Below are 72,089 nucleotides of genomic sequence, written 5' to 3'. Positions count from 1 at the left end.
GTCACTACCATGGCAAGTGTTTCTTTCCCCACGTTCAGTGGAAAGAAGGGAGAGGATCTCACCACCGACTTTTTGGATGATTTCGACATTGCTTGTGTCGTCTCCAACAAAGACGAGGACGTTTCACAACTTAGAATTTTTCCTCTACTGATGAAAGTAGAGGCCACGTCCTGGTATAATGCATTGCCCGAGGCTACCAAGACTGCATGGGAAGTGTTAAGGGCTTCTTTTGTAAAGAGGTTTGGTGGAGGCACAACCTCGGAGAAGCTATGGCAGCTACTGACAGAATTAAAGCAGGGAGGCCTGCTGGAGTATGCCACCTACGAGTCCAAATTTGTGGACCTATGGGAGAGATGGGTTGCCTCACTGGAGGAAGGAAAAGGAGCGCCTAATTTCCTAAAGAAGGACCGTTGCATTGCTGGACTATGGTCACCGCTTAGAGAGAAGGTGAAGGGAAGGTTTCCTGCAACATATGAGTTGGCAGTCGAAGTAGCCCGCCTTAAAGACAAGAAGTTGCGCATGCAAGCAAGAGTAAACGAGTCACAGGAAACAAGCTCAGCCCGACCAACCCTAGTGGTGGCAATAGCCAATCATAGAGTCCAACCGTAGGAGGCATCAGAAGAGCATCAAGACCTACTGAGTCGCATCACCACCCAACTAGAGAGTTTATATGTTCATCTGGTGCAGCAAGGGCATGCATCTGGAAGGAACCCAGAACAAGGAAGAGGACAATGAAGGCAGAACCTAGAGTACCATTGTTACAACTACGGGGAAGATGGCCATGGATTGTACTACTACCCACACCCGAGGAGGCATAATTTCAACAGAGTGGAGAGACCGAATCAGATCTCACCGCCAAGAGCAAGACCACCACCACCTAGGCAACCAGGACCAATCCCACCTGTCCAAATCCTTTGACCACCTGTACAACAGCAACCACCACCCCAACCTCTCATTCCGCCACTACCCCCGCCGCCTACTGTGAACCAAGCGGTGATTGTTATTAGCTTGGAGGCTAAAGGGAAGGCGAAGGTAGAAGAATCAGCTCGAGAGAATCACAAAGGAAAACCAAAGGTAGAAGAAGTGGATGCTATGGGAGTGAAGCGTGCGAGGCACGAGGAGGCATCTCAAAGAGAAGAGAAGATGAAAGGAAAGGCCAAGTCTAGCAAGCAAGAAGCTATACCGCGGCGGAAGATAGACATCGTGGACTTCTCACTAGGTGAGTATGCAAAACCCTATGACTTAGTTCAGGATGTGTTAATGCACGGCCCGAAGATAACTTGGCCCCAATTACTCCACCTTGCACCCAGAATGAGGAGGCAATGGAAAAAAATGTTAAGTACCAGTAAATCAAGGCCCATGATAGCTGGGGCTATATTCGGGAGAGATCTCGACGACATCCTGCCAACCATGGACGCTCACATCAAGGGGAAACAAATTTCAAATGTCTACATAGATGGTGGAGCGCAAATATGCGTCATGAGTGAAAAGATGATGCACCATCTAGGTCTAGAGGTAAGTAGGCCGGCACCCTGCCGAGCCAAGTGGCAAACAATGTAAGAGTGAAATGCGTAGGCATTGTCAATGCAGTCAAAGTAAAAGCATTCAATACAGAAGTGGAGGTAGACATCTTCCTCATGCCACACAAAGGGGAGGGCTACCCCATCATTCTTGGGAGTCCTTGGCTTATGGCTATGGAAGCTAAACAAGACTAGAGCACCAGGATGATCCAGATGAAGGATGCTAAAGGGAAGTCCATATTCTACGACATGAGGACTGGAAAGCAGCGCAACATGATCTTGGAGGCTTCAGAAGATGAGTCCACCAGCGACTACTCGTCTACCTCAGGAGAAGAGACAACCACCACCGATGGAAGTGAAAGTAGCATTGAAGTAATGGGGGTCATTCTTAAAGACCCGAACAGATTAACACAATCTGAAACAACCTTGACAAACCAAGATCATCAGGTATGCAGTCCTTAGGATGTAGGTAAGCTATAAAAGATGCTCTCGAATGAGTTAACCAATGAAGCATCTCCTAGGGCGGGTGCCCACCGTGGGGGGGGGGGGGAAGAGAGTGTGTGGGAGGGGGGGGGGGGGTGTTGTCTTATCCTCCGTTTTGTATGCTATCTCAAGGATGAGGGTGGGGGGGGGTAGAAGTCAATGGTGTGGGGGGGATTGTGGGGATAGCGGGCCAAGGGAAGGGTGAGTGAAGCCGAGGGGAGGGTGAGGCGAGCGGGTGGGGAAGAGGGGGGAGGGGTTAGGGGAAGAATATTAGCGGGCCAAGGGGGGGGGGGGGGGGGGTAATGAGAGTGGGGGAAAAAGTGTGAGGGGGGGGGTGTTCCATGAGGCTCAACACAGAGGGAGCACGAGAGAGGGGTCAGGGTAAGTGCTCAAAGCTTGCGCCTGGCTGGGGGGGTGGTAAATTTGGGAGAGAGGATATTAGAGAGGGAGAGAGGATATTAGAGAGAGGTATGTAGGGAAAATGAGAGAGAAACAGAGGGGGTGTTATTGCATCCAATGCCCATCGTGCGGGGGGGGGGGGGGGGGGATAAACTACGGGGGGATTAAGGGTATCTGAAACGAGGGCGGCCGGTTAGGCTGGGGTATGGACCAACATGGCTGAGGGTGACAAGGCCGGAAAATCGAGGGCGGGGGGGGGGGGTGTGTCATGCCCGTAGGGGTGTTGGGAGGATTGACCAGGCGGTGCCGAGCCTTCCAACAGTGTTGCCAAGGCTTCAACAGAGTAAAAATAAGTTTTTTTTTCTTCTTTTTCTTTGATTTTCAAAAGTTAGCTATCAGTATATATATATATATATATAGAGAGAGAGAGAGAGAGAGAGAGAGAGAGAGAGAGAGAGAGAGAGAGAGAGAGAGACAAAATCCACATACTGCCGCCGAAGGCGGCGCTGTTGTACTAGTTATTATAAAAAGGGTACCATGTTGTCAACCATGTTACATTCCATGATGCTTTAGCCTTCGTGCATATGTAGGGTCTTGATTGTATTGTTTTTGGTTAATGAGACGTTGTGAAATGGCTAATCTTACCTATCTTGAATTTATAATGTTATTTCACCATTAGCATCTCCAAATCTCTTACACCTTGGCCTTTGTCTCTGTTTACCTTCCTGAACCTCTATCTCATTACCCTTTTTGTGTACACGTCTATCGGTGGTTCATGGGACTCTCTTAAAAGCTCTTAAGAAACTCAGGAAGAGTGTGCCCATCCATTTCTTAGCTGCCTTATGTATGGGAATTCATTAAGCGGGTACAAAAGTGGAGGGACGTGACTAGTGGTTCATAGAGCAGAGGATCAACACATGCTACCTACTCTTTCTCTTATTTAACCCAAGAGACCACCCATATTTCCATTGTAGATGCCGTGTGCTTACTTTTCTACATCCTCATTCTCCATGACAACTATTGTGAGAGTGGTCCCTCAACTAGCCCTCTAATTAAGATTACTATATAGGCTCCTGTTAAAATTTCTATATAAAGAGCTAAGTCCTGCAAAATATAAAATTCCTACTATATATTACTCACAGTGTTTTAAAAGGATTTATGTGCAACCCGGGAGACAAGCACTATTTTATAGTAGTATTGCAAATTCAGAGCTTTTGTTGTGTGCTAGCTACACTAACCAAACAAGTGAAAGGGTCACGTTGGATTTCAAGAACAATAAGAAAGTGATAAAATTGCTAGGTTGAATTAAGCTAGTATTAGTGTTTGGGAAAGGATTGCCTCAGCTTAGTCTTGAGCCGATTGAAAATCGAGACTAGCTAGTATTTTCTACTTTTCTTCTTTGTAAGGAGAAAACTCGACCAACAGCTGCTTAATAAAAGAGACTTTCTCAAACATTAACACTGACTAGAATCAAGCTTTAGAATCCAAGAAATGTAAAGCCATGTGAAGTTGCGAGATGAAAAGTGAAATAAAAAAAACTAATTAACATGTGCGTGTATGTGTATATAGAAATTATTAGAATTATGCAAGGTGAAGCTTCACTTTAGCATTCTAAACAGTAGAATGCAAAAAAAACATACGTGTGTGTGTGTAAAATTTACTAAAATTATGCAAGGTGAAAGCTTCACTTTAGCAATCTAAAACAATAGAATGCAAGAAAAGTAAAGACATGTCAGGATGTGAAATGAAAGGTAAGTCTCCATCATGGCACTAAAAACAATAAAAGTCTCCCTAATCCAACACAACACTAAGGTTTCTTTTAGAAAGACAAAAAGAAAAAGGGTGGGAGTCGAGAATACTCAAATGAAGGAGAAACTTTTCAGAATGGAGAATTTCTACCTAGAAAGGTCACTCTTTGAGAGGTTGGACTGGTGGTTGTTGTTGTACAGGTGGTCGAAGGATTTGGACCGGTGGGATTGATCCTAGTTGCCTAGGTGGTGGTGGTCTTGCTCTTGGCGGAGAGATATGATTCTATCTCTCCCCTCTATTGAAATTATGCCTCCTCGCATGTGGGCAGTAGTACATTCCATGGCCATCTTTCCCCTAGTTGTAACAGTGGTACTCTGGGTTCTGCCTTTTTTGTCCTCTTCCTTGTTCTGGGTTCCTGCCAGATGCATGCCCTTGCTACACCAGATGCACAAATAAACTCTCTAGTTGGGTGGTGATGCGACTCAGCAGGTCTTGCTGCTCTTCTGATGCCTCCTGCGGTTGGACTCTATGATTGGCTATTGCAGCCACTACAGTTGGTCGGGCCGAGCTTGTTTCCTCTGACTCGTTTACTCTTGCTTGCATGTGCAGCTTCTTGTCTTTAAGGCGGGCTACTTCGACTTCCAACTCATATGTTGCAGGAAACCTTCCCTTCACCTTCTCTCTAAGCAGCGACCATAGACCAGTAATGAAACGGTCCTTCTTTAGGAAATTAGGCACTCCTTCGCCTTCCTCTAGTGAGGCAACCCATCTCTCCCATAAGCTCACAAATTTGGACTCGTAGGTGGTATACTCCAGCAGGCCTCCCTGCTTTAATTCTATCAGTAGCTGCCATAGTTTCTCCAAGGTTGTGCCTCCACCAAACCTCTTTACAAAAGCATCCCTTAACACTTCCCATGCATTCTTGGTAGCATGGGGCAATGCATTAGACCAGAACTTGGCCTCTACTTTCATCAGTAGAGGAAAAATTCTAAGTCGTGAAACGTCATCCTCTTTGTTGGAGACAACACAAGCAATGTCGTAATCATCCAAAAAGTCGGTGGTGGTGAGATCCTCTCCCTTCTTTCCACTGAACATGGGAAAAGAAACACTTTCCATGGTAGTGACTTAGGAAATTACAAATCTCTTTTTCATTTTCTTTTTTTCTCTTTTTCTCTCTTTTTTTTACATTACATTAACAGTAGCGGCTCATAGCGGCTTTTTACAGGAGTGGGTGGATAGGTTAAAACAGGATAAAGATAGAGACATTAAAGGAATGATGGTAATCTAATATGGGGAGAATGATAGGGTTCGGGGAATTGAGGATTTCTCCTAGTACTGCCGCACCAAATAGGTGTACGATCTTCTGTTGGTAGAAGATTTTCCTATCTACATAAATATTCACATGCATAAACTCCAGGAATCTGAACGGGAATGCCGTCGGCCCGTTTTCCATCATGCACAGAGGGTGGAATACTTACTCATACTCTTACCGTGCCAGTGTTGATGAGTCGACACATCCATAAGAGGTCATCGCCTTTCATGGGTTCTACCTTTCCTTCATTGCTCAGCACGTACGGGGTGATGGCAACGCATCTAACCACTCCCGGCCTCTTGGCCAACAGCAATTGCAAGTAAATTTCTGTAGTCGGCATTGTTGTATGAATTCTACTCCATTCAGTTGCAACTCGTCCCCAACCCAGTGGGTTTCTCCCGTGGTAGAGAGTTTCTTCAAGACAAGTTGTACAGGGAGAGGAGGAAGATCCTCCACTCACTTTCCAAAACAGCGAGAGCAGTAGCCGAACCACTCTTCTCTAGGACATGGGAATCTTCTTACCACTTCTTCTTCCGGATTGTCGAAGTGGATTGGTAGCACTTGCATGCGTCATGCAAATCGGTAGGCGACCTTGCGCCGCTTAGCTTCGGATGACTTCTTCTTTGGCAAAGTGGGTACAACCCGGCTTTCTGAGCTTGAAGCACATGCTTGGCCAGATGCTTCTCCCTTCGGGGTCATGTGTTTCTAGAATGGCTTATCTTCTCCTTGCCTTTCGCTCGAAGAGCCCCTTTAGGCCGCTTTGGAGTTATAACTTTGAGTGCAGTTTCTTTAGGGAAAAGAGGTCTCACCGTTTTCTTCCCTTCCTTGATGTGAATGACTTCTTCGCGATTAATGTTGATGTAGATGACTTCAGCCCTTTTGTTGCCTTCGTTGTTGGCACTCATTGACAGTGTCCCTTGGTTGACAATAGTGATGGCACTTCACCGACCTCCCACCTGATGCTCTCAATTTATAGTTAGAACAAGCGACACGAGATGGAGAATTTACCTCTTCAATGCTGACGACATTGCAGCCTAGCAGTAGCACCTCAATGAAGGCGGCTAGTGCCTCCTTCGTCTCCTCTTCTTTCGTCATCCAGTTATAAAATTCCTTTAGCCATTCCTCCATGATTGATAGTGGGCGTCACTTTCAGCATTAAAAACTGAAGGGTTAAGTTTAGAAAGCCCTCCTCCGTGGGGGCACCAAATGACGGACACAAAGTGGACCCCGAACCCCGATGGCCTCTTAAACGTCGGGATTCAAATGGAGCGTCTCGAGCCTGCCCCACGGTAAAGCGAACAGGGGGCACCACCTAGCTTTGAGCGGCTAGGACGCAAACGACGATGATATGAACACTACAAACTTACACACGCAGAGAGAGAGAGAGAGAGAGAGAGAGAGAGAGAGAGAGAGAGAGAATGAGAGAGAGAGAGAGAGAGAGAGAGAGAGAGAGAGATTTGCAAATGATGAAAACCCTCGGGGGGTGTGAAGGTGAATTATTTATGCATTATTTACAAAGTGGCACACCGTGGTTGTAGAGAGGGAGGGAGAGGAGGTGGTGCAACCTACTTGGTGCGTTCTCTAAGACGATTCAATGATTGTGAAACTTACTACCAAGAGAGTGTATACATGTGTGCATCGACCATTGGAGTCGAGAGATGGGTGTGGTTCCGTTGGCATGGTGCAATTCCCAAGGCAAACCGAACACACAAGCCCCCTCCCTGTGATGGTGATAGTGTCAATCCTTCCCACAACACTCTACCAAAAGCTTAGCTCCTCATGAATTGCCCCCCCCCCCGATAGTAACCTCTAAGTGCCAATTTATAGGTGTTGGCTGCTTGGATTATGGTAATCCTAGTGTCGTTAGGGTAAGCTTAATTGGGGAGACAAAGCAAGGGATGGGCCCGGTGTGGTTGACCCTTGCTTTGTTTTGGGAGGTTTATTAAAAGATAGGAATCTCTAGGTGGGCCTTTGTGACCATCACCTAGAGAGATGATATTTACAAAAAAAATGTGAATTTACAATGGCTCGGGTGAAAACTGAAGAAAATGATGAAAACAACCTATAAATTACTGGGATGGCGTCGTGGTTGCGTGTTGCCGGGGAATGGTGTGTTGCCGGTGCGTCGGTGTCGAGCATACTTCTTTTCAGGGTCGGACGAGGCATGCCTTCAGCGCACTTCCTCTTTTTGTTAGTGGCGGCGCCAGCTTTAGATCCTTCGTCTTTTTTTGGTTGTCATAGTTGTGAAGTCCTTCGTTTTTTCTTGAATTAGTGGTGCGTGTACGCTGTCGTGCTGTGACACGTACATAGTGGGAACGCATGCTACAAGATCTATCTTGTATTTTTTTAAATACATAATTATATTTCCTATAGTGTACATATGCATATTTAAGTATAATAATAAACCTTCTATCTCATCCTATTATTTTTCTCAAGGGTAACATATCCTTACTTTACCATCAGAAAATACTATGGGAAAAGCATCAATAGCTCCGCCTCTTTCACTTGGGGCAAAAAGCATTGATTCTTTATTTCTACTATATCATTATCATCTCACACCCTAGCTAGATCCTATATCTAGGGTAAACTCCAGTATATATATATTCTATGTATTGTTTATACTTTTCTTATATTTCTTTTTAAATAGCTACTAGGAGAGAATCAAATCCTAGTGGGACACTAGGTGGCATGATTTCAAAGATACACTTATTTTAATGCATTATTGCAAGCATGATTACAAAACTTTGTCAAGGAGCAATGTCATGCTTTCATATGGCATGAGGTGTCCTTTGGAATTAAATGAAAGTCTAGGCTAAAGAGACCACATGAAGACTTTTGCTGCCATAAATGGACCCTATTTTGATGAATTTTTTACACAAGGTTCCAATCCGAATTGGAAAACAATTTTAAAATGAAAATCGTAGCTAATGACCTGAAGTTTTATCCCATATTTTCACTTTTTTATTTGGAGCCACGGTTCAGGAGATATGATCAAAATACTGGACCCCAGTCTGCCCACATCATGCAGGGGCAGCTCATTTCCAACTTTTCCAATTCCTGTTCACACTGGCTCCTCTCTTCTTGTGTAAACCCTTGGGGGTTCCCTTCACCTATAAAAGGGGACCTCTTCTTCCTTGGAAGGGACTCAAGCATTCAAGCCATTGATGAGAGGAATTCTCGAGGGAGTGAGTAGTAATGCCTAATTGTACTTAGCCATTAACATAAACCCAAGCCTACACTTTCTCCTAGAGGGAGACTAGCCATTCTTGCAACAAGCTAACCTTGGAAGATCAACTCTAATCAAAGAAGGTTTTGCACTTGGTGTATCGATCAAAGTGGAATTATCCACTCTTCTTCTCTCTCCCACAATAATGGTGCCGAAGGGTTTCAAGTAAGATGTGTTCTACATTGATGTTTTCTTGATTTCTTGTTGTTTTCTTTTTCATCTCTAATCCAACATATATATATATATATATATATATATATATATCTATTATTATCTCCTTAACCAAATCTATCTCTCTCACTCTTAGTAATTCATCCTCTCTACAAATTTTAGGTTCTCTTTGCTACAGGTACATCTCTCCCCGCAGTATCCTTTTTGTCTACGGGCAAGAATAGGGCTTGGGAGGGAAAATTCTCATCTCTTCACTTCTCTCATATCTACATTTCTCACATACTATCCTAGATGAATAACCCACATGATGATCATTTCTATTGCTTTCACTCTGTACAATCTATTAGAATTAATGTATGGATTAGCCGTAAAATACACTTTCAACAACGTATAGTGTTTCTCTTTGGCCCTGAAAGGCTCAATGAAATACTTCTATCACCGGATCCCATCATACTACCTCTCATAGACTATAATTTTTCTTTTGATGTAAGTGTAGGTATCTTGCTATGAACCAAGAGGATTTGTACACACAATTAATCCCAATCACTAAACAAAATATATATATTATGGTAAGCACAAAACTACAATTCCAAAGAACAATTCGTAGCCTATTTGGTCAGCCAAGATTGAATGCCATTAACTCATCCATTAACCCTTTCATATTACCCATGATACGATATGACCATAGCTTTGATGTTTTCATCTTCGTATTGTTTTGACATTCTCTTTTGCGTTCTTTCTTTGTGTGTGTGAGTGCAAGAGAGAAAGAGTGAGTTTTCTTTGATTGCACTTCTTTCCAAACCCTAGTCTTCATGGCATCTATGGTTTAACTCCTTCATATAGTTTTTGTTGAGTTCTCTCACAAACTCTCACAGCCATAAGCCCGGTGCTTTCCTGGCAAAACCGCAAATTTCTCGACATATTTTTGGTGAACCCGACGCGAATCTGCTAGGGTGAGAGTTTGTGGGTAACCATGGGTGATCATGTTGAGCAACAGGGTATGCATTTTGACCCAGCAACAATGCAAATGTTTCAAGCATTTGCAATGTTCATGCAACAACAATAGCTACTGAAAGAAGGGAGATTTCAGCAACGAAGGCCATACAAACGGTCGTCCACAGAATGGATCAGTTCAATGGCAAAGATGTAACCAAGTACTTACGCGAGTATGTGAAGGAGATGGAGCTGCATCGTGTGTCAGAAGGTGAGATGATTCAAAGCTTTGAGCTAGTTGTTGCTCTAGAAATTAGGGAGCATGTTAGGGCAGTTAAAGATGGGCATGGGAGAAATTGGGAAGAACTCAAAGTAGATTTAAAGGAGGAATATTTCATGGAGGACTCGGAGAGAGTGACCAAAAGGACATTCTTAGAATGGGTAGTCAAGCCAAAGCAAGGACTATCAATAACAGAGCTACTTAGGGAATTTGAGCGGCGCTATACACAACTCACTAGGACAGAAAGGGCCACACTAGATACAGAGAAGACAGATCTTTTCTTACAAGCTGCAGGTAAAGAGTTTCAGGAAAATTGGAGCTTCTTCTTGAAGATAAAGATGCTGAGCAAGGACTAAAGACCGAATGGAATGAGGTTGAAGGTGCTGTCTCTCTGCTTGCCAAACGACAAAGAAGAAGGGACAAGATGGTAGTAAACACTACAAGTCCTTCCACCTCAACTTCTGACAAAATGGTAAAGCCTACTTTTATCGCTCCTAAGTTTGATGAGTCTATGCTAGATGAGCTTGTGAAGGGAATGCGTGACTTGAAGGTGAAGTTTGCAAAGCTTGAAGAAAAAGGCCAACCATCAGGGCCACTTCCTAGGCAAAGACAACAGTCCAAAGAAGGGTTTGTTAATAGATGTATTTGGTGTGATAGTACAGACCATGTAAGAAGGGATTGTGATGATTTTAGTGATGCTTTGTCAAAAGATGTTGTCTTTTTTAAGGATGGTAAAATCCACTTAAGAGAGACATGTCTACCCTTGAGAACTAACTTTGGGAAGGGGGGAATGCAAACCTTAGTTGAAGATATGGCAACCAAGCATGCCACCTCTTCAGTTGAGGCGGCTACTTATGGAGTAAAAATTGAACATTTTTGTGATGAAGAGGTGAGTGACCATCATGGTCAAATTTGGCCAAATGTCATGCAATTAGCTAAAAAGGGAAAGCTTACAAAAGAGATTCTACATGAAGCAGGTGATTGCATACGTCTAGAAACAGGATGGAATGATCTAGTGGACTCATTGTCAGTGCATGCTTACATTACAAAATGCCAACAAAATGAGGCAATTGTAGAAGAGAAGCGCAGAGGTGAGAATGCTGATGAAGGACCATCAAAAAGAGCTTCTAGAAGTGGGGGAAGAAGCGACTCAATGCCTTCTCAAACACCCTCAACACAAGGAGCATCTCGACCTGAAGTACTCATGGAGGAGTCTACAACAGGAAAGAAGAAAGAGCCAATGAAAGGTAAGACAAAAGGCCCAACTTATAAACTACAATCTGATATTGAGGTTGCTACAGATTTAAAGAAAGTCTTGGAGGAAAGGATCTTGAATAGCAAGATTGAGTTTACTCTGGGAGAAGTTCTTGGCATTGCAAAGCGTGAATTCTATGAGGAGATCATTGACATCATAAAGAGAAAGAGGCAAACCCTTGCTGAAGTTTCTCGTCCACAGGTTGAAGGGGAAACCTCAAAGACACAAGGGATGCAATTGCAAAATAAGGAGAATGATGGAGTTGTGGTAGGATGCTACCAATCTAGTGGGAGAGTGAAGCAAATGTATTTCTCAAATGATGATGAAGAAGTTGAAGATATTCTTAGGAGTTACTATTCACGAAGTCATTGGGCAAGGGCTACTACAGAAACTTTGGTCAAGGTAGGTGATCTTGAAGATCCATTTGTTGCCTTGATTGACCATGGTTCAGAAATAAACATAATGTCAAAGAGTCTCTACAACAAGTGCAAATGGCCAATGGACACAGATCATGGTTGGATGGTAAAAGTGGCAAACAATTCATCCGGTGAATTGTATGCAGCATGTCCAGGTGTGAAGGTAACAATAGGTGATGTAAAGATTGACCAAAACTTCTTTGTACAGGATACATCTTCATATCATCTCATCCTTGGACAACCCTACATTGTGGGAGTTCGAATGGAAACAAAGGTAATGGACGATGGTTCAGCATATGCTAGAATACGTAGCAAAGATAGTAAACGAGCTATCCAATTTCTCACAGTCTGTGTAAACCATGAAAGAAATCGTGACAACCTCAGAGAACATCCTCAACCAAAGGTAAGCAAAGAGTTTCATGATCATAGAGAAATGATGGGTTTTGGCCAAGTACCATTGTAAAGCGGGATTGCAGTGGTATAGAAAAAAAAGGGTCTCGCTTGATCAAAAAATAGGTGAAACTTTCTCGATGAGCTTCTTGGTAACAAGGAATGGATCAGTATGTTTTAAAAAACTTGAAGATTTGAAGAGATATGAGAGGCAATATGTGCATAATGTACAAATAGGCATGAAAAAGAGTGGGTTGCTAAAGCCTACTGAAAATGTTTTGGGTTTGTGTGAACAAATTTCTTTTGTAAATACTATGGGTGAGCTTGATGCTATAATGAGGTCTAGTTTGCATCTTGAAAATGAATTTGTGGAAGTTTGCTCTATGGAGATGTATCAAGTAATAGAAGCCTTTAAAGAAAGCCAAACAGTTGGCCCAGAAGTCCATGTTGAAACTAAATACAAGAGTGTAGCAAAGAAGGTGAAACCAGTAGCTTCACCCTTACCACCCAACAACAAGGAAAAGATTGAACAGACTTCTTTACAACCAAGTTTGCGGAATCCTAAAAAGATTGTGCATACCTTCACAAAGGAGTCTTTCCAAGACTTGCAGATTGGTCGCAAGGAGTTTCTAACACAGGAGGAGACAAAGTGCTTCAAAGAAATGCTTTCAAAGCATGGTAAGGCTTTTTCATTTGAGCCACATGAGATAGGATGTGTTGATCCTTCTATTGTAGCTCCTATGGTAATTTTCACAATACCTCATGTGCCTTGGAATCTGCGGCCTATTCCGGTTCCAAAGGCTCACTTGCCAAACTTAGTAGATCTACTGAATGAGAAAATCAAAATGGGAATCTTGGAGCCTTCTTGTGCTCCATACTCAAACAGGTGGTTCACAGTCCCAAAGAAGAATGGTTCTCTACGCTTCATCCAAGATATGCAACCAGTGAACAAGGTGACAATTAGAAATGTAGGTACAGGTCCAATTGTGGATGAATTTGCAAAGGCGTTTGCAGGGAGGGCAATCTACTCAATGGGGGATCTCTATTCAGGGTATGATCAATTTCAGCTTGCAATCGAAAGCAGAGACTTGAGAACCATGAGGACACCTTTGGGTTTGGTAAGGATGTGTACCTTGCCACAGGGAGCAACCAACTCGGTTGCACATATGATGAATGGGATGAATAAGGTCTTACGTGACTTTATGCCTCAAATCACAATGCCTTTCATTGATGATTTTCCTATCAAAGGATGTGAAGAAAGTGACAAAGATGAAGCTTTGGATCTCAAGGGATGTCGCAGGTTTATGGTAAATCACATAAATGATTGTGATAAAATTTTGTCTAGGTTGGAAGAAGTGAATCTTACATTGTCAGGGAAAAAGTCTATGTTTGGTGTCAAAGAAGTGCTCATTGTGGGGCACATATGCGGGCCATATGGTAGGAAACCTTGTCCATCAAAGGTAGATGCCATCCAAAGAATGAAAGAAACATGCACTAGCATCACTGAGGTTAGAAGGTTTCTGGGAGCATGTGTCTTCTATGTTATTTGGATTCCACATTATGCACATGTAGCTGATCCTCTTTATCAACTGCTTAGAAAGAATCAAAAGTTTAAATGGACAGAAGCACATGTAAAATCCATGAAAAATCTAAAGGAGTTACTCTAGTCAGCAACGACTTTGAGAAAGGTAGACTATGAGTGTCAAAGGCCAGTGATTGTGACAGTAGATACCAGTCCTACAGGGATTGGATGGGCAATAGGGAAAGATGACAAAGAAGGACACAGGTATGTGGTAAGATTTGGAGCAAAGGTACTAAGTGCTCGCCAAAGAAACTATCCACAGATAAAAAGAGAGTTATGGGGTATGGTTACAGCCTTGAAAAGTGGGAAAGAGTACCTAATTGGTGCATGTGTGGTTGTAGAAACAGATTGTCTACCACTTCTTGGGATGATTACAAGCTGCTCAACACCAGACATTGCTATGTTGCGGTGGATTGCCTACATTAAGTCCTTAAATCCCGAGTTTAAGCACATTGTAGGTAAAGACAATACAGTGGCAGATATGCTATCAAGGGCAAGGTATGAAGATGAGTCACAAATGATTGATGAGGGAGATGATGTAGGCACAAAATTCTATTCTATCTCTCATGTCAAAGGTAACAATGTCTGTATGACTAATTCACTTGAATTGTTTTTGAAAGATCTTTATGAAGGTGATTGGCTTTCTATTGGAAGGTACTTGAGTACTCTAACAAAACAGGATGATTGGTCTGAACAAGAATTCAAGAGGATACGCAGGAAAGTATATGGGTACTTTTTAAGGGATGGTTACTTGTGGAAGCATCCTAAACAAAAGGGTGCTACACCACAACGGGTTATATCTAAAAAAGAGACTCAAGTAAATCTCATGCAAGAGTTTCATGAGAGTCTATGGGCTGGACACAGGGGTGTGTGGGCAACCTTCTCCAAGTTGAAAGAAAAATACTGGTGGAAGGGTATGTATAAAGATGTATCTCAGTTTGTAGAGTCATGTGTAACTTGTCAAATGTATTCAAATGTTCGACATCGTGATGGATTGCACCCTACATATCCACTAGCCATACACTATAAATGGGTTGTGGATCTAGTCACGATGCCTTTAGAACTCTGGCAGATGAGATACTTGGTTCTTGCACGAGAGGACCTAACTAACCAGGTTGAAGGAAGAGCATTAAGAGCTAAGACCACAGAAGCTGTTTGCAAATTCCTTCTTGATGAGGTGATTTGCCGTTATGGTTGTGTGGGAAAAATCACTGCAGATCGAGGTGAACTGGATGCCGAAGAAGCAAGGGAGTTCTTTTCTAGATTAGGGATCAAGCTTTCTCTTACTACAGCTTACAACCCTGAAGGCAATGGAAAGAGTGAAAGAGGGCATCCTCCTATCATCAAAGCTTTGGCCAAGGCTTGCGAAGGAAGAGTTGGTGAGTGGCCAAAATTGTTACCATATGCTTTATGGGCTGATCGTACAACAGATAGCTCAGTAACTGGCTACATGCCTGCGGAGCTAATGCATGGTCAAAAGCCAGTGATGCCGATTGAGGATACAATTCCCACATGGAATGTACTACCTTGGCAAGAGGGGCTTAGTAGGGAAGATCTCCTTGCACTGCGTATAAGGCAGCTAGAGAGAAGACCTGAAGACATTGAAGCTGCAAAAGAACGACTCAAAAATGCAAGGTTGAAAAACAAGGACTATTTTGATAAGCGACATCGACTCAGGAGCAAAGCAATTGGCAAAGGTGACCGGGTTTTAGTGTATGATAGTAGCCTTGATAACCAGCACACAGTCATGCGTAAGTTCTCAAAAAGATGGTTTGGACCGTATGTTGTAAAGCATGTGCATGAAAATGCTACTTACAGCTTGTCTGAACTAGATGGTACAGAAGTAAAGATTCCCATTGCAGGAAAAAGGATTAAAATGTTTAAGAGAAGAGGAGACAATGATCTAGAAGATATGGATGAGGAAGAAGAGAAAACCACAGGTGAAGATCAAAGTGAACATGAAGCTCTAGAATCATCCAGTGAAGAAGAAGACAAGGAAGATGTACAAGAGGTCTAATCTTACAAAGAGACAATGTGGCACATACCGGAGGATGTGCAGGTTTAGAGGGGGTGGATGTCGTGCTGTGACACGTACATAGTGGGAACGCATGCTACAAGATCTATCTTGTATTTTTTTAAATACATAATTATATTTCCTATAGTGTACATATGCATATTTAAGTATAATAATAATCCTTCTGTCTCATCCTATTATTTTTCTCAAGGGTAACATATCCTTACTTTACCATCAGAAAATACTATGGGAAAAGCATCAATAGCTCCGCCTCTTTAACTTGGGGCAAAAAGCATTGATTCTTTATTTCTACTATTTCATTATCATCTCACACACTAGCTAGATCCTATATCTAGGGTAAACTCCAATATATATATATTCTATGTATTTTTTATACTTTTCTTATATTTCTTTTTAAATAGCTACTAGGAGAGAATCAAATCCTAGTGGGACACTAGGTGGCATGATTTCAAAGATACACTTATTTTAATGCATTATTGCAAGCATGATTACAAAACTTTGTCAAGGAGCAATGTCATGCTTTCATATGGCATGAGGTGTCCTTTGGAATTAAATGAAAGTCTAGGCTAAGGAGACCACATGAAGACTTTTGCTGCCATAAATGAACCCTATTTGGATGAATTTTTTACACAAGGTTCCAATCCGAATTGGAAAACAATTTTGAAATGAAAATCGTAGCTAATGAGCTGAAGTTTTTGCCCATATTTTTACTTTTTTATTTGGAGCCACGGTTGAGGAGATATGATCAAAATACTGGACCCAAATCTGCCCACATCATGCAAGGGCAGCTCATTTCCAACTTTTCCAATTCCTGTTCACACTGGCTCCTCTCTTCTTGTGTAAACCCTTGGGGGTTCCCTTCACCTATAAAAGGGGACCTCTTCTTCCTTGGAAGTGACTCAAGCATTCAATCCATTGATGAGAGGAATTCTCGAGGGAGTGAGTAGTAATGTCTAATTGTACTTAGCCATTAACATAAGCCCAATCCTACACTTTCTCCTAGAGGGAGACTAGCCATTCTTGCAACCATCTAACCTTGGAAGATCAACTCTAATCAAAGAAGGTCTTGCACTTGGTGTATCGATCAAAGTGGAATTATCCACTCTTCTTCTCTCTCCCATCAATAATGGTGCCGAAGGGTTTCAAGTAAGATGTGTTCTACATTGATGTTTTCTTGATTTCTTGTTGTTTTCTTTTTCATCTTTAATACAACATATATATATATATATATATATATATATCTAATATTATCTCCTTAACCAAATCTATCTCTCTCACTCTTAGTAATTCATCCTCTCTACAAATTTTAGGTTCTCTTTGCTACAGGTACATCTCTCCCCGCAGTATCCTTTTTGTCCACGGGCAAGAATAGGGCTTGGGAGGGAAAATTCTCATCTCTTCACTTCTCTCATATCTACATTTCTCACATACTATCCTAGATGAATAACCCACATGATGATCATTTCTATCGCTTTCACTCTGTACAATCTATTAGAATTAACGTATGGATTAGCCGTAAAATACACTTTCAACAACGTATAGTGTTTCTCTTTGGCCCTGAAAGGCTCAATGAAATACTTCTATCACCGGATCCCATCATACTACCTCTCATAGACTATAATTTTTCTTTTGATGTAAGCGTAGTTATCTTGCTATGAACCAAGAGGATTTGTACACACAATTAATCCCAATCACTAGACAAAATATATATATTATGGTAAGCACAAAACTACGATTCCAAAGAACAATTCGTAGCCTATTTGGTCAGCCAAGATTGAATGCCATTAACTCATCCATTAACCCTTTCATATTACCCATGATATGATATGACCATAGCTTTTATGTTTTCATCTTCGTATTGTTTTGACATTCTCTTTTGCGTTCTTTCTTTGTGTGTGTGAGTGCAAGAGAGAAAGAGTGAGTCTTCTTTGATTGCACTTCTTTCCAAACCCTAGTCTTCATGGCATCTATGGTTTAACTCCTTCATATAGTTTTTGTTGAGTTCTCTCACAAACTCTCACAGCCATAAGCCCGGTGCTTTCCTGGCAAGACCGCAAATTTCTCGACAACGCGTGTGTGTGTATGTATGTGCATGTGGACGGATGTGTATATATATATATATATGTATATGGGTGTGTGCGCTTGAGTGCATGTGTGTATTTATATGTGTTCGCGAGCGTGTGGTGGGAACGGGGGGCTTATATACATAATGTATATATGTTTTTATATTTGTTTTTTTTATTTTTTTCTTCTTTGTTCGGCGGCCAGCGGTAGCTACGCAGGCTTGGGTGTGTGTATGAGTGTGTGTGTGTGTGTGTGTGTGTGTGTGTGTGTGTGTGTGTGTGTGTGTGTGGGGTGTTGAGAGAGAGAGAGAATGCGCTACGCTTGTACAGGCCGAGAGGGAGAGAGAGCGGGAGGCGGGCGGCTACTGCTACTGAAACAAAGCACGAGAGAGGGAGAGGGGGTTGGGGTGGTGTGTTTGAGTGTAAGGATGAGAGTGAGTGTGTGGTGTATGAAGGCGTGGGCTCCATGGTCATGCGCGTTGCGCCTTCGGGCTTGAAAAGGAGAAGAGAGAGAGAGAGAGAGAGAGAGAGAGAGAGAGAGAGAGAGAGAGAGGATGAGGTGGCGCTAGAGGGATGGGGAATCTCCTAGGGCGGGTGCCCACCGTGGGGGGGGGCGGGGGGGGGGGGGAGGAAGAGGGTGTGTGAGAGGGGGGGGGGGGGGGTGTTGTCTTATCCTAAGTTTTGTATGTTGTCTCAAGGATGAGGGGGGGGGGGGTAGAAGTCAATGGTGTGGGGGACATGGTGGGGATAGTGGGCCAAGGGAAGGGTGAGTGAAGCCGAGGGGAGGGTGAGGCAAGCGGGTGGGGAAGAGGGGGGAGGGGTTAGGGGAAGAATATTAGTGGGCCTGGGGGGGGGTAATGAGAGTCGGGGGGAAAAGTGTGAGGGGGGGAGGGGGGGGGGGGGGGGGGGTTTACAGTGTGAGTGTAAGAATACGGGAGAGCAGAGGGTGGGGGTCTCCATGCGGCTCAACACAGAGGGAGCACGAGAGAGGGGTCGGGGTGAGTGCTCAAAGATTACGCCTGCTGGCCAGGGGGGTGGTAAATTTGGGAGAGAAGGAGAGAGGTATGTAGGGAAAAGAGAGGGGGTGTTATTTCATCCAATGCCCGTCGGGCGGGGGGGGGGGGGGGGGGGGGGGGGGGAATAAACTACGCGGGGATTAAGGGTATCTGAAACCAAGGGCGGCCGGTTAGGCTGGGGTATGGACCAACGGGGTTGAGGGTGACAAGGACGAAAAATCGAGGGGGGGGGGGGGGGGGGGTCATACCCATAGGGGTGTTGGGAGGATTGACCAGGCGGTGCCTAGCCTTCCAACAGTGTTGCCAAGGCTTCAACAGAGGAAAAATAAGTTTTTTTTTCTTCTTTTTCTTTGATTTTCAAAAGGCAGCTATCACTACATTCCTCACTATGACTCCAACTTTTATGCTCGCTTGAATATGGATAGAGATCAGCCCTTTGTTGAATTAGAGGAAGACATTGCTCATTACAAGTCCCGGGGCGGTCACTTTTTAGAATGTGTATGATATCACACGAGTTAACCGGAAAGGAATATTAAAAGACCAAAATGTATAAAAATGTATACATACAGAGGGGGGTGGGGGTTTTTTAAATAGGCTCACAGTGTAAGTATAGTATGTATATTGGGGTATTATTAATTACCTCTTGAACGCACATGATATAGGGGTCTTTTGATAAGTGATTGCCCCGGGTTACAAGGATCAAGGTGAAGCCATTGTTTTTGGAGACATGAATGCTCACACAAATATGTTACAACACGACACACAACAAGTCGACATGCCCTATGTCTCAAAAAGAATGGATGACTCATACATGTATAAATGAAGTTCTAATTATGCAAAAGAACCGGAATGCTCATTGCAAATGGTGTATCTCTATGGCAAGGCACCAATGACTTTACATGTAGAAAGCACAATGGTGATAGCGTGATTGACTATATGTTGTTCTCGGAAGCCACTCTAGAATGTATACAAAGCTTTACACTTGGTGAATGGAATCCGGAATCGAATCATAGGATGTTATGTATTGACCTCAAGTATAGTAAACTACCCGAGCATGTAGTCTCCAATCATGATGTGAATCATTTGTACCTATGTTTAGACTTCAAACGAGCACTTATATATGTTGATATGGTGGACCAAATGTTAAGCATGATGTAATAGAACTAGTCTTTGAAGTTCTTAAAGTCGAAAAGAATGTAGCAGAGCATATCTTTCGTTAGCACGATTTGAAAGATTGTTGAATAGTCTATTAAATAGAGCTTATACGAATGAGTTGAGATATTAAGAGAGAACATATATTCTTTTTTTTAAATAATACACTAAAGACGTATTTGATAAAGATTAATGAATAATAGATAGTCTGTCTATGAATAGTAAAATTGAGATTTTTATTAATATCAATATTTTATATTTATGTGTTTTAGCTTAAAATGCATGGGTAGACTTAAAATAAGTTGAAAAAGTAGTGGAGATCCAAAAATAGAGCTTTTATGAGTCGCGACCTAAAAGTTGCGTTTTTAGCCAAACAAAGACGTTTTTTCGCAATTCTGTTCGCGATGTCTTGTAGACCAAACCTATTCCCGTCGTTTTGAGTACCTGGATCGCTCTGTTCTGAGTTCGTTTGTAAAAGTTATGATGAAAACAAACAGAAGACAACAGCAGTGTAATGTACACAGGGACAGACAGACCTACAACATCATACAGTTCTCCCTGCTATCAACCAAGAAGTGGATTGTTTCTTCATGGTAGAGTATGGCAATTGAGATTATGAAGGTATATAATTATGTTTTTTACTTTGATTATCATGTTGAATTGGTTGCACGAGTATGTTCTTTTGGCTATTTTGTAGGCGATGCAGAAATCAATGTGTGAAACACGATTTGTGCAAAGTGTCATGATAGAAATCTAACCTTTACGGATCGTTTAGCGATCACGTTCTTATATTATTCTCGCAGGTATACTTGGTACGAAAATCGTGCAGGCTTTTCGAGGAAAAGAAGGATAAAAGCACGACGGGTGGTGCGTTTGGGGATCATTCACCGATCTCTTCTTCTGCGAGTGCGAGTGCGAGTGCGAGTGAGAGTGAGAGTGAGAGTGCGAGTGCGAGTGCAAGTGCGAGTGAGACGCTGCATGCAAGCGAACTGAAGCTCGGGGGTGGTCGGGAGGTTCGAGCTCCGTACAACGGAGTGCGCCCATATATTTTGCTCCTCTGTTGTATCAAAACTCTACAAAGATTCATCAATACAAAGATCTCTTTCTCTATCTTTTGCTATCGATCTCTATTATTCGGTTCAGGTGACACATGATAGAGCATCAAGAGAGACCAACATTAGAATGCAAGTGGAAAGTTTTCAAAGAAGTAATTTTCTCTTGTGCAAAGGAACGCTTTTCGGTGAAACATTTGTCTTGCAAAAGATCTAAGAAGGATAGCACCAAGAAGAAATGGTTTGACATGGAATGTAGTCAAGCCCGAAAACACTTGCTAAGATTGGATGCAATCAAAGACAAGGAAGTTTACCTGGAATGTTCACACACATACAAAGCACTTGTTCAAAAGAAGAGGGGAAGGTGGGAAGTCAAAAAACAACTTCTTTTAGTGCAAGACAAAGCACATGCATGTGGCAAGTTTTGGCAAAATCTAAAAGGCAAGCGCGTTGAGAGCTTTGGTGACTTGACTCTTGAGGATATGTATATGCATTGCAAGAACCTCTATGAGAGACCCAATGTTGATAAGATGGAGTGTTGTAGCTCTTCCGTTTATGTCTCCCTTCTTTACCATTGGAGATGTATGCCGCGCGCTTGAGAAACTTCCTACTCGCAAGGCAGGTGACCTTCAAGGTGTCAAGGCTGAAATGATTAAATGGACAAGCAAGAAAACACGATATTGGATATGGGATATGTTTAACTTTGCACTTCAGTATGGTATGCCTCATGATTGGAGTGCAACTTGGATCAAACCTTTGCCCAAAGGAGGAGATATAAACAATGTGAAAAACTATCGCACTATAATGGTTGGTTCTTTGATGGCAAAGTTATTTGGATGTATCATGGAGGTGAAGATAAATGAATGGGCTGAAAAGATTGGCAAACGTGCACTTAGACAAGCAGGTTTTCAAAAGCATCATAGCACTATTGATCACATTGTCACTCTTCGAGTTTTTATGGAAGCGTCTCGATTGAAAGCAAAAAGGTTGTATTGCTGCTTTGTGGATTTCAAGAAAGCTTTTGACACCACGAGGAAATCTTTGGAGATGTATGCAAAGCCTTCAAGTGCCGCGAGAATTTATGCATGCAGTCTTTCGCATCTACCAAAAAGTGATATGTCGATTACGTATGGGAGATGGAAGTTTAGAATTTTTTGCAAGCACCATTGGTGTCAAGCAAGGATGCCCACTTTCCCCAACCCTCTTTGGGCTACTCATTGATGAATTGGAATGCATGGTTCTTGATTTTATGCAACAAGAAGGCATAGAAGAGGTTAAGATCGAAAATTCGGTGATCATGCTTTTGCTGTATGCCGATGATGTATCTTGGAACGCTTTTGCCTACATAGCGGGCTGATTGTGAATGGATCCAAAACCAAGGTTATGCTTGTAAAGACCCTCAATGACGAAAATCCATGCATTGTATACAACAATGAGCAACTTGAAGTGGTAGATCACTTCAAGTACCTTGGCCTTGAGGTTCCATCCAATCATAAATGGAAGTATTGTGCAATGCATCGCTTGGAAGCCGGAAAGAGGGCTTATTATGCATTTGAGAACATGTGCAATGCTGGAGAGATCAAGTGTTGGGCTCTCAAAAAGTACCTCTTTGACACGTTGGTGACACCGATGCTTCTTTATGGAGTGGAGGTGTGGGGTGGAAGCATCGGGAAGTCTACTTGGAAAGAGTTTGAGAATGTCCAAAAGCATTTTCTCACCAACTTTCTCCAAGTCAAGACACAAACACCCTACATGCTCTTACTTCTTGAGTCCGGATCGCTTTCCATTGAGGTCTTGGGCATGCTAAGGGTTGTGGAGTACATGCGTAAGACACAACATAGCCCTTTGCATCGACTTCCTAGAATCGCATATGAAGCAATTCAAAAGGTTCAAAAGACATGCAAGAGCAAAATATTAAGTTCAGGGTGGATGCTTGACATCAAGAAATGGTTTGGAAGATGGGATGCATGTCACTTGGTCAAGGATGCGTCGATCGACTCCCAAGTTAATGAGGCCTTCTTACAACGCCAATGTATCACGGCTTGGGAGAAATCCAGAGGTTCTCGCTTCAGCCATTACACCACACATGTTGCCTAAAACTACACATCTCTCTTCTTCTCTGAACAAGGTCACCGAACCCATCCCTACATCCTTGAGCCCATCCCGTTGAGTGCGATCCGCACCATTGCCTCCATCCATCTTAGCTCCCATTCTCTATGCTGCGAGACAGGACGTTGGGGCACTAGCGAGGAGTGTCATCGACTTTGCACCTTATGCCCTCGTCATGTGCGAGAGAGTGAGTAACACTACTTGAGTGCGCAGCTTTTACCACATTAGGTCATCTTTTCCCCATATATTCAGCCACAAGCTCTCTCTATATACCTTCCTCTCCCAACCACGATGTGGACTCTCTATTGCGACGCTCATTTTAGCCATTTTTGAGCATCGAGAGTCACTTATGACCTCCAGTCACACCACGTGACATGTTCAGATGGTCCCATAGGTCATATTTGACCTTCGAGGATGATAATAGAACTATCTCTCTCTCTCTCTCTCTCTCTCTCTCTCTCTCTCTCTCTTTCTCTCTCTCTCTCTCTCTCTCTCTCTCTCTCTCTGTGGGTAAATTTGGGATTTTTTTTTTCCAAACGTACAAAATTGCTTTGCTCGAATTTGCCAAGAGGATATTTAAAAAAGTTTAGTTTTCTTTATTTTGGGACGGAATTTTTTCTTTTCCCCTTGTCCTCGATTGGCATTTTTGAAATTGAAAATGGCAGGATATTAAGCTGAGATACATTTTTTCCGAACACGATTTGGCAATGTGTGTTCTTCTTCTTCTTCTCTCTCTCTTTGTCTCTCTAGTTTCCACTCAGAGCCTGAGCCTGTCTCACCGGCCCTCTCTCGTTTGGACTCTAGACTTGCTATGCACGGGACACTTGCTTGAGCAAGGAGATAATGTCATGTGGAGGGGGGGGGATTAGATAGATAGATTCTAAAAATTTCCTTGTGGCAAATTCAAGAAAAGGAATTTTTTAGGTTTGGGAAAATTGGTGGTTTTTCGTGAATGCTGGTTGCAACAAATTTGGAGTTAAATGCTCGCGACCCTCCTCTGGATGGCTCAGACTTCATGGAATCCTTAGCTTGCACGCCCCACAGTCAGACGACTCTCTCTCTCTCTCACTCTCTCTCTCTCTCTCTCTCTCTCTCTCTCTCTCTCTCTCTCTCTCTCTCTCTCTCTCTCTCTCTCTCTCTCTCTCTCTCCGCATGTGGTGCAACTCCCAACGGAGTCCCAGGACTCAGGAGAAAACGTCTTGGGTCGTCTCTCTCTCTCTCTCTCTCTCTCTCTCTCTCTCTCTCTCTCTCTCTCTCTCTCTCTCTCTCTCTCTCTCTCTCTCCCTCTCTCTGCACAGTGTATCTGTCTTCTCTCTCTCAGCAATTGCGTTGCCGGGTTTGCAGGCCACACTAGCCGGTGCAAGCATATGCCACTGTCAGAAGTTTTTTGGAGCAATGGATTGCACATATGTACATACACACACATGGTGCATCAAATAAAGGATTGCCCATTTTCCAGAGCAAGGTGGTTATGTGGGGCCCACGTGTGTATAGGTAGGACAGCATGTACATAGTGCATCGATTTTCACTATTACTAGTACTAGTGTGTTTTTTCTATAATAATGAGGAGTTGGTAGCACGTAAAACTTCTCAAGGAAGCTATCCGCAGGCCGATGATATAAGGTAAGCAGGTGCATCAGATGGCATCTAGTGGCGTCAGGAGGCCGAACGGGGTCAATATTTGCACGTGGATGAGTACGGACACAACGTGGATGTTTTCTTGTGATAATTATACAGAAAGGTCATCATGAGGATCATATTTTGGGGACACTTCACGTGGTGGTGGGATGCATTATTGGGAAAAGTTGAGTGCCAGGTGTGCGGATGGATGCAACAGGGTGACAACTATGCACTGCGAGGTCGGTTTTTGGCCTGTTCGGGGTCCGTTTGAGGTCATCTAAAAGGCCAAGGGTGCCCAAGTAATAAAGCTAAGTGTGGGAACTGAAAAAACAGAGAGAAGAACAGAAAAAGAGTGGAGAGAAGAGGAGGAACAGTTGCAACTGTGTTGTTTTTGGAGCCTGTTTTGGCCGTAAACTGCTCATCCGAGGTCGGATTTGAGCACTTTGACATTGTAGACTGGGGTTTTGGGCCGTCCCGGAGGCGATGGCGCTGTCCATTTTGCCAAATTACTCACTAGTTTTTTGCTTTTTTGGCTGTGTAAGTTTCTCCTATGAGCTAAGCTTCTGCTCCAGTTTGTGATTATATCTGGCATATTTTACCCATATTGTGTGAGCTATTTGCCCCATTACTGTTGGCCCAAGCTCATTTATATCTAAATATCATAAGTTCTCATCTTTTGAGCTGAGTTTTTTTTTTTTTTTTCTCTGTGTGGAGTGGGAAAGTGGATAGTCTCTCTCCTCTCACTCCATTGGTGTGTTCCCTGTCTCGGTCTGGTGTATTGTGTAAGCCGAGTCATGCCCCACAGTGTGTGTGTATATCTTTCCAAGAGTGTGTGTTGGGTCATTATAGAGGTATTTTGTGTGTTTCCATCCCGCTCACATTCTTTTGGAGCCTCCACGGAGGTCTTCTTTGATTACCTTCTGCTTCAAGCTTCAAGCTTCGAGATTCGGGATTATAGGTTGTAGACTACCGGTTACAGGTTACAGGGAGAGGTACAGGTACAGGTGGCTGGAGTACAGTGATATACTAGCAGTGGTGTCACTTGCAGTTATTGTGGGTATGCATCATTTGGCGCCTGTTTGAGCGCATTCTCTGTTGGATTGTACGTTACTTGTGGAAACTGCCATTGTACGCCTTTGTGAAGCCATACTTGGTTTTATTTGGCAGTCCTAGCCATTTCTGAGACTTGGTCTACAAGATAGTCATTTCTGAGACTTGACTATACGCGATTTGCATTAGCCTTCCTGTGAGGGTCGATAGCGTGAGGTTTTATTGAGCAGGGAGATTCTCAAATGTGGAGATACTTTCGGTGATACAGGTCGCTTGAGCATCCTTTTCATGACCTCGCCATAGGCTATGTACTCGTGATTCCTACGTGATGCTCGGGTTCTATTTGGCAGTTTATGCATACATATACAGTCTATATTCTGGGTTCTTACTGCTCTACTTCTCGGGAAACTCTCTCAAAATTTTTACAAGTTATGATGGCTTTTTTTTTGGTCTTTTAAGCCATTTATGCTGTTATACTACTGAAATTCTGGCAAAACTAGAGGATAAGTCAGGTGTGCCTTCTTGGGAGCTTCATGGTTGGCTTTAATGGATGATCAAAATGGCCCTCAATTCACTCCTTTTCATTTAACTCAAAGAATCCAAATAAATGTTCATGTGTCCAGGAAGAATTTTTGCCAGTAGCACATAGTCTTTATGTTTGGGCCAAGAAGATTACGAGAGATCCTGGAATGCCCTTTGCCTGTAGTAATTCCGATATTAACTATGAAAACTCATTTGATGTGCATGTGTTTGTCCTTATCTAAAGTTGAGCTCCATTGAAGCTTCTGGGAATTGAGTCAAACGTTTTGGGTTCTTGCACGTGTGTTCAAAGGGGTTCTCAAAGCATCATAACATGGGTAGCCATGGATTTCTCTTATCCGGAGTTTCATGGAAGAAGTGATGAAGATGTTGAAGACTTTTTGGAAAAGATGGAGGTTGCCCGCATTAGCAACCAGATCCATGACCCAGCACAGATGTTACGTCTTCTCCAAATCTGTTTGAAGAGTGATGCACGAGTTTGGTCCAAAGCATTTGAAGAGGAGCTGCGTGCGGCTGATCCACCCATAAGCTTGAGTTGGGGCAATCTACGGCATGGGTTGGAAGTGGAGTTTGTGAAGATAGAAGGTCTTGACAAAGTGTGGCAAGAAGTACAGTCTTTAGTGCAAAAGGAGGGTGAGCCGGTAGATGCGTACATACGTAAGTTTTCATTGGCATGGGAGAGGATGTGCAAGGCTTTAGCACCCCAAGTACCCCCGCCTAACATGATGAAGAAGAATACGTTCTTGGCTGGTCTTTGGGAGAATATACGTTGGAGAGTGGAGCTAAATGTAATAGGACTAATTTTTGAAGTTCTAAAAGTCGAAAAGAATGGAGTAGGGCATATCTTTTGTTTAGCACGATTTGGAAGATTGTTGAATAGTCTATTAAATAGAGCTTATATGAATGAGTTTGAGATATTAAGAGAGAACATATATTCTTTTTCTAAATAATACACTAAAGACGTATTTGATAAAGATTAATGAATAACAGATAGTCTATCTATGAATAGTAAAATTGAGATTTTTATTAATATCAGTATTTTATATTTATGTGTTTTAGCTTAAAATGCATGGGTAGGCTTAAAATAAGTTGAAAAAGTAGTGGAAACCCAAAAATAGAGGTTTTAAGAGTTGTGACCTAAAAGTTGCGTTTTCAGCCAAAGAGAGACGGTTTTCGCAATTCTATCCACGCCACCTTGTAGACCAGACCTATTCCCGCCGTTTTGAGTACCTGGATTGCTTCGTTCTGAGTTCGTTTGTAAAAGTTATGATGAAAACAAATAGAAGGCAGCAGGAATGTAGTATACACAGGGATAGGCAGACATACAACAACATACAACTCTCCCTGCTATCAACCAAGAAGTGGATTTGTTTCTTCATGGTAGACTATTGCAATTGAGATTATGAAGGTATACTTGGTGCGAGAAATCGAGTTGGCTGAACGCCTAAAAAGCTACTATTTTGAGAAGTCGCACGCTTTTCGAGGAAAAGAAGGATAAAAGCACGATGGATGGTGTGTTTGGGGATCATTCACAGATCTTCTCTTTTGCGAGTGCGAGTGCGAGTGAGACGCTGCATGCAAGCGGACTGAAGCTTGGGGGTGGTTGGGAGGTTCGAGCTCCGTACAACAGAGTGCGCCCATATATTTTAATGCTCCTCTGTTGTATCAAAACTCTACAAAAATCCATCAATACAAAGATCTGTTTCTCTATCTTTTGCTGCCTATCTCTATTATTCTGTTCTTGTGACAATTGGTATCAGAGCAAGCGGCAGGCCTGAAAATTGCAGGGCACGCTTACCCATCCTAGGGAAGGGAAATCTTCAAGAGTGCCTGTCCCATGGGAAGGGTTGTTTGGCATTTTCTACCTTCAAACTGAAGGGAAAATTTTTCCCTGCCCTTCCGATCAAATCTTTACCAAAATCCAGTTTTTGCACGTGTGTTTTCGAACAATTGTAACTTGTAAAGAAAGTTCTAAAGTACAATGAGAAAGGGTGCACTTTGAAAACATTGCACATCAGTACTAAAAATCATTTCCTACAAGATACACAATGAGTAAGAGAAGTAGTAAGCTATAAACGGGACATGCAAATATTTGGAACTTCAAATGTCCTATAATGCAGCTCCGGTGACGACATCATACGACATAATACATCTTGGCATTTGTTGGATGTACCCTTTGCTAGAATTGTAACCATGAAGAGTCTCCCCTTGAGGTACAGACCTTCCATTGTTGAGCTCATGAAGTTACCGCTATCGCTATTCTCTCTGTGAAGCTAGGGTAGCCATCTCTTGAAACTTCCAAGTTCCCTCTAAGTCGTTCTCGTCTCCTAAGAATCACCAATGACAAACAATTAGATCCTTATAACATAATATACATAAATTGTAGCATCCTAATCATCAAACATGGTTCCATCTTAAACATGATGAAGTGATAAGTATGCGTTCGTATAAATAGGCTTTGGGAGCATGCCTAGCACACCAGGAGGCTAGCACTATGTGAATCAAGATTTGTGAAGGAGCCTTGAGACTTGAAGGACCTTTGGAATCGTAGACTTTGGAGTCGTCTGGACTCACAACCTAGAGGTCGCCCAAGGGACTCCTGAGGAGAGCTTGGAGTTCATGGATAATGGGAGAGTGCTAGGCAATTCTGGAATGTGGAGCTTGTAGTTGATCGTGAGTCTGAGCCCTTGTAAGAATCAATCGGTATCTGAGAACAATTTCAAAAGATTGTGTATACCAAATCAAAGTGGGAAGCAAAAAGAGTGCTTAATATTTACTCTCTCCGTAATTTCCTTCAATAAGGCATTATTCAACGATGGTTTGAGTTAATCTCTAGTGTACTTACTTCTCTCTTTTTCCAACCCACTAGCCTTGATTACATGGCATCCCTCAAACCTCCTCATCTCAATTGGAACTTGGATATAGAAGCTCTATGTCAGCAGTTGGTGGATGAAAGAGACGAGTGATGAGACTCGTCACTCAAGCCCGATGCCCTCACTAGAAAACTCGCGAGCAATTGAACTTTCAACTCTCAAGTTCAAACTTTAAACTTCAATCTCCGCACTTCGTCGCCTCTATAGTCTGCCCAACGCATTAAAATTCCATATATTAAAAAGCTTACCTTAACTTTTCTAAAGGTGCATGGAAATGTATGCTTGAACAACCTTCAAAATCAGATTACATACTCATCAGTGACTCTCAAAGTCCATAGAACATCCTCTAGGTACAAGTCCAAAAGTCCCAATCCCAAGCATTCGCATAATTAATCTTTGCAGGGCACTTTGAGAGGTTGCCCTTCCCTAGGAAGGCCTTGCAAAAATATGCTCTTCCTTGGGGCAGGGCCAGTTGAACAACCTGTCCTTCCTAAGGAAGGGCAATTATAAATTTTCCCGGCGTGTGCAGGGCTAGCAGCAAAGGAAGGGCGGGAAGGGTTGCAATTTTCGGCCCTGGCAAGTGGTTGATTCTGGACATAGAAGGATACGAGAGGAGGATGAAGGAGCAAGAAGACCTAATTCGGCGACTACGAGAAGATCTCAAAATTGCAAATCGGGAGCGTGTTGAGGCTTTGCGGGGAAAAGCAGCACGAGAGCCCGATATCTATGTCGACCTTCATGGCAAACATGAAGGCGAAACCATGCTATTCCACCAGGAAACAATAATCATCGTGGCGGCGCTGGGGCACCTTGCGGTAGTGATAGTGGTGATGGTGGGAACGATGATGGTGGATGTAGAGGTCGTCAACACAAAAAAAAGAAACGATGACAATATGGGAGAAGTGACAACCAAATCCACTTCTTGGTTGATAGCAGGGAGAGTTGTATGTTGTTGTATGTCTGTCTGTCTCTGTGTATAATACACTGCTGTTGTCTTCTGTTTGTTTTCATCATAACTTTTACAAACAAACTCAGAACAAATCAATCCAGGTACTCAAAACGACGGGAATAGGTCCGGTCTACATGGCTGCGTAGACAGAATTGCGAAAACCGTCTCTCTTTGGCTGAAAACGCAACTTTTAGGTCGCGACTCTTCAAACCTCTATTTTTGGGTTTCCACTACTTTTTCAACTTATTTTAAGCCTACCCATGAATTTTAAGCTAAAACACATAAATATAAAATACTGATATTAATAAAAAACTCAATTTTACTGTTCATAGAAAGACTATCTGTTATTCATTAATCTTTATCAAATACGTCTTTAGTGTATTATTTAGAAAAAGAATATATGTTCTCTCTTAATATCTCAAACTCATTCATATAAGCTCTATTTAATAGACTATTCAACAATCTTCCAAATCGTGCTCAACAAAAGATATGCCCGACTCCATTCTTTTCGACTTTTAGAACTTCAAAAATTAGTCCTGTTACATTCTCCCCTTATCAAAATTAAATCTGTCCTCATAGTTGGAAAGAGAGGAAAATTCTCTTTGCAAAACACTAAGATCAACCCATGATGCATCCTCTACTGGATAGTTCTGCCACTTAATCAAAACTTCCACAATGTCTCTATTGCTTAGATGTTTAACACGCCTATCTAGCACTAAGTCTGGTTCTACAATCAATGTTCTGTCATCTTTCAACTTAGAGTTGTCTTGAAAAACATGATGCACATTAGGAACATACTTTTTCAATAAACTCACATGAAATACATGATGCACTTTAACATGAGAAGGCAATTCCAATTTGTAAGCTAATGAACCAATGCGCTAATTCAAAATTTTAAATGGCCCAGCAAATCATGGAGACAATCTTCTATTCTTTCCAAGAATCAAATGAGACTTCTTAGGAATAACCTTCAACCAAAGGCAGATATTCATTCCAATTAGATTGATTTTCATTGACATACATTTTTAACATATCTTCTAAAATACGATTCACTCTCTCCGTTTCCCCATCTGTTTGAGGATGGAAAGCAGTAGATATGCGTAACTGGGTACCTATAGAGTCAAAATTTGCTCTCCAGAAATGAGAAGTGAACTAAGAATCTCTGTGAGACACTATACTCTTAGGCATGCAATACAAACGAAATATCTCTTTCACAAACAAGCGTGCAACGGTCAATGCAGTATCAGTTATTTTTACAGGAAAGAAGTGAGCTTGTTTTGTGAGTCTGTCTATCACCACAAAGATCGAATCATACCCTCCACCGGTAGTAGGAAGTCTAATGATAAAGTCCATGGATATAGATTCCCACTTCTGTAAAGGAATGTCTAAGGGTTGAAGGTCACCAGGAATCCTCTTATGTTCAATCTTAACTTGTTGACATTAAAAGCAGTCATGCACATAATTCTTAAAATCCAATTTCATACACGACCAAAAGAATGAACTTTTAATCTTTTCATATGTCTTATTCAATCCAAGATGACCAGAAAAAGGTGAATTATGACACTCATGCAGAATTTGACTCTTAAAAGCAAAAATTTGTAGGAATACACAAGCAGTCATAATAATACAAATTTCCCTTATAAAAGTGATATCTGTTCTCATACATCTCGCCAATATTTCACGCAAGAATTTCAAAATAGGCATATAAAAAGAATCATTTTCAACTTCAGCATGTATATCATCAATCAAATTAGACCACACAATAGTCAACAAATTACACATGGGCCTACGACTCAATGCATCTGTAACTTTATTTTCTTTTCCACACAAATACTTCAAATCAAAATCATACTCAGCCAGCAATTCAATCCATCTTCTTTGTCTGTTGTTTAACAATGGCTGAGTTAAAATATACTTCAAGCTTTGATGATCAGTACGCAATTCAAATTTGACACCAAGCAAAAGATGACGCCAATGTTTCAATGCATGAACAACAGCAAGCAATTCTAGATCATGTGTTGTATAGTTCAATTCATGTCGTCTTTATTTCCTAGATTCATATGCAACCACTCTTCCTTCTTGTGTCAAAACACAACCTAATTGTTCACCACTAGCGTCACAGGACACAACAAATGGTTTGCCCATCTTATGAACTTTTAGAACACAGTTTTCCGCTATTTTAGCCTTCAAGGTCTCAAAAGCAGTCTCACAGCTAGAAGTCCACACAAAACCCTTGTCTTTCTTGGTCAATTTGGTCAAAGGACTTGCTATCTTAGAGAAATCTTTAATGTGTGCTCTCTCATATTGTGCTAGACCCATAAAGCTTCTTACATCCCTTACTGACATAGTCTTAACTTTATCAAGATCAATGTGAATCCCCTCTTTAGAATTTACTCTTCCCAAATACACAATCTGATCCTTTGCAAAAGAACACTTACTTGCTTTGGCATACAATTTATGTTCACGCAAAACTTCAAATGTTTTCTTTATATGCAATGCATGATCTTCTTCATTCTTAGAATACACAAAAATATCATCCAATAATTTACCAGAATGTAGTCATCAAGATACACGTGAAGAATATTATTCATTAAGTACATGAAAGTTGCTGGTGCATTAGTCAAACCAAAAGCAAGAACTGTAAATTCATAATGCCCATAACGTGTACGAAAAACAGTCTTTGGAATGTCTTCGGCCTTAATGCGGATTTGATGGTAGCAAGAACGAAGGTCAACCTTTGAAAATATTGTGGCACCACTCAAATGACTAAGCAATTAATCTATGTGAGGAAGAGGATATTTATTCTTAATGGTCTCTTTGTTTAATCCCCTATAGTCAATGCATAACCTATATGTACCATCCTTTTTCTTTTGGAATAACACAAGACTACCCCAAGGAGATACACTAGGTTTAATGAAACCCTTTTTCAAAAGATCATCAAGTTGTATCTTGAGCTCTTTAAGCTCATCAATATTGAACCTGCATGGAGCCCTTGAATAAGGTGTTGCTCTTGGATATAGATCTATGGCATGGTCTACTGCTCTAGGCGAAGGTATACCAGGAAGATCGTTCGGAAACACATCCTTAAATTCATGTAAGAGATCCTCTACAAATTATGGATTGGTCTCTTTCTGTTTCTCCCCATATTCTTCTCTAATCTCATTAGCAAACACAAGAAACGTCTCAAATGATTAAAGATATATTTTTCTTTCTTAACAATCAATCAAAACATGATTTTCAATCATCTAATTGACACCAATGCTAACATCATGCATATCAATGTTTATGATATAGAAATCATCTTTATGCTTCCGACTCTTCAAAGAAAAAAAAAATTCTACTAACTCTTTCGTGAAACTATTATTACCACTGGTTAAATCAAGAAGTCTTTTAACTTCTCGATTTAATTTCAAGTTTAATTTCTCAATCAATTTAGATGATAAGAAGCAATGAATACTATCCAAATTAATTAAGAAATTTAAATTTATATCTCAATTTTTACGCATACATTCAATCACAGAAGATTTCAAAGGACGTATCAAAGACATAAAACATCACAAAGAATGGGTAGATGACTTACCTTTATCGTACGCATCGCCAAAAGTCTCCAATTGAGCCATCTTGGTAGGTATTGTCTTATCGGTCACCTTGCTCGAGCATTCGAAAGTCTGGTGATCGTGTTCTCGATATTGAAAGTATAATCCAAATCTTTGAGTTTTGCAATCCACGCTTCTAAATCTTCGCATATCTTTCTTATGCAAGAAAACTTTTTAAGCTTAGCCTTCGTTAAGAATGCTTTGGTTGTCACTTCTCCCATATCGTCATCATTTCTTTTTCGCGTTGACGATCTCTATGTCCACCACCACCTTCACACCATCACCACTATCATCACCGCCAGGTGCCCCAGCGCCGCCACGACGATTATTGTTTCCTGGTGGAATAGCATGGTTTTCGCCTTCATGTTTGCCATCAAGGTCCACATAGATATCAGGCTCTCGTGCTGCTTTGCCCCGCAGAGCCTCAACACGCTCCCGATTTTCTTGTTCCAGATCTTCTCGTAGTCGCCGAATCAGGTCTTCTTGCTCCTTCATCCTCCTCTCGTATCCTTTCATGTCCAGAATCAACCGCTTGCTCTGATACCAATTGTCATAGGGACGGAATAACAAAGATTGACAGCAAAAGGTAGAGAAAGAGATCTTTGTATTGATGGATTTTTGTAGAGTTTTGATACAATAGAGGAGCAATAAAATATATGGACGCACTCCGTTGTACGGAGCTTGAACCTTCACGTCTCACACTCTTATCTAAGTCACCTTATCAATTCCATTGCCAAAAATAGATTTAGAATCTCTTTCTTTCCTCTTCCTGTAAAAATAACTGATACTGCATTGACCGTTGCATACTTGTTTGTGAAAGAGATATTTCGTATGTATGGCATGCCTAAGAGTATAGTGTCTGACAGAGATTCTAAGTTCACTTCTCATTTCTGGAGAGCAACTTTTGACTCTATAGGTACCCAGTTACGCATGTCTACTGCTTTCCATCCTCAAACAGATGGGGAAACGGAGAGAGTGAATCGTATTTTAGAAGATATGTTACGAATGTATGTCAATGAAAATCAATCTAATTGGAATGAATATCTGCCTTTGGTTGAATTTGCATATAACAGTTCATATCATACATCTATTAGGATGACTCTGTTTGAGGCAATGTATGGATACACCTTTCCCACACCTATTAATTTCCTTAACTCGAGGAATAAGGTAGAATTGTCACGTGAGATGCTTGAAAAAATGGATAGCGAGTTCGCCAAAATCAGGGGGAATATTAGAGAAACTCAAAAGAGACATAAATTGTATTATGACAGTTTCTTAAAGGTTATTCCTAAGAAGTCTCATTTGATTCTTGGAAAGGATAGAAGATTGTCTCCATGATTTGCTGGGCCGTTTAAAATTTTGAAGCGCATTGCTTCATTAGCTTACAAATTGGAATTGCCTTCTCATGTTAAAGTGCATCATGTATTTCATGTGAGTTTATTGAAAAAGTATGTTCCTAATGTGCATCATGCTTTTCAAGACAACTCTAAGTTGAAAGATGACAGAACATTGACTGTAGAACCAGACTTAGTGCTAGATAGGCGTGTTAAACATCTAAGAAATAGAGACATTGTGGAAGTTTTGATTAAGTGGCAGAACTATCTAGTAGAGGGTGCATCATGGGTTGATCTTTGTGTTTTGCAAAGAGAATTTTCCTCTCTTTCCAACTATGAGGACATAGTTAATTTGATAAGGGGAGAATGTAATAGGACTAATGTTTGAAGTTCTAAAAGTCAAAAAGAATGGAGTAGGACATATCTTTTGTTGAGCACGATTTGGAAGATTGTTGAATAGTCTATTAAATAGAGCTTATATGAATGAGTTTGAGATATTAAGAGAGAACAAATATTCTTTTTCTAAATAATACACTAAAGACGTATTTGATAAAGATTAATGAATAACAGATAGTCTGTCTATGAAGAGTAAAATTGAGATTTTTATTAATATCAGTATTTTATATTTATGTGTTTTAGCTTAAATTGCATGGGTAGGCTTAAAATAAGTTGAAAAAGTAGTGGAAACCCAAAACTAGAGGTTTTAACAGTCGCGACCTAAAAGTTACGTTTTTAGCCAAAGAGAGACAGTTTTCGCAATTCTGTCCACGATGCTTTGTAGACCGGACCTATTCCCGTCGTTTTGAGTACCTGGATTGCTTCGTTCTGAGTTCGTTTGTAAACGTTAGGATGAAAACAAATAGAAGGCAACAGCAATGTAGTATACACAGGGATAGGCAGACATACAACAACATACAACTCTCCCTGCTATCAACCAAGCAGTGGATTTGTTTCTTCATGGTAGACTATTGCAATTGAGATTATGAAGGTATACTTGGTGCGAAAAATCGAGTTGGCTGAACGCCTAAAAAGCCACTGTTTTGAGAAGTTGCACGCTTTTTGAGGAAAAGAAGCATAAAAGCATGACGAATGGTGCGTTTGGGGATCATTCACAGATCTCCTCTTCTGCGAGTGCGAGTGTGAGTGTGAGTGAGAGTGCGAGTGCAAGTGAGACGGTGCATGCAAGCTGACTGAAGCTTGGGGGTGGTTGGGAGGTTCGAGCTCCGTACAATAGAGTACGCCCATATATTTTATTGCTCCTCTGTTGTATCAAAACTCTACAAAAATCCATCAATACAAAGATCTCTTTCTCTATCTTTTGCTGCCTATCTCTATTATTCTGTTCCTGTGACACTAAAGAAGCTTAGGACATATGAAGATGCACTAGAGGTAGCAAGGAACAAAGAGTGGAAGCTGAGGAAAATGAGCCAGCTAGGAGTAGAGTCTTTGCCCATGAGATCTAAATTTCAGCCTATGGATTCTTCGCAAGGTCGCATGCCAGGGGCTCATCATGAACCAGTGGTTGTTGTTACTCCTCAAGTTATGCCAGCAGTGGTCACCACAGCAGTGCAAGGTGATGGGTTCAGGCAAGACATGAGGCAAGTGGTAGATTTAATGAAGAATCTCAGATCCATGACCCAGCCCAGATATTACGTCTTCTCTAAATCTGTTTGAAGAGTGATGCATGAGTTTGGTCCAAAGCATTTACAGAGGACCTGCGTGCGCCTGATCCACCTGTAAGGTGGAGTTGGTACAATCTATGGCATGGGTTGGAAGTGGAGTTTGTGAAGATAGAAGATCCTAACAAAGTGTGGCAAGAAGTATAGGCTTTAGTGAAGAAGGAAGGTGAGCCAGTAGATGCGTACATACGTAAGTTTTCATTGGCATGGGAGAGGATGTGCAAGGCCTTAGCACCGCAAGTATCCCCGCCTGACATGATGAAGAAGGACAGGTTCTTGGATGGTCTTTGGGAGAATATACGTTGGAGAGTGGAGCTAAAGAAGCCTAGGACATATGAAGATGCACTAGAGGTAGCAAGGAACAAAGAGTTGAAGCTGAGGAAAATGAGCCAGCTAGGAGTAGAGTCTTTGTCCATGAGATTTGAATTTCAGCCTATGGATTCTTTGCAAGGTCGCATACCAGGGGTTCATCATGAACCAGTGATTGCTGTTACTCCTCAGGTTATGCCAACAGTGGTCACCACAGCAGTGCAAGATGATGGGTTAAGGCAATACATGAGGCAAGTGGTAGATTTAATGAAGAATCCCAGCCTAAACATGCTAGGGAAAGTAGGAAATAATCAAGGTCGAGGGAGGTTTGCAAATCAGCGAGGAGGTGAAGAAAGAACTAGGAATGGTGTTGAACAAAGCAATGGTAGGTTTTGGACGCAGACGCCCACATGTTATAATTGCGGAGAGTTGGGCCACATCAGCCCGCAAATTGATAAGCCACCAAGGATGGGGGGAGACATGTATCCATTGCCAAGACAGGTGCTAACTAGGTCGAATGATTATGTCATTGAAAATAAGGGAGAAGAAGGAACTAGTGGATTAACCTAGGAGGAAAAGGGAAAGACAAAAGTGCTAAGTGTAGTCACCTTGGAGAAGGCATCAAAGCTAGAGGATACATTAGTGATGCCTATTGGGAAGAGGACCACAGAGGACAAGGAAGGAAGAAGTGCCACAGGTCCTAGTAAGAAGAAGGGAAAGAGCCATGAAGGCGAGGATGTCAAGGCCAAGAAGAAAAGGAGGGCTCGTCGCAAGTTTCATCTTTCAGATTTTCCACTTAGAGGGGATGGGCAATTAAGCTATGACTTGAAGGAGGATCTGACAAGCAGGAAAGCTGATGCTACTTTTGGGGCAGCTTATAGATATGGTGCCTAAGCTAAAGCGACAGTGGAAGAGGATGGTTAACCCAATGGAGAAAGAACCAGATAGAGGTTCAGTGAAGGTGTTGGCGATGGATGAGCTACCAGACAGTTGTCCAATAGTATATGTGTGGCATAAAAGGAAAAATCTGGGACAAGGCTATGTTGATGGCGGGGCCCAAATATGTGTGATAACACACTCATGCGTTGAGAAGATGGGTCTTACAGTGACTGGGCTATCAGGGTTTCGGATCAGATTGGCCAACCATCAAAAAGTAAAATGTTTGGGTGTTGTAAAGAGCTTTGAAGTGGAGGCATATGATGTAAAGGCAGTGGTTGATTTTCATGTGATGCCAGGAGGGTTGGGAGAATATCCTATTATATTGGGCAGACCATGGTGACGTGCAGTGGGAGCTGTTCAAGATTGGAGATGTGGTACGATTAGACTCTATGGAAAGACAGGTGCGAACAAGCTATATAATATGGACACAAGGAAATGATTGGAGGAGCTTTATGGAGATGAGCATGAGTCTACTGATGAAGACTATTCTACGATGACAGATGAGGACAGTTGATAGTACTACCAGCAGTGATGAGGATGCTGATGTTGCATTTCTTTTGATTGATAAATAAATCCAAGAGTTTGGTTTAGTTGCATTTGCAAATGAGGTTGAAGATGAAAGTGAAGGGCCTTATGAAGTGATTGAAGGGCTGATGCAAACCAAGGGTGAATTGTCGAAGAAGCAGGAATTGATGACACAAATGATCAGTGGAGACCTCTTAGCTATGGAGAAGGAGATATATTGGCATATGCATGTCTATATCAAAGTAATTGATAGTTTTCTTGGTGCAAAGTTGATATATGGCATCTCTACAGGTTTTCCTTGGGAACCAGGTGGAAGCTAAGTGTTTTTTTGTGGGATCCAGGTGGTATGAGCATCTACTAGTGTTGCTGTTGCTAATCATGAATGATCTAGCAGGCTAGGGGATGGGAAAATTATGTCAGGAGTTTTTTGGAGCAAGGGATTACGCATATTTACGCATGGTGCATCAAATAAAGGATTGCCCATTTTCGAGAGCAAAGTGGTTATGTGGGGCCCACGTGTGTACAGGTAGGACATCATGTACATAGTGCATCCATTTTCACTATTACCAGTACTAGTGTGTTTTTTCTATAATAATGAGGAGTTGGTAGCACATAAAACTTCTCAAGGAATCTATCCGCGGGCCGACGATATGAGATAAGCAGGTGCGTCAGACGGCATCAGGAGGCCGAATGGGGTCAATATTTGCACGTGGATGAGTACGGACACAACATGGATGTTTCCTTGTGATAATTATGTAGAAATTTCATCATGAGGACCATCTTTTGGGGCCACTTCACGTGGTGGTGGGATGCATTATTGGGAAAAGTTGAGTGCCAGGTGTGCGGATGGATGCAACAGGGTGACAACTATGCACTGCGAGGTCGGTTTTTGGCCTGTTCGGGGTCCGTTTGAGGTCATCTAAAAGGCCAAGGGTGCCCAAGTAATAAAGCTAAGTGTGGGAACTGAAAAAACAGAGAGAAGAACAGAAAAAGAGTGGAGAGAAGAGGAGGAACAGTTGCAACTGTGTTGTTTTTGGAGCCTGTTTTGGCCGTAAACTGCTCATCCGAGGTCGGATTTGAGCACTTTGACATTGTAGACTGGGGTTTTGGGCCGTCCCGGACGCGATGGCACTGTCCACTATTTTTTTGCCAAATTACTCACTATTTTTTTGCTTTTTTGGCTGTGTAAGTTTCTCCTATGAGCTAAGCTTCTGCTCCAGTTTGTGATTATATTTGGCATATTTTACCCATATTGTGTGAGCTATTTGCCCCATTACTGTTGGCCCAAGCTCATTTGTATCTGCATATCATAATTTCTCTTCTTTTGAGCTGATTTTTTTTTATTTTTACTTTTTGTCTGTGTGGAGTGGTAAAGTGCATAGTCTCTCTCCTTTCACTCCATCGGTGTGTTCCCTGTCTCGGCCAGGTGTGTTGTGTAAGCCGAGTGGTGCCCCATAGTGTGTGTATATATATCCTTCCAAGAGTGTGTGTTGGGTCATTATAGAGGCGTTCTATGTGTTTCCATCCCGCTCACACCGCCATCACAGTGTATCTCTCTTTCTCTCTCTCAGGAACTGCGTTGCCGGGTTTGCAGGCCACACTGGCTGGAGCAAGCACATGCCGCCATGTGGCGAGGGGGGGAGCCGGAATTCCTAACATGTCTTTACTTTTCTTGCATTCTATTGTTTTATAATGCTAAAGTGAAGCTTCACCTTGTATAATTTTAGTAAATTTTACACACACACATGTATGTTTTTTTTTGCATTGTACTGCTTTAGAATGCTAAAGTGAAGCTTCACCTTGCATAATGCTATTAATTTCTATATACACATACACAGACATGTTAATTAGTTCTTTTTATTTCACTTTTCATCTCACTTCACATGGATTTACATTTCTTGGATTGTAAATCTTGATTCTAGTCAGTGTTAATGTTCGAGAAAGTTTCTTTTATTAAGCGGCTGTTGGTCGAGTTTTCTCCTCACAAAGAAGAAAAGTAGAAAATCCTAGCTAGTCTCAATTTTCAATCGGCTCAAGACTAAGCTGAGGCAATCCTTTCCCAAACACTAATACCAGCTTAATTTAACCTAGCAATTTTCTCACTTTGTTATTGTTTTTGAAATCCGTCGTGACCCTTTCACTTGTTTGGTTAGTGTAGCTAGCACACGACAAAAAAGGAATCTTCTAAAATATGAGTAATCTCATGGCGTGCTATATATCAATAGTAGATAGAGATTGAAGAGGACATTCTAACTGTCAAACCTCCGCCAACATTGGAGTTTGTTTGCAAAAATTTATCCATGCGCCCGTTTTGGTAGAGAGAGGTAAAGTCAAACTCTATCACCCTCACGCTTTACATACAATGTGCTTTCTGTTGGACTGTTATGAAATCCTCGTTTAACCAAATGAGTGTTAACTTTCTCATACCAAGCATGAGGAGATTGATTCAACCCATACAAAGCCTTCTTACATCTGCACACTTTGTCCTCTAGTCCTTTTATGACAAAACCGCGAGGTTGCGTTACATAAACTTCCTCGATTATGTCACCATTCAAACAAGTAGTAACAATGTTTGATTGATGTACATCCCAACCAAAATGAGTTGCCAATGCACATAGAAAACGCACAGTAGTCATATGACAAGTGGGATCAAAAGTCTCTTCATAATCTATGCCTTTTTACTGTGCATAACCCTTTGCAACAAGTCAAGCCTTATGGCGATCAATCTTACCTTCCGGCTTGAATTTCAACTTGTAAACCCACTTTGTACCAATGGCCTTTTTGCCAGGAGGCAAATCACATAAAGTCCATGTGTCATTTTCTATAAGTGCTTCGTATTCTAATTGCATGGCAGCCATCCAATTTTCTGAATTCTGTGCTTTATCAAAAGATAGAGACCCTCAACATCATGTAAGCTAGACACAGCCAAAGCATAACACTCTGATGCACAAGATGCATGGCAAGACCCTGAACGAGTACGACTAGACAAAGGTGCATCCAATTTACTGTCACGCAAAGTGTGCATGAGCCATTTTGGCATACCTCTAGCCTGCTCATTTTCAGCCCTTTCCTCATCAAGTACATCATGTACATCTACATCAGTAATAGGCTGATCTATAACATTTTCATAATCCCCCATAGGCTGTACATTTGCCTCATTGGAGATTACATTCGTATTTCCACCACTGAAAAGAGGCAACAAAGTGTCATAAATGTCTTGTGAGCTTACACTATTGTCTCTAGTACGTGACAACAAGGGTTGAAAGGAATCTTCCACAAACACTAAGTCCCGTGAAACCAGAATACGCTTTGTTTGTAGATGATATAACCTGTAACCTTTTCTTTTAGCACTATAACCAACAAAAATTCATTTGACAGCCTTACCATCCAATTTTTTGCGTTGTGCTGGTGTGCCAAATAGCCAAAAACACGCATGTGCTCAATAGAAGGCTTTCTATCATGCCATGCTTCATATGGAGTAATGAATAGACTGCAAAGCTTTTGCAGGACACCTGTTAAGTACATAAGTGCCACACATGATGGCCTAAAGCCAAAAAGAATGCGGAAAAGCTTGACTTTTGACCATACATCATGCCATTTCCGTCAATGACCTATTTTTTCTCTCAGCAACACCATTTTGCTGAGGTATATAAGGCACTGTACATTGGTGTTTTATCCCACGACTAGCCAAAAATGCATTAACACTAGAATGGTAACCTAACAGGACATAAAAGTGTCCTTTCAAGGTTTTGGGAAAAAATTCCAAAACCATAGTAGATCCACTCATTTTGAAAATCCTGTCATGAGCTTATAGTTCAATAACTACTACATATGGAAAAAATGAGAAACTTGTAATTTTTCTCATCCCTTGGTCACTACAAGCCTCCAAAGTTAATAGACTAGTGCATTTTGCCCAAAACAGCAATTTCTTACGGTTGATTGCATATAAATAAGAGTGGAGATTTTTGTAGGACATGAGATAAAATGCCCCGTTAACTTCAATGGGTTGGTGACCAAAACATAAGGTTTCCTTTACCTCACTAATGTTTTTTTGGGCAAAAAAAAAGGTACAAAAACGTTGCATTTTTGCCATTCTGCGGACCTATCATCAAAGTTTCTATAGTCACGCTCAATACAGATACTATATACATGTTTTCTTAGTTCCTTTTGGGCCTCTGTATTCAAAAGGAGCCATGGTCAAAAGGATAATGGATCTCTTACAATTGGAACCTTGGGGCAATGATAAAGTGCTAAATACAGCAAACATGAAAAAACTGGGTTTAGCATTATGACCTCTAGAAAGCCATAGAAACTACTCAATATCTAGCCAAGTTTGTAGTCTATGATTAGATATGGTCACTACCTACAAAATACACACAATTGGCCTAAGAAACCAGCAATATTGAGAAAGTTATACTTGCTACTCTAAAATGTATCGTATTCTTCAGCAATCAAAAAACTCAACCATCATCATATATTATGCTATATAGCATATTAGGTCCCCCAAAACTCAAGGAAGATTAGCTTTATGTTATACATTAACTTACACAATCAAAATTGAATTTGGATATCAAGAAAGCTACCAAAAAAATCATAAAAGTGCTAATTTTGGCCAAAAAGCAGGATTATGCAATTCTTGTAAATTGGTCATAACTTTCAATTTTAACACTTAGCTCTCCCTACAGGAATCAAAACATGTTGAGAACTATGAAGGCCTAACCTCTAGCCATCTAAACCTCACAAACATGAAGTTTAGAGTGGTATAGTTGGCAAAAATTGAAAAAAAACCAAAAACAGGACCCGTTTTTTCACACAGTTTAGGTTCAAAAATGTTGTGCAAGGTAAGGTTAATGGTGAGATCGATACTGGAAAAAAAAATGCTAAGTTTTTTTCAGCTCATAAGGCAACTTTGTGGATATATAGCACCTAGAAATTAATTTTCATGCTCTTCAAATAATTCAAGCAAAATGGTCACTTAACAGAACACAAAAGTGTCCAAGGACATAAAAGTGTCCTGTTACCATTCTAGTGTTAAATTCATGAGACATATACTCCCCCCTCGATCGGAACGGAGGGTGCCCATAGTACATTTTGAGACATTTTCAGCTATAGCCAGAAATTGTTTGAAGCACATAAAAACTTCGGACTTCGCTTTCAGCGGAAATACCCATGCATGCTTGGAGTAATCATCAATGAAAGTCACGAAGTAAAGGTAATTTCCCAAGGACGGAGTTTGCATGGGCCCACAAACATCACTATGCACAAGCTGCAACCTACATGTGGCCCGAACTGAACCATCCTTTGGAAACTTAGGACGCTGCATCTTACCAAAATACAGCCTTCACAAACATGTTTGACAGGTGCTTCAAGAGGTGGCAAAGAAGCAACCATATCAGATTTCTGCAACAAACGCAGCAAACTGGCAAAATTCAGATGACCAAAACGTGCATGCCAAAGTTTTGCATCTGAAATAGCCCTTGAATCTGCAACAACATTTGCAAAAAAATTTCCACACTTGTCATACAAAGTGAGCTTATACAGCCCACGGCACAAAAGGCCAGATGCAACAATTTCATCACCAAAACGGAGATCATGAACTGTAAATCTGTCATCCAAAAATTTGACTACAAGTCCAAGTCTAGCAAGTGCAGATATAGATAAGAGATTCTTCTTGATCCCAAGTACACAAAGTGCATCAATAAGTGTGAAGGAACTGCCATTTGTAGCAGCAAGCACAATCTTTCCAACTCGTTGAACCGGATAAGAGGCATTGTTGGCACAAGTGACTGGATTCCCATGAGGGACAGACTCGAGAGAGGTAAACAATTCACAATGTCAGGTAATCTGCTTTGTAGCACCACTGGCAAAATACCACACATGTGAATCTGCAGCAAAACTGACAAGCATGCATCATAGACAGTAGGATTGTAAGTTGACTCTGCTCTAAAAGCCCATTCTACATCAACATCAACAACACAGTCTCCTTTCACAGAAGACTCAACAATGACTACATTTGTAGTGGAACCAGCATTTGCAATGGAGCCACCCTCTTTCTTCTTAGCCTCTTTGGCCTTCAACTTAGAACACGGCTTGATCAAGTGATCATTAGCTTTGCAATAATGGCAACGCATCTTCTTTTTGCCCTTATCTCCAGAATTTCTAGATGAATTGTTGGTAGCAGAAGCATTAGGAATAGAAGTTTTGCCACTCGCAGCAGAACCATAATAAGTGGCCGCATTGTTGTTACCACCCTTTCTTTGAGAAGCAATAAAAGCCTTTTCAACTGCACGCTGCCTAGTTGTATTTTTTTTGAAAAGTGACTCAACAGCAATGCACATAATGCATCAAACTTGACAACTTCAGGATTTCCTTGGGTCATTTGTCTCCAAGTACTAGCAAAAGTCTGGTAGGAATCTGGTAAAGCATCAAGAACAGTCTGCACAAGGGAACTGTCTGAAATGACTTCACATGCAAAAATAAGTTACTCATTGATATCCTTTACACCAGCAAGGAAAACTTCCATATCATCTTCCTCATGCATAATCTTCGACTCGATCTCTTTACGCAGCAAAGCAGTTCTAGCCTCATTGCGGCTTGCATAAAGGCCTCCTAGAATATTCCAAGCTTGCTTTGCAGATTTTCCTCAACGAATGTGAAGAACAGTGGTTCGTTTCACAGACAACTCAATCAATGCATAGGCCTACGCATCCATTACATCCCAAAAATCTTGTTCTGTCGTAGGCAAAACAACTCTAGTAGCAGCAATCCTTGTAGCAAGACTTGCAACATCCTCAACATTGCCTACATCCTCAAAACCAGGACGTACATCAATGCCCTACTGCACAATGTTACAGACGCCCTTTGACACAAGAACATGTTGCATCATATAATCCCACATAGGGTAGTTGTCCCCATCCAACGTGTCCTCAGCAGATCAAACATTTTGAACACATTTGTGTTGTTGTCAGCCATGGTAAATGCTGCACATGATGTGAAAACTGCCCAAAAATAGGAGAAATGGAGCGGGAACAACACGTGCTATATAGCACAAACCGTAGAAAACTATGAGGCACCTATTAAGCAGATAACGGCACGGACAAAAACTCAACACAAAATGACAAAATAGCCTATGCAATACTGCTTGTAGTGGAAACGGAGGACGAAATGAGCCTGAATAAAAAATCTGAGTTGCGAATGCTTGCCAAAGCTCATTGAAATCAAAAAATTGAGCAGGCGTGTGCTGGAGAAGTTGACGACTAAGCTCGGGAGGATGCAACCTGCTCTGATACCAATTGTTGGAATTAGGGTTGCAGAGAAACGCACAGAGCTTGGAGAAGACAAAGGAAGCTCAAGGCACACAATAGAGAGTGTGTTTCTTAGTATGCAATGGGAAGATAGATAGCCCTAGAGTGATGGGCGTATATACAATGCTCGGGGGAAAAAACCTCTTAAAGAGGGAAAAATGCCCGGCGGTCCTAGTGTGTTCACACACATCACTACCACATGTATATGGTAACAACCCCACTGTCGAAGGTGGCCCTTCGTTTGTCTATTTGTTGCACTCTAAACTGTATCCTGGCATGATCATTCTGCATGATCATTATGCTCCATGACAAACTCCGTAATACAAATGGGTTCATTCAACCCATTGCCAAACCAAAACGGATATAATGAGGCTCATCCTTAAATGTAGGCCATTGTTTCTATATGCTTCCATGCATAATAGTCAATAGGCACCCGCATCAGATTCTGTTTGGATTTAGTATTTGTAGGCCACATTAGGAGATTTCGGAGGTCTTTTGGAGGGCCTTTTGGAAGAGAGAGGAAAATAATCTCCTCCAATGAGAGAAGAGCCTACGTTACGTAGAAAAATAGATTGATATTAACAAAAATATAAAAGGTATCCCTCTCCTCATTTAATAATCTAGTGGTCCTTGAAGACAAGCACTCTCTTTCATTTAATGCGAGCACCTTTTTCAGAAGGTAGATGCGGTGCATTTGATACGGGCTACATCATCACTAGAACTCAAAAAGTCACAAAACTATCAAGTGGTGGAAGATTTTGAAACTTTTGATATTGTCAATGCGTCCGGAACGCACATATCTCCTAGAAATGAATGTCCAATTGCCTCGCTCAGACATCCAAAGAGGCAAAAAAATGTCAAAAAGCCCTAAAGGAACATTTTACTAACGGCACGCGAGGGGCCATTCCAAAATTTTGTAATGCCTCCTCGTGTGCCGTTAGTAAAAATCCCCTTTTTCCTCTTTTTAGGGAGCTTTTTGAGAGGAAAATGTCCAAAAACCTCTTGAAGGGGCTTTCTGGAAAAATAAGTGTCAAAAATCACTAAAAGGAGCTTTGTACTAACAATGCGCAGAGGGGCATTCTAGAATTTTGGAATGCCTCCTCGCGCGCCATTAGTAAAAAGCCCCTTTTTCCTCTTTTTAGGGAGCTTTTTGAGAGGAAAATGTCCAAAAACCTCTAAAAAGGGGCTTTCTGGAAAGATAAGTGTCCAAAAAACACTAAAAGGAGCTTTGTACTAACGGCGCGCAGAGGGGCATTCTAGAATTTAGAAATGGCTCCTCGTGCGCCTTAAGTAAAAAGCCCATTTTTTGGGGTTTTTTGACATTTTTTGCCTCTCCGGTTGTCGGAATGAGGCAAGTAGACATTCGTTTTTAGGGTATTTTGGCGTTCCGGACGCATTGGTGGTGTCAAAAGACTCAAAATCTATCACTATTTGACAGTTTGTGACTTTTCAACTTTTAGTGATGACGTAAGCTGCATTGAATGCGCCGCACCTGCCTCTTGAAAAAGACGCTCGCATTAAATAAAAAAGTGACCATTTTCAAGGACGATTGGGAATATAAATCTACTTTTTAGAGTGTGTGGTTGTCCTTTTGGACGTACTCACAAGTTGCAAGTGCAATTTATAAAAAGTTTCTAGAGAGAGAAATACAATTTCTTACAAGGCCCTCCAAATGACCTACGAAATTTTCTAATGTGTCATCAAAGCCGCTATTTTGTTGCACATGACCATGCTCTTTCTTCTTGGAATGATAGGAAAGTGTCGAGGGATCTTTGTAGGGAAAAATTTTCCTTGTTGTCTTCTCTATACCTGTTTGATCCACAATTGGAACACTGTTCCAAATTTGCATACTCATTGTGAAAGAGTATATATTCATTAGGACATGCATATATATTTTTTGTGGTAAACCAAGCCTAAGCTAGTAAGAATCTTTTTAGCGGCTCGAAGGGTAGGGGTCATGTGATTGCATTTTGAAAAGATTTTCTCGTTGAGAAACCTGTCATTACATAAATGAGTGAACACAAAGACCATATTATTGAGCTTTAATTTGTGTTGATACTTAGGATACATTATATTTACCAAAAAAGATTTGTGAAACTCATGTTAGACCACCCATAAGTAGATTGCAGATTAAGAATTTTCAATGTGATATGGAGAGCTGAGATTTTTACAGCATTTTAAAAAGAAGCATACATTGTTAGAAGGTGTGGGGTCTAGCTGGGATGGTGCAAAACCTCTGGCTATGAGAGTTTGTGATGAAAGTCACAAACGCTTTGTGAAAAAGCAGTTGTGGAGAATCACCAACCCTCTTTCTATGGGTGACAGAAAAACTGAGAGCGTTCGTGACAGCAAAGTCACAAACCCTCTTTCCTATCGTGCTTGGAGTCAGCTTGTATTCGTAGTCAAGATTATGATGAGAGGATCACCACATCACGCTCAATTTCACTTTAAAAGACCATTTGAAAACACTAAAGTTTCAGCCATGAAACCTTAATGCTCATACAAGCACAATTCTCAATCAAAACCCAAACCTCTTTCATGGTATCATGTAGCTTAGCTCCCAATTACATGGTCGTAACATCAAACCGTTGAAAGGAATGCTCGAGCTTCCACCTTCACGACAACATATTTCTGATTTTGCAGAGATCTATGAGCTTCTAAAGTGAATCCTACACACCATTCTCATAAGGGGAAACCCTAATGCACTCCCTCACAAGCTCAGATACAAGATTGCAAAGAGGCGGGACTGTAGCACACATAGATTGGGCAACCATGGAAGCCATTACACAGTAGAGAAAAATTGCTGGTTTTTCTATAAAAATTTCCCCTTCTCTCTCTTCCCCACGGAAATATGATCAGATGTGTCAATGTTTGGGTTATTTTGCCACTTTGAACCAAAACTAGGCCATTTTCATCTCATTTTTGACTCAAAAAATATCATTTTTGATGCGAAAAATCCCTAAATTTGTGGGATCACTTGCATAAGCATAAAAAGTATAGATATGCATAATTTTTCACCCAATATACCATTTTGGGTCACTTTCCGTGCAATCCTGCAACGACGCCTGTTAGCTGCTGTTTTTGGCAGTTTTTGTCCACATCAGTCTTTATAGGCGAGATGAGTGTGCCGCCATGAAACACTTGGACTATGTACATTGTCAAACCAAATTAACCATCTTATAGGGTGAAAAAGCACGCAAATGCGCCACATCCAGGGCCACGACTCCCCGGATCAATATGTACATGATAGCGACCGCAATAGCCGCTTTAGCATATATCACGATCTGTACATTGTTTCTTTTCTTTCCATGCATCAAGAATTGTCAAAAGTGAGGTGAATGTTTTTATTCCACACTATGTATGTGCCACAACAAGACATCCACCACCTTTGAACGTGCACATCTTCGGCATGTGCCAACATTTTCCCTATGTAGGTTTAATCTTCATTAAGATCCACATATATTTGGATGTCATTTTCATCTTCTACAAATTCTAGAAGATCATCCTCTGCTTCTTCATCCTCATCTGTAGCAATGTCATTAGGTGCTTCATCATCATCTTGTTGTAAATCAAAAGGATCATTATCATGTCTCCTCTTGAACATCTTGATTCTTTTTCCTGCTATGGGAATCTTTAAGCTTTTCTCCATCGAGCTCCCTCAAAGTATATGTAGCATTTCCATGCACACGTTTGGCAACATAGGGACCAAACCACCTTTTTGAAAGTTTCTTTGTGTGCTGTGTTGGTTGTCAAGGCTACTATCATACATTAGGACCCAATCACGCTCTTTAATAGGATTTGGTCGAAGCCTAATTCTTTTATCAAACCTATCTTTATTCTTTAGTCTTGCATCCTTCAATCAAGCTTTTGCAATGTCTATGTCTTCCTCCCAATTGCTTTATGCGCAAAGCAAGTAGATTTTCCCTACTTACACCATCTTCCCAAGGTGACATGTTCCAAGTAGGAACTACATCCTCAATTGGCATGACTGGCTTCTGACCATACAACAATTTAGTAGGCATGTAACCAGTCAATGAGCTATGAGTTGTACGATCAGACCATAAAGCATATGGTAACAACCTTGGCCATTGACGCATTCTACCTTTGCATGCTTAGCCAAAGATTTGACAATAGGAGGATGTTCTCTTTCACTTTTCCCATTTTCCTTTGGATTATAAGCACACGTCAAGGCTACCTTGATACCAATTCTCATAAATAAAACCCTTGCTTCATCTGCATCTAACTCACCTCTATCAACAACTATCTTTCCCACACACCCGTAGCGGCAAATTACATCTTTAAGCAAAAAATTACAAACATCTTCTGTAGTTTTTGTCCTCAATGCACGCCCTTCCACTTGGTTTGTCAAGTCTTCTTGTGCAAGTACCAAGTATCTCATTTGCCAAAGTCCTAAAGGCACTGTGACTAGATCAACAACCCATTCATAGTGCATGGATAATGGGTATGTAGGATGCAATCCATCATGATGGGCATTGGAATACATTTGGCATGTGACACAAGACTCCACAAAATTTTCAATATCCTTATACATGCCTTTCCACCAATATCTCTCTTTCACTTTGAAAAAAGTATCCCATACACCTCGATGTCCAGCATATAGCTTTCATGAAGCTCTTTGATAACTTTGAGCTGAGTTGGCTTATCACATACTAATCGTAATGGAGTCCCATCTCTTCTTTTAGGATGTTTCCATCAGTAGCCATCCCTCAAGAACAATCCATATGCTTTCTTTCTAATCCTTTTGAATTCTGATTCAGTCCAATCATCTTTCTTTTGTAAAGTACTCTAGTAGCGACCTATGAGCAACCATTCATCCTCATAGAACTCCTCTGAAAAGGACTCAAGTGTAGATACAATGCATATATCATCACACTTTGCATGAGAGATTGTGTAGAATTTTGTGCCCATATCTTATTCCTCATCAATTACATCATCCTCATCTTCATATCTTGCCCTTGAAATCATATCCGCCATTACATTATCCTTTCCTGCAATGTGATTCAATTCTAGGTTCAGGGACTGTATATAAGCAATCCACCTAGGCATAGCAATACTAGGAGTAGAGCAGCTTGCAATCATCCCTAGAAGTGGTAAACAATCAATCTCCACAAGTATAGATGCTCCAATAAAGTACTCTTTGTCACACTTTAATGTTGTAACCACCCCCCATAACTCCGTTTTTACCTGTGGATATTCTCTTTGGCAAGAGCTTAGAACCTTGGCCCCAAACCTCACCACATATGTCAGGCGAAGGGCAAACCCAGGCGAGTAGGACTCGCGCCACAGGGCCAAGGCCGACTGCTAAAGGCAGATAGGGGGATTCTGTTACAGTGGCCAAGGGCTATATAAACGGGGGGTTGGGCGGAGAATCCTCAGAACGCATCTCCTGGCTCTTAGATTGGTATCAGAGCAAGGTGGAGAGAAAGGGGAAAGGTGGAGCCATGGAGGAAGAAGAAGACGGAAGCCTAGTGCTTGCTCTTGCATAAGGTTTCATGGTCTCTCTCTCTCTCTCTCTCTCTCTCTCTCTCTCTCTCTCTCTCTCTCTCTCTCTCTCTCTCTCTCTCTCTCTCTCTCTCTCCAGGAATCTCTTTCTATCTCTCTCTGAAGTCGTGGACAAACCCTCTGCCAAGAGAGGTACAGACTACTGTGTGGAGCCTCCCTAAGCAGGGCATGAAGGAGATCTCGACTGTCGTGGGCAGGGCGGCTTGAGTACACAAGCCGAAGAAGTAGAGCCGATAGGTAGACCGCGGGAAGCGACCCTTGTACACAAGACGAAGCCAAAGTCAACCTTATCGGATCTGAACGCAGAGTATGGGGATGGCTTCGCGCTGCGGTGGGGCATATATTTCGTTACTGAGGCTTATGCCCTCGCGGTCGGCAGGCGACATCCTCACCTTCTCTTCCTCTGCGCTGCAGCCCCGCCATCGCCATGCAGGTTTTTACAGCAGTTTAAACATTGTGTGCACCCTAAGGTCACCCTAAGGGCCTTCTCCCACAACAATTCCTCGGATATAGACAATCCAAATTCTGAGGCATGCAAGGCATGCAAGCACCAGATCTACGGTAGTTACGAGCCACCATAGACAAGTCACAATCAAGCCGGGCACAACCAAGCCATGTCACAGGTCATGGACGTCAACATTATACGACATCGACGGGCGATCTCAGGGGCAGTCCGCCATAGCCACACCTTTTGAAGTTCAAAGGGCATGCAGCTTATGCAGGGTGGCTTAGTTGCCGAGTCTAATCATGCAAAGTGAAAGAAACCGGCAAGGCGGGTCGGCATCAGTCAACACTATGACGTGCACACCATACATGTTTGGACTAGCCATTGGGCGGATACGACAAGGCCGGCCGTATCTGCACTAAACAAGGGGGATCGAAGTATACCTTTCCTCATGCTTGAAAGGGGAATCCACAACATGCCCGATGACAGAAACAGTTGTGCAGGTAAGTTATGACAGCATGGAATCAAGGGGTCAAGGCATGCCATATCTTGGTATGCGTGTTCATGCATGCTGCCAGAGATCGACACCATGGTTCTCCAAGTCCTCACACAATTAATGAGGTACAACCTATTGCTCGTTGACATAAAGGGAGCCAAGGTGCTCCGCAGGGCTGGCTCCTTGTCGTTGCTTCTAGCAGACGACAAAGAATACTTACCACGCAATGGTATTCGTAATTCCAGGTACACTTTGCAACTGCAATCAAGTTACATATCTATTGCGGGTACTTTCATGATTCTCCATACGATGTAATTCTCGACACGGTCGATTCGTTGTTGCCATGATAAGCTATATCATGGCAGGAACATACGTTGGCTATGAGCACAACAGCGTGTCTGTGAAGCAAGGCTTCAATTTATGGGGGCATGTTTTTCGGCATGGCCGACTCCTTGTCACTGTGTCTAGAAGCGGACAAAGGACGTTTGCCACACATTACTAGCTAATTTCAGTTGAACTCCCTCAACAAGGTCGACTCTTTTTGTCCTGATATCTGTATGTCAACAACCGCTTCAGTTGACTATCAGCAAGGCTTCAATTGATGTGAAGCAAGGCTTCAATTTACGTATCTTGCATTGCAACTGTCTACGTTTGGTATATGCTATGAGCATACAAACTTGGGAGGGATTTGACACTATGCTTGAAGGATCTTTCATGGTGTACATGATACAAGAGGGCATACGAGCATACGCGACAACTCTCTCTCGCACTGCAGATTTGGCTACGAGCCACCTTTACGCGAGCTTTTCCTTTGGAATTTCATGACGACTGGTTGTAGCAACAACTACCAGGTTAGCCAAGTTTAAGTTTTTCTTGTTTTATTTTCCATGTTTAAACTTTACTTGGAAATTACTGTCATTGTGCAAAGCAAAGTGCTTTGGCAATTTTACATGAAGCATGGCTTCTCCCTTGTGCCGAGATACTGCCATTGATTTGGAATCAAGGGTTTTGGAACACAAGTTTGGGGAATTGGCAAAATAGGGAATGTCAGCTCATAAAATCCCTACCAGTTTATTCTGTGCACGGCACTTATGGTTTTGGTTCTCATGCTTGAGACCGTTATAGTCGCCAAGGGCTTACGTTTTTGCATGCAAGGCATGCTAAGAAGGTGGCATAGATTCCACCACTTTATGAATTATGCTTCCGCTATCACACTCGCAACTCTATCAAGGACAGACTAAGTGATGGATTGTTGAACCTGATGGTTGGTTGCTATCAACACCCAACAGCGCTAAAAGGAACCTAAATCTAGAACTTACTTCATAGGCAATGGGCCAATGCTAAGTCATTTTCATACAATCACGACCCTGCAAGGCAGGTAGATCAGCATGTGGTTGTTTTTTTCTGTTATCTCTCTCGATGCAAGCATCATACAAACAGATTGTGGGATTCTTATAAGATAAGCTGCAATTCAGGCATAAGATGTCTAAGAGCACACATTCTGGGCACACTCTACAAATTTAAGGAAAGTTCCTCAGCCCAGCATGCTCTTTTTTTTTCTCTCCTTTTCTTATTTCTTTCAGGAATAACAAAACTCTTATAAGATGTTTTTGATGCATGTTTTGCTAGTAAGTCAGCCTGAGACAAGGTACTCTAACTCTCACCTAGCAATTGGGCAAGACTCCATCTAAATTAGTCTTCATCGGTTCCTCGATTGAACACTTATTGCCACAAGGGCTATGAGCCACACACACTGGCTAAGAGTCATTGTCAGATCTTGAATAAGACCCAATTGTTGGTATTCCTTGGGAGATTGTTCTCCAGCTCGACCAGATCTACCCAAGGGAGTCAACATTGATGTTAATGGACAAGCAAGAGTCTTGTCATTACGGATGTTTAGGATGTCATTTTTGCACTACAAGTTTTCAGTGCGATACTCAAGTTGAGTTTTTGATAATCTTCACCTCACAGAAGCTGATCTCTACAAGGAAGTTAGATGCAGCAATCAGTTACGACAGCATGGCTATCCACAAGAACTAAGCAGTTCACTTGTGTGGATTTCCTGCTCTCCCCATGGCACTACGAAGTGTCTATGGACATATTGTATTGGGGTACGACCCGGCGGATGACTACTACATCACCCCATAGGCATTGCGGATCACAATTGATCTGCATTGAGGATCACAGTTTGATCTCTCCCAGTTAGAATTTCAAGGAAATAATTCTGCAATCTACCACGCGGTAGCGGACAACTTCAACTTTTCAAGTTGATTTCAATCATTACGTACACGGTTACCTATATTGGTTACTGTTACCTGCTAGTTGAGCAGTTTCTACAAAGGGTCTTACCAAAGGGTTTGACTATGTAGATTTTAACCAAAGGGGTTGGATTGTGAGGGCAACACCCACGGTTCCCAGTGCAATGTTGTTTGTTTTTTCACGTAGGAGACGTGCTCCTCTCCGTTTGAATACTGGTAAGTGAACATTACATTCAAACCTCCAGGTGCGCATCTATTAATTTGGTGTTATTCCATTTTTTGTATGCTTTGCTTGTTTTTTTTTCAAGACGTATAAGTACACTTGAATGTTACAGAGCCATGCCAAGGGCATGTCGGCACAAAGTATTTTGGGCCAAGTGTCCAATCTACCTTTTTGCCTTATGCTGTTACGAACCTACTTGTAGGGTTTGATTTGGCACATGTTGTCACATGAGATACAACATAGTCTAGGAACTGAAGGAGTTTGGTTTAGCCAGTGTGGAGCATGATAATGAGGGTCCCTCTCACTCGCGTCACAGAGTGTTTGTAGTTACCTCCACACACAAGTACAGCTCATACTTGATGGATGTCACTTTTCCTAGCATCCTTACTTGTGACATATTCCACATGTGGAGAATATGAGTCTCTGGGACTGACACTGGCGCCCAATTTGAAATGATGTGTTGTGACGAAGTCCCTAGGTGCTGGTCGCATCCGTTCATTAGACCAATTGACGTACACAGTATCAGGAACAATTTCAGTGGCCAAAAATTGTCGGGTAGTAAGTATAGACTTTTTGTGATTACAAGTGCTGTGAAACCACCTTAACGGAGGGTCGTTTCTACATATAGCAAAGTATTCTATGTTCATGAGAATGTCTCATGGTTGGTTATTAGGTGTGACCGGGTTGTCACATTCTATTATGATCCAACTTTTGCTGCAAAGTATGCTACGTTCATGAGAAGGTCTCATGGTTGATTCCTAGGTGTGACCGGGTTGTCACATTCTATTATGGTCCAACTTTGTTGCAAGATTTTCACTTAAGTATCGTGGAAAGTCTCGTCATGGAATTGCGGTTTGGATATGTTTGTGTTAAATGCATGCACACTAGGTGTTATGGGACCTAGTGTTTAACACAAATTTATTTGGAGCGGCATGCAAATCCATGGACTTTATTCTTTCTGCACCCTTTTGCACTACTAGTGCAATCTCTCTTGCAGATTTAGTATGAGTTTACACCCTGCCATACAAGGTGATGGCTGGATACTCAATGGTTGAGTCACAGTTTGTCGTCAATCGTGGAAGACTGTCTGTAAGTGTTTGGGGAAAGTACCTCACTCTTACTGCTATTATTCATCCCACATTGGATGGGCAGCTTACAAGTATTATATTTAGTACTAAAGTATATGCAAAGTGCATACGTTAGTAAAGCACGCTACAGGATATGCTAAGTGCATACGTTAGCAAGAAGTGAAACAACTAGATCGGTTACCTTTCTGGTTTGTAGTTTGCTTCATATGATGAAAGGCATGTTACGGCTAGTTCTAGTCTCTGCATGTTATTCTCAAGTTATCAACCTTAATCATCAGTTTGGATGAGGTTGACTATTGGCAAGAAACCACCGCAAGTCAAGGACGTGGTTGCTGCTGATGAGTATGTCATCACAATACTCTCATGGAAAGATGAGCCGAGGCTATATTGCACATTCCAGTACCTTCAGAAAGTGTGAAACCTGGGTATGCATTTAAACACCTCTTAGTTGTGATAACTCGTTTAGCATTCTCAAGTGAGTTCTAAATGGAGCCTTCATGCTCTTTTGATTATGAGTCGGTTAACCAAGATGGTTGCAAAGGGACAACAATGTAAAAAATCAAGATGTTACTCTTGATTTCATTGAACCTCCCAATGAGCCGGGTTCTGATTCAATGAACCATTGGCTCCATGAGGGATGCCATGGTGGAAAACATTAGTGTTCTTATGAAGATACCACCACTTGTGTTTTCGAGGACAAAAACGCTTCTCCAAGGGGGGAGTAATGTCAGGCCAAGGGCAAACCCAGGCGAGTAGGACTCCGGCCACAGGGCCAAGGGCCGGCCGGCTGCTAAAGGCGGATAGGGGGATTATCTTACAGTGGCCAAGGGCTATATAAACGAGGGGGTTGGGCGGAGAATCCTCAGAACGCAGCTCCTGGGTCTTAGAAGATACTTGTGTTTCTCTTCATCGTCTTGTCCTACTACCCATCCAATTCGCATTGGACTAGTGTCCAGTGTCAAAATCACCAGTCTTCCACACTCATAGTCAATCTTCCTCAAAGTTGGTGAAGACAGCAACAATCGCTTCAACTTTCTCATAGCTTTTACATGTACATCATTCTATTGAAACCTTTGGTTCATCCTGAGCAATTGATAAAGAGGATGTGCAACATGTGCATAATGTGGAATCCATGTGAGATAGAAGACACATGCACCTAAAAACCTTCTCACCTCCGTGATATTTACGCCTAATTCCTTCATCCTCTATATTGCATCCACTTTAGGCAAGGTCGGCGGCCATGAGCATTACAAAGATGTCCCACTATCAATATTTCTTCAACCCCAAACAATGACTTTTTCTGAGACAATGTCAAGTTCACTTCTTCTAGCCTTGTTAAGATTCTACCACAATCATTGATGTGGTTTGCTACATATTTACAGTGCCCCCTTGAATCCACAGCCTCGTCTTTTTTAGCTAAGCCGCATCCTTTTATTGGAACGTCATCAAGAAAAGGCATTGTAATTTGAGGTATGAAGTCACAAAGGACTTTGTTCATACCATTCATCATGTGCGCAATCGAGTTCGTTGCTCCCTGCGGTAAGGTGCACATCCTTACCAAACCCAAGGGTGTTCTCATGGTAGTCGAGTCCCTGCTTTCCATTTCTAGTTGGATTTGATCATACCCTGAGTACAAATCCCCCATAGAATATATTGCCCTTCCTGCATATGCTTCTGCAAACTCATCTACAATTTTCCCTGTACCCATATTCCTGATTGTGACTTTGTTGGCAAGCTGCATGTCTTGAATGAAGCATAGAGCTCCATTTTTCTTTGGTACTATGAACCATCTGCTTGAGTAGGGGGCACATGAAGGTTCCATAATCCCCGTCTTTATCTTTTCATTGAGTAAATCTCTAACCTTTGGCAAGAGTGCTTTTGGCATTGGTTGGTCGTAGATTCCAAGGCACATGAGATACAGTGAATATTACCATTGGTTCAACTATAGATGGATCCACACACCCTATCTCATGCGGTTCAAATGCAAAAGCTTTTCCATTTTTGGAGAGTGTTTGTTCAAAGCATTTTCTTTCAATCTCTATCAAGGAGTCATTGCCTCCAACTTTTAACATCTTCAATGACTCTTGCATAAACTTGTGTCCAATTCTTTTTGGCTCTCGGAGACTAGGTTGTAAAGAAGCCTCATCCATCATTTCCTTGCAATCTGTAGGCAAAGGCAATGCCACTGGTTTCATGAAACCTTCTTTGCTATAGTTTTGTACTTTGTCTCCACTCGCACTTCTAGATCTTTTTTCACATTGAAGAACTACTCATCTTTGAAAGACTCAATGATTCTATACATGTCCATAGAAGCTACTTTTACCAGGTCATTTCCTTGTTGAAAACTAAAACTTTTTATAGCATTGAGAACACCCATAGTATCCACAAAAGAAAACTCCTCAAAAACACATGAAATTGATCTTGAAACTCCTTGCTTGGTTTTGGTAGAGAATGGTCCCTTAATAAGCTGTCACGATCTTGCTCATGGTCAACGCAAACTGTAAGAATTGAACAGCTCGTTTTCCATATTTGCTTTTGACCATGGCATAGAAGATTCATCATCCAATACTTTTATCTCCATCCGCACTGCGGTGATGTATGGTTGCCCAAGGATTAGAGGATAGCTTGACATCTCTTGAACAAGGAAATTTTGCTCACCTTTCACATCCCCTATGGCTACATTAACATTTGGACAAGCACCATAGAGATCCCCTAATGAGTTGTTTGCAGCCTTGATCATCCACCCATGGTCAGTATCAATTGGCCACTTTCCCTTCATATAGAGACTCTTGAACATGAGGTTAATCTCTGAGCCATGGTATATCAAGGCCACATAAGGATCCTTGAGGTCTCCTACCTTAACCAGGGTTTCTGTTGCAGCCCTCCGCTAGAATAGTGGCTCTTATGAGTGGCTTTGTATTCATCTTCATCTTCAAATTTAACATGCCTATTTCTACCGCTCGAAGACTAGTAGCAGATTACAAAATTCTCATCTTCATCTATTTGTTGTACTTGTATCACATGTGTCTTTGAAGCACTATCTTCAGCATCTCATTGGATGGACTCTGTTGAAGATTGTTGCTTCCTTCTTATGATATCAATGATTTCCTTATGGAACTCTCTTTTTGCAATGACAAGGACTTCTCGCAATGTAAACTCCACCTTGCTATTTAAGATCCTTTCCTCTAAAACTTTCTTTAAATTTGTGGCAGCTTCAATATCTGATTGTAGCTTGTATGATGGGCTTTTTTCCTTGCTCTTTTCTTTATCTTGCTTCTCCTTTGGTGCAACACCTTTCATTGGTACTTCTTGGGATGGAGGCTCCCTTGCCATGGGTTCTTGAGAGGGACTAATATCCTTTCTCTCTCCACCTCTAGTAGCCCTCTTTGAGGGACCTTCATCCCCATTTTATCTCCCGTGTTTTTCTTCAACAAGTTCCTTGTTTCCTTGACACTTTGCAATATAGGCATGCACTGACAAGGCATCTATAGGTTCATTCCACCCAATCTCAAGACGGATACACTCTCCTACTTCATGTAATACTTCTTTAGTCAACTTTCCCTTCATAGCTAACTGCATCGCAGATGGCCAGACATCTTCACCATCCTCAGTCACGTCTTCAATAGATTTTGACCCTTTGAGCATGATTTGACCAGCCTTTAAGCCAAATTCTGCTGCTTTAACCATTGAGATAGCATGACTGGTTTCCATGTCCTCAACTATCTTTTTCATCCCTCCTTTGCCAAAGTTGGTCGCCAAGGGCTTCCCTGTTTCACTAAGATGTATCTTCCCTTCTTTGAAGAATACGAGATATTTACCCAAGGCATCTTTGAAGCTTTCACAATCCCTTCTTGGATGGTCTGGGTTGTCACACTAGATGCACCTATTTAGAAATCCCTCTCTATTTTGAGGTCTTTTACTTGATGACTATCCAGATGTTTGCCCATTTTATTCAAGCCTTTCTAGCTTTAATTTCAACTCGCGTATGCCCTTCACAAGTTCTTCAAGCATAGACCCATCATCCTTAGAAGCTACAATAGTAGATTTTAGTTGCTTCTCAGTAATAGCAGGAACTGGAGCACCATTGTTCACCACCATCTTGTCTCTTTTGTGTTGTCTTTTTGCCAACAAGGAGATTGCATCTAGTACATCATTCCACCTTGTCTTCAAACCTTGCTCTGTATCTTTGTCTTCCAAGAGAAGCTCTAACTTTTCTTCAATTTCTTTGCCCGCTGCTTGTAGGAAAAGTTCTACTTTCTCCCTATCCAAGGAAGCTTGTTCAGTTTGTGATAGTTGAGCATAGCGTCGCTCAAACTCTCTGAGAAGCTCTGTAGCAAAAATTGCTTCTTTAGGCTTTACAACCTAATCTAAGAAAGTTCTTTTGGTCACCCTCTCAGATTCCTACATAAAGTAGTCTTCTTTTAGAGCAAGCTTGAATTCCTCCCAATTCCTTCCAATAGCATTTTGAATTGCCCTAATACTGTCTCTGATCTCTGGGAAACAATCTAGCTCAAAACTTCGAACCATGTCTTCCTCACACACTCGGTTCAACTCCATTTCCTTATTATAATCTCGTAGATACTTTGTGATGTCCTTGCCATCAAACTGGTCAATTCTCTTCACAATGGACTGTAGTGCTTTTGTGGTTGAAATCTGGCTTCTTTCCATTGCTTGTTGTTGTTGCATGTACATGCATGGCAAATGCTTGAAACATCTGCATAATTGCAGGATCAAAGTGCATCCCATGTGTCTCTTGATTTTCATCCATGAATAACAAAGTGTCTAGATCAATAAACAAACTCGCACCCCAGCAACCTCACATCTTGTTCACTAGAAATGTCGGAATGTGTGCGGCCTATATCTGGGAAGGTGCAAAACCTCTGGCTGTGAGAGTTTGTGATGAGAGTCACAAAAAATTTGTGAAAAAGCGTTTGTGGAAAATCACGAACCCTCTTTCTAAGGGTGACAGCAAAGTCACAAACCCTCTTTCCTATCGTGCTTGGAGTCTGCTTGTTTCCGTGGTCGAGATTATGATGAGAGGATCACCAAATCATATTCAATTTCACTTTAAAAGACCATTTGAAAACACTAAAGTTTTAGCCATGAAGCCTCAATGCTCATACAAGAACAATTCTCAATCAAAACCCAAACCTCTTTCATGGTATCATGTAGCCTCGCCACCAATTACATAGTCGTCACATCAAACAGTTGAAAGGAATGCTCGAGGTTCCACCTTCACGAAGACAATTTTTTGATTTTTCAGAGATCTATGAGCTTCTAAAGTGAAACCCACACACCATTCTGATAAGGGGAAACCCTAATTCACTCCCTCACAAGCTCAGTACAAGATTGCGAAGAGGCGGGACTGCAACACACATAGATCGGGCAACAATGGAAGCCATTACACAGTAGAGAAGAATTGCTGAATTTTTCCTTTAAAATAACCTTTCTCTCTCTTCCCCATGACAATATGAGCTGATGTGTCAATGTTTGGACCCTTTTGCCACTTTGGACCTAAACTAGACCATTTTCAGCTCATTTTTTACACAAAAAATATCCTTTTTGATGCAAAAAATCCCAAACGGAGTCATAAAAATCCCTATATTTGTGGGATCACTCGCAGAAGCATAAAAAGAATAGATAAGCATTAGTTTTCACCAATATAACATTTTGGGTCACTTCCCATGTAATTCTGCAACGACGCCTATTAGCTGCTATTTTTGGCAATTTTTGTCCGCATTAGTCTTTATAGGCGAGATGGGTGTGCCACCATGAAACACTTGGACTATGTACATTTTCAAACCAAATTAAGCATCTTATCAAGTGAAAAATCATGCAAATGCGCCACATCCAAGGTCACAACTCCCCGGTTAGGTGTGTACATGATAGCGACCGCAGTAGCCGCTTTAGTATATATCACGATATGTACATTGTTGCATTTCTTTCCATGCACCGAGAAGTGTCAAAAGAGGGGTGAATGTTTTAATTTCGCACTATGTACGTGCCACGGCACGACAACGTGCAAGAGTCTATATTATCTCACCCTCTTTATTGTTGCTTTCATGTCGTCGATATGGGCGAGATGACTGAGATTGATTTGCAGTGTTTCCTTGAATGTTGTCACCACCTTGGTTTTAAATGATGGGATGCATGTCAAGAATGCATCCAACCCTTGCTCCATCTTAACTTATTGGGATGTGGCATCGAGTATTGGTGGGATATACTCCACCAATGGCTATTTGTTTGATAATTGCCTTCTCTATGATAAAGTTGGAGCAATCTCTACTTGTAGGGGTTGATCGACTTCCTCTAGATCATGAGACCAATAATGCAAATCTTCTAGTTTCTCTATGGGAAAGAGAACATTATTGCATATGTGGTAATCACAGTTTTTCATTTTTGAAAGATTTGATGCTTGCATCGTGCACAATGACACACCATCCAATTGTCCATAATTAATCTACCAATGATGCAGCAAAATAACAAATCACTCTTGTCATAATTTCTAACTCAGAATGTTGTATTTTAAAGCACTCTAATTTAGAACACAATAAGATTTTGAAGATCATTTGCGTCTATGGAATTCGTTTCTATTATTTTACTTCATTTGTCGAAGTCCGTTTACGTGTCTGAATTTTGTTTGCATTTTTTAAGTCTATTTATGTTTTTTCTACCATCTAGCTCTAGTTACCTCACATTCTCTAGCCGTGCCTGATCCTCACACACCTTGGTCTAAAGGTGCATAGAAATAAGGACCATTGGGTAATAATCTTGTCATTATTGGTCAATAAATGCCTATATTGGAGGGTTCCACATAAGTACACACCCACGTCTACATGACAATGCATGTACAAGATTGTTTCATTTTTTTGGGACAAGAACATTGTTTATATTGTACTACCACCGCCTGCATTTTTATTTGCATATGTATTGCATTACCGCCATGTTGCACGCGTTTGCATTTCTCTCATAGCCATCTACACTAATTTGCTAAAATGGATGCTCTTAAACTTGCTCGAGGAAGGGTTGTTGTTTTACAGTTGAGGATCACCAAGGAACTTTGAAGTCGATGACACTACCAAATGGAACTGCAAGGTAGTGGATTATTTCTTCAATTCGGAAATTTTGCACCAAAATATGTTTTAGACCAATTTTTGGGTAGTCGCTAAAGTTGTAAAGATCTAAAGCTGAGTCTTTTTAAAAGGAGAATGATTTACAAAATGAAAGGGTGCATTGGGTTGGTATCTGCTTGTGAGGGAGAAGAGAGTCATGGAGATTCATTTCCAAGGGCTGTGAGCATTTCGAGAGTTTTATGTGTGTGTGTGTTCATTTGAAGAGTTTAATGAGGCTTGCTTTAGAGGAAATCGAAGAGGGATTTTCTCTTGTTGAAAAATCGAGAGGGCAAGGAATCGAGAGAGAGAGAGAGAGAGAGAGAGAGAGAGAGAGAGAGAGAGAGAGAGAGAGAGAGAGAGAGAGAGAGAGAGAGAGAGAGAGATGTTCTCTCTATACAATTGAAGGGAGAGAAATCATATCTTTGTAGCACAATGCAAAGAGAGAGTTAGAGAGAGAGAACTTGGTTACGAGTTCTCTGCAAAATCTCGTGGAGAGAGAACCATTTGTAGGGGCTACCAAAAAGAGAGAGAGAGAGAGAGAGAGAGAGAGAGAGAGAGAGAGAGAGAGAAACACAGAGACACAGAGAGAGAGGTTTCTACCCTACTGGGAAATTGAAGCGAGAGAGAGAGAACGAAAGGGCGCCCCTTCTCTTGCTTGTGGTCGATAGTGAGAGAGAAGGACAGCCTTGCTATCCGTAAGTCATAGCCAAGAGCGAGAGATAGGGAATCCTGTCAACATTGAAAGTCCAAGCAGGGACCAAGACCAGGATAAGAGCGAGAGTCTCTCTACAAAGCTTAAAAATAAGAGAAAGGGTTTTTTATCCCTTGGTTGCACATTGACAGATATAGGGGGGAGACTAAACGAATATGGGAAAAGTGCAATTTAATTAAAACACGTAAGGGGGACTTCCCATAGGTGAGAAAGAGGAGAGAGAGCTTGGCTCTCTGTATAGAATCGAGGAGTAAAAGATTGCAGGGTCAGCTTGCTTTGAGGAATCGAGAGAGAGAGAGAGAGAGAGAGAGAGAGAGAGAGAGAGAGAGACACACACACACACACACAGAGAGAGAGAGAGAGAGAGAGAGAGAGAGAGAGAGAGAGAGAGAGAGAGAGAGAGAGAGAGAGAGAGAGAGAGAGAGAGAGGTTTCATTCAAATTAAAAGGGAGAGAGTGGCTCACCACCCAACGGTGAGAGGTTCTTTCCTTCTTGGCTCATTTTTTTAACTTGCAGACTTCAAGTTCCACTATAAAAGCGAACATCGAAGTCATGACTACTATCAAACCTCTCTAGCTATTTACATGCTTCACACACTTTTGTTTCCATATAGCCATTCATAGGAACTTTCGTGAACGTTTGTAATACAAAAATAATGAAGTTCTGTAGAATTCAACCTTTCAGGGTCTTGAGGGTCCTTTGAACCTCACCATCAAATTTTGACCTTTGATGTAGCAATTTCCAGCTAAGTTTTCTTTCTCTCTCTCTCTCTCTCTCTCTCTCTCTCTCTCTCTCTCACTCCATTTTGGCATAAAAACAAAGCAACCATGTGTGATCATTTGTGCTTACATATCATAATACAGACACAATTTGTGCCTATTCCCATCATGTCAGCTCGTGTAATCATTCTCTACACCATATTGTTATCAATCATCGTCATATTGGTGCTCATACCCTGCTTGTCATTTGTGGGTGTTTGTCTATACTGCAGCCACTCCAGCACTCCCTGACATAGCAGCCATCTAGCGCACTATCTATTCTCTAGGTCCTCTCTACCTATCTCATTGGGATTTGGAGTTTCTACTTTACTTTCTCTACTGTGGTTGTTGCGTATCTGTAGGGGTCTTTGGGTCTTTATCCTCTTTGCCTTGCTCATCCAAAGATTGAACAGACAATGGCACGCCCGGTGGGACTCAACTTGCAGCATCTATGTGTTCTAGTGAAGAGCCTGTATCCTAAATGGAGTTTTTGTTTACAAATAAAAGAAATCGTTGATTCTTTTTAATATAACATTTTGTGCAATTTTTCTTGTTTCAAATATGACACTTCTCATTGTCACCACCTTACTATGTGCATGTAAACTTGGGCCCAAACACCCCTAAATCCCTCTGTAAACCCCCATAAACGTGAGTGTTTTAAAGTCGTTTTTGACGTGGCCCACACTTGAGGTCATTGGAGAGCATCAAGGATCATTAGGAGTGCCAAGTCATGTCATCATTATCATGTTAAGGGGGAGGTTGTTCTATTTGATTTTATCATCTTGTGATTGAAGTGTTTTCACCTATTTGTCCTTGATATCTTCTAGCTATGCCCAATGGATAAGGCACCATTCTCAACCATAGTTCTAGGTTCGATAGTAGCAGGCTAGTTTTCCCCACAGGATGCCACTGTTGGAGTTTATTTTGGACTGAGCAAGAGCATGACCACATGAGCATTTCACATAAAAAGAGTTTCTTTAACTCCTATTTGTTAGAAATACTTGCACTTGATCTACCTTAAGGAGTGGTTTTGCAAGCAATGAAAGCATAAAACCGAACGCAGTGAACTTTGGAACGTTCATAAATGATGAGCCAAAAATGAATTTCTTGAAGCTACTAAAAGTACATTTCAAGTTGGCGACGAGCATAGAGCGACACTAAAGAAGGATGCATGCTTGTAGTTTGTTTGACTACAATATCAAGAGGATGATATGCGAAAATACCTTCTATTGTTCCTTGCAAACTCGCTATTCTTTCTATGTATGAACGAGGCCCATGTAGGAGTTTTTCTTTTATGGCTATATATGTATATAATAAAGGGATTTTATACGGCCATAAAAAAAAATGCAAGTGGCCAATCTGTAGCGAGCTGAGAGTGGGGGGGTGTCGATTGGTCGAGAGGGCACCGCCGTTTGATGCTAAGGGAGGAATCGCTGGGGGGACCATGAAGCATGAGGAGGCGTGAAGGTGGAGATGCCGAGAGGGCTGAAGCCCATGATGGCGAGGCCGTTTTGCATGTCATGCGGGAGACTGAGCCGAGATGAGAGAGGGCGAGCTTGCTAAGGGGGACCGCGACGGAGTCGAGATGAGGAGGGTACGCTGCAGGCCAATCAGGCTGAGAGCAAGCCATGTATTAGAGAACGAGATGGAAGGTCGCCATGGCTGAGAACCAAGAGTAGGAGGAAGGATGGGGAGCCATCCTTTTTGACAAGAGAGCCGAAAGCAAATAGAGGGAGGGGTTCTCTGCTGCAGTCCGAGCAAGAGGAATTGAGAGGGAGTTGAAGGATAGAGAGAAGCCCCGTGTATGCAGATCGACAGAAAGGGAGAAGAGTTTTTTTTTCCTTTGAAAACAAATCCCTGTTTGATTTAGTAACTCCCTCTAGGGAGGATCCCCATAGGCAAAGTAGGGGTAAAGAGAGATCCCCTCTGAGGGAGATAGAGAGAGGGTGATAGTAGGAGGCGCACTCTATGGACCACACTACACAATTGAGAAGGGGGCAAAAAGAGAAATGCTGTGAATAGAATTTGAGCAAAGGAGAGTATTCCTCCGAGACCGCAACGATAAGCGACATCCTTTCGATGCATGCATGAAGAAAAGTTTTGGCAAGATTCAGAGTTGAAGTTTGAGTTGTGGACATACCAGCGTGCTCATAATTGCTTTTGGAGAAGTATTCTTGAGTATATGCTACCGAAGCACTGTGTGGGTTTGAGGAGAGTGGATGTTGAGTGGGACATAAGGACGACAACAGTTCGCAGAGTATAAGTATGAAGAAGTAGCCATCGGCATGATGCCACGCCCGAAAAACTACAACTATGGATAAGTTTCTCTCATAAATTTCGATGTAAACTTAACATGATGATAAAAAACACCTAAATACACACATTTATTGTGTCTCTCTCTATATGTCGATAATAAACACTATTTTTTCTAAAATGGATGCGCTTGATCTTGGTCGAGGAAGGGTTTTCGTTTTGCAATTTAGGAGCACCACGGAGTTTGAAGTCAACAACACTGCCAAATGGAATCGTAAGCAAGTGGATTACCTCGCCGATCCGGAAATTTTGCACCAAAATGTGTGTCTGCTTACATTTAGGCCAATTTTTGGGTAGTCACGAAAGTTGTAAAGGTCTAAAGTTGAGCCTTTTTAAAAGGGCATGGTTTACAAAAATGAAACGGTGCATTGGGTTGGTATCTGCTAGTAAGGCAGAAAAGGGGCATGGGGCTCCATTTTCAAGGGTCGGCTGCATACAGAGCAAGCTGTGAGCATTTCGAGAGTTTTATGTGTGTGTGTGTGTGTGTGTTCATTTCGAGAGTTTATTAAAGCTTGCTTTAGAGGAAATTGAAGAGGGAGGTTCTCTTCTGCAAAGTTGAAAGGGTAGGGAATCGAGAGAGAGAGAGAGAGAGAGAGAGAGAGAGAGAGAGGTTCTCCTCTAGCAAACAAAAGAGAGAGAGGGAAAGAGAGATATTTTCTCTCGTTGAAACCCAAGAAAAAGAGAGAGTTAGAGTTAGAGAGAGAGAGAGAGAGATAGATAGATTTTAGATAGATTTTATTATCGTCCTCGGAGGTCAAATATGACCTATGGGACCAAAGTTACATGTGATGTAGTATGTGTATGGCTGATGAGTGACTCTCGATGCTCCAAAATTGTAGTGATGAGAGTCGCAATGGAGAGCCCACACTTTGGCTGGGAGAGGAAAGTGTGTAGGTCTAAGTTATGGCTGAAAATGTGAGAGAAGCAAGTTCGGATGTGATCAAAAGCTGAGCACTCTAGTAGTGTGTGGTACTCAGACTCTCGAACTTGCAATGAGCATAATGTGCACAATCGACTTGACTCTTCTCCATTGCCCCAACGCCCTATCTCGCATCGAAGGAAATGGGAGCTAAGCCGAATTGCTGCGATAGTGCGTATCGCGGACAAGGGAATAGGCTCAATCATGTAAGTGTGAGTACGGTTTCCTCTCTCAGCGAAGAACATGGTTTTGTAGTTGGGGGCAATATAGGTGGTGTAATGTATGAAGCGTGACCCACCGGATTTCTCCCAAGCCGTAATACATTGGCGTTGTAGAAAAGCTTCATTCACTTGAGAGTCAATTGAAGCATCATGTAGCAAGTGTAATGCATCCCATCTCCCAAACCACTTCTTTATGTCTTGCATCCATCCCGTGCTCAAGATCTTGCTTTTATGCGTCTTTTGAACTTTTTTGCTTGCTTCCCATGCAATTGTAGGAAGTCGATGTGAGGGGTTTTGACGCATCTTTATCATGTACTCCACAACCCTTTCCATGCCCATAACCTCAATTGGAAGAGATCCCGACTCAAGAAGTAGGAGCATGTAGGGTGTTTGTGTCTTGACTTGGAAAAAGTTGGTGAGAAAACGCTTTTGAAGTAAATTCTCAAACAATTTCCAGGTAGACTTTTCGATGCTTCCACCCCACACCTCCACTCCATAAAGAAGCACCGGTGTCACCAATGTGTCAAAGAGGTACTTTTTGAGAGCCCAACACTTGATCTCTCTAGCATTGCACATGTTCTGAAATGCATAATAAGCCCTCTTTTCGGCTTCCAAGAAGCTACGCATTGTGCAATCCTTCCATTTATGATTGGATGGAACCTCAAGGCCAAGATACTTGAAGTGATCTACTACTTCAAGTTGCTCATTGTTGTATACAATGCATGGATTTTTGTCATTGAGGGTCTTTACAAGCATAACCTTGGTTTTGGATCCATTCACAATCAGCCCGCTATGTAGGCAAAAGCAGTCCAAGACACTAGTAAGCTTTTGTGCATCTTCTAAGGTATGTGCAAAGAGCACTACATCATCGGCATAAAGCAAAAGCATGATCACTGCATTTCCGATCTTAACCTCTTCTATGCCTTATTGCTGCATAAAATCAAGAACTATGCATTCGAATTCATCAATGAGTAGCCCAAAGAGGGTTGGGGAAAGTGGGCATCCTTGTTTGACACCAATGGTGCTTGCAAAAAATTCTGAAATTCCATCTCCCATACGTAGTCGACATATCACTTTTTGGTAGATGCGAAAGACTGCATGCATAAATTCTCTTGGCACTTGAAGGCTTTGCATACGTCTCCAAAGATATCCACGCGGTACCATGTCGAAAGCTTTCTTGAAATCCACAAAGCAAAAATACAACTATTTTCCTTTCAATCGCGACGCTTCCATAAGAACTCAAAGTGTGACAAGGTGATCAGTAGTCCTATGATGCTTTCCAAAACCTGCTTGGCCAAGCGCAGGTCTGCCATTATTTTCAGACCATCCACTTGTATTCATCTTCATGATACATCCAAATAACTTTGCCATCAAAGTGTTGGAGCTATATATGGCTCACTCTACTGAACTTGGTCTCACCTATATATTTGTATCTTGTCCTCAATATGAATCAGTCTTTGGGAGCGTATATGGTGTGTCTCTTGTCTCGTCTCTCTCTCTTTCTCTCTACATCTCAACATGGTATTAGAGCGGTAACGATCACGCGCAGATTCAATTCATGGTGACAACAGTATGTGTATGCGATTCGCATGTAAGATTCAAAATTGTTACAAATTTTATTTTTGAGCGTTGATTCTTGTTAACTGTGGTTGTTTTGTGTTAAGAAGAATATGATTAGTATTTTATGTGGCGTTTATTTATAATCAATCTAATCGTTGATTACGTTTTCTTGTTAATGACACCCTGTACTTCATCTCAATTTTTCTTGCTGTTCTGCTCAAAATTTGGAGAAACGAGAAAAGCGCAATGGTATTTTTATCCAAAACTTGTTCGTCTCCTCGAGCTCTTCGATTTGAGTTCTAGGTTTGCGTCAATCGGAGTTCGCAGCAGAAAGTTATGTTGTTTTTACTGCAATAGAGCTTGACGCAGCTTTCTTCGTCCTACTTCTTCGTGAAGCGTCCGCGATCCTTTTTCTTATTTTGGCGTTAAATTTTTCGAGAAGATTTAGCTTTTTGCTATTCGTATTGTGGCCATCAATCTTGCGTCTCACGCCACTCTATTTTGAGGACTCGTTTATTATTAACGTCTCCTTTACCCTGTCTTTTTTGGGTGACGTCTCTCACATCTTTGGACGTTCCTTGAGCATCCTTCTTACGTTTATCGTTGACAGAACGCAGTACTCATATCTCTCTCATTCTCAATTGCGGCCTTCACCATATATGGTGTGCAGATTCTGCGATCTTATCTTATACGTCTTCTCGCAACAAGATATGGCTATGAATATTCTCGTCAACGGCTTTCCTTCTGGCCAACGTTCTGTTCCTCCTTTCCAAGGTCAAGGATTTCCAGGCTGGAAAGCAAAGATGTTGTTAATTCTTGAAGGCGATGAACTCTCCGATGTTGTTCTTGGAAATCGTGTTTGTCCGCCTCAGCCTGTTGATACGGATAATGATAACGTGCTTATCACTGAAGGACCTATATTTGAAGATTGGAATGTTGCCTATACGGATTGGCAACGACGTGATAAAGCAGCTCGTCGATATATTCTTTCTGCTCTTACTGATTCCCTTTTGCTTGATATGTATGAACTGTCTCCTTCCCATGACGTATGGAAGTACCTTATTGCAAACTTTCAGAAGAAATCTGTTACAGAAATACTTTATTTGAGAGGGTTGCTTAACAAGTTACAATATGAAGTTGGTACTGCCATGACGGGACATATTGAGTCTTTCAAATCTATTATTAATCAACTTGCTGCTACCGGTGATCCTGTTCCACAAAAGCAACTGATTACACTTCTCCTTGATACGGTGAAGGACTCTTCTTATGATAACATTGTTACTATTCTCTCTAATAAAGATGGTCTTGATTTCGACCAAGCTTGCATGTCTTTAATTGAATACTCTCAACGTCAAGAACCTCGGAATGCTGGTCACGATACAGCTATGATTTCACAAGAGGAGACTGAGTCACAACAGATGGAACGTGCTTTTTATGCTCGAAGGCGTCCATTTCAACGAGGAAACCGCAGAGGTGGCCGTCGCGGTAATATTTTCTCTCGTCTCAAATTTCCTAATAAGCAATGTTCTTACTGCAATAGAAATGGCCATACTGAAGATGATTGTTGGGCACGTCAATATGATGTAGAACACAATATTACCACAAAACAACCATGTTTATCTAGAGACTCTTCTTCTTCTTCTTGTGAATATTGTGGACGATCTGATCATCCCACTCATATGTGCTATAAGCGTCGATTCGACACAGATCGGAATAGAGCATATGCTACTGAACATCGAAACAACATTGTACCAGAAACAAGTTGCGTCCTATGTTCAGTTGCTCCAGAGAGAATACTTCATGTACGTGATGGATCACTTTTTATTGCCGATTCTGGTGCTACAGGAAATATGACATATCAGTCTAAGTGGCTCCATAACTATCATCCACTGCCAGTTCAACGTGTTGTTTATCTTGCTGATGATACTACTTGTCAAGTAAAGGGTATTGGAGACTTATATCTTGGTACCTTATCTTCTTCCACTCGAATTTTGCGAGGAGTATTACATGTACCAGATCTTCAACGTAATCTTCTTTCAGTTACTAGACTTGTTGATCTTGGTCTGTTTGTTGGATTTGATTATACCAAACGCCGAATTGAGAAAGATGGACAGACTATAGCCACTGCTCCTCGAAACGGTAATTTATTTGAACTCTCTCTCAACGATGCTGTAGCAAATATTGTCACTGCTTTAGGTGATCATGATTGCAAAGTATGGCATCACCGTTTTGTTCATGCTGATTTCTCAAAACTCCTTGATCTTCAACGTCGTGATCTTGTTCATGGCATGGATCTTAAAGCCCATCCCCATATGGGAATTTGTGAATTTTGTGCTCTTGGGAAACACAATCGTAAACCCTTTCCTCTTTCAAATACAACTCATTCTCATGACATCTTGGATCTTGTTCATACTGATATATGTGGACCTCTACCTTCTTCGAGATCACAATATCGCTACTTCATTACTTTCATTGATGATTTCTCAAGGTATACGACTATATTTCTACTTAGACAAAAATCTGAAGCCTTATCTGTTTTCAAACAATTCCACAAGGCTGCGGAACTTCAAACTGGTCGTCGCCTTAAGAAGCTTCGTAGT

The sequence above is a fragment of the Adiantum capillus-veneris genome, chromosome 3, assembly GCF_014529385.1.
Source record: "Adiantum capillus-veneris isolate H3 chromosome 3, ASM1452938v2, whole genome shotgun sequence".
Taxonomy (NCBI): Eukaryota; Viridiplantae; Streptophyta; class Polypodiopsida; order Polypodiales; family Pteridaceae; genus Adiantum; species Adiantum capillus-veneris.
Note: the sequence above shows the minus strand (reverse complement) of the source record.